We start from the raw sequence: 72,089 nt of genomic DNA, 5'->3' as shown, positions 1-72,089 counted from the left end.
ATCTATATCTTCCCAAAATTTACTTCTTTACAGCAGTCTGGAATTCACTTACATTTTCGGTGTAATTCCGACGCCTCTCATTCTTTGACAAAAATCTCAGATATATGGTTCCCGTCTCATCCTATAACTTCACTACCACTGTATTCGCCCCTGCTGTTTTCACAAGAGTCTTCTGAGCCAAGCTTTTAAAAGTACTCTTCCAATCTCTGCTCCTTACCTGCAGGTACATACAGCTTACTCAGAGATCCAAGTGACTAAACATCTTGCTGACCTCGCTGGTCCAGAGAAGCAGCTCTACGTTTATGATTTATCAATCGAGAGATTACATTTCAAATCTTCATCGGTAATTTTGTTGAGAACGTTTACAAAGGTACTTTGACGTCCAACTACATTTTCTTGGCACTTCACTTTCTTCATCAGTCAGTGTAGCCGTTGCCAGGTAATAAGGTGGTAATTGGTCCAAATCGTACGCGTATTTCAGTAAAAAATGCAATTGTAACAGTTACGCTAGAGTTCTTGGCAAGCAAATTGAATTTCCTCACAGACCGTTTTATGAGAGAATTATTTCAGGGAATCGACTTAATTTTGCTCTATACAAGGTGATAGTGGTGAAGAAGACAATAATTTCCTCATGCTAAAGGCTAAAGGCTAAAGAAACTATTTTAGATGGTTCTGAATATATCACCAAGTCAATGTATTACGGAAAGTAACCAGTAGACCCTCTTTCTTGACGTAGATACCAGATTATCTTATGTACTCATGCATGAATACACTCCTGTCGCCCATAAAACAATGCAATACGAAACAAAATTTAAACGTTTGTCCGAAACGTGTTAAATAGTACAGGCAGATTCAAATCATTTTTAAATTAATGAAATTGTGCAAAAGTTAAATAGCAAACATTTTTTGCTTTGCTCAATTTGCAGTTTAATGTTCAAGAAATTCAACCATTTTCTATCCTCTGCCAGTCTTTGTAAGAATAAAATGTAGGGTCTTTCTTTGTGGATGTAATATTGAGGTACATTTTAAGATTCGAACGATAATGTTATCAGTCCAACATGATTTTGTGTTAATAGTAGTCTGAACGTAAATCTATGTCAATCTGCGTCAATACATTTACACCAACACCGAATAAATACTGCTACATGCATATTTAAAAATGTACTTTACCTCCCGGGGGATGGTGCGTATCAGTGTGATGAATTCGGTGTGTCAGCATTTATATGACTTACACATTGGTCTTCTTCCAGTAACAACTGCCGCGGAGAGTAATTTTAGCATTCTATATCCTTAAACCCAAAAAAAGTCAATTCAGGACTGCAATCCATAGGAAATGGATATGCTTTAGCCTCGTTTTCACACAGGGAAATGTACCATTTTAAGGATATTGCACAAATGGTGCTTTGTTCTAGTTGGAACGCTGTTTCCGCAGCAGCCATCGATCGTTTATGCTCTCTTGTCAACCTAACACAATGGGAAACCCTTCATTTTCTCCCATTCTGTTGCTATTAGTCTATCGACCCTATAAGTTGACAGTCAACTACAAATTATTTAAGAATTGTCTATGCGTTGATAGAAAATGTCAATATTCTTTTCGAAATATAAGTGAACAAAATTATTAAAAAATAATGCTCCAATACTGTTAAAATGTTAATTATGAACAACTGAAAATTATTACTGACATGATGTTCTGCTCTTAAAACTCAACATTAACTCTGTGAACGACACGACCTTCAGGATTGGTCTGACAAAGTTTATATGTAGGTGCTGGCATGGTCAGCAGCCTCTTTGTGCAGATTTGAATTGAAGACGCAATGTGTTTCAGCGTCTTTCTAACCGTGCGGCTTTCTACCTGGTTGTGCTCCAGTGGCTACGGGAAGCTGAATTATTTTCTTCAAAGAGAGGACACAAATGCGGACACACAAAAAACACATTACCACACGTGATACGGTGTAAGACAACAGCTGACATTCCGAGAGAGCATCCTGTGCCGGCCGGAGTAGCCGTGCGGTTCTAGGCGCTTCAGTCTGGAACCGGGCGACCGCTACGGTCGCAGGTGCGAATCCTGCCTCAGGGTTGGATGTGTGTGATGTCCTTAGGTTTGTGGGGTTTAATTATTTCTAAGTTCTAGGCGACTGATGACCTCAGAAGTTAAGTCGCATAGTGCTCAGAGCCATTTGAACCATATTTGAACCACAGCTTCCTGTCTTCCCTGAATGGTACAAATACAGGTTCTACGTGGATTTGAAAGGAATCGCGTACATTTCTTCCTGCAAAATAGTGTCAATTCCAGGTAATCGCAACGTATGTGGACAGCGATCACGCACTCTTCTCTGCATAGAGGGCTGGTTCAAAATCAGACGACGTAAGCCTACCCAGGAAGCTTCACAACTTTAAGCATGTTTTCAACACGAAAGGAAACGACGAGAGTCAAATCCGACGAAACTTCGGGCAGAAATTACAAGCTCAGCAGACAGGAAACGACGAGGAGGAATAGATAATGTCGCACCTGAGGTTTGGCGGAAAAGTATCAAACAGGATAGGGGGAGAAGTGGAAGTGATCCAACGCCTATGGGTTCTCAGTACTGATGGGCGTGAGACAACAAAGTGTAGATATGTGATGACATATTTTTCCCTGCATTATTGTGTGCAGATATAAAGATATACTTATCTACGATGAGCAACCCAGAAGTTCCGCTGGATGCGGTGGAACGGGTCACGTGAGCGCCCTATTGACACAGAAGCGGGTGTCCCAGCATACCGATAGAATTCCTTCCTTTAAACATCCCCCAGGCTGTGGCTATGCCATGTCTCCGCAACATCCTTTCTTCCAGGAGTGCTAGTTGTGCTAGGTTGGCAGAAGAGCTTCTTTGAAGTGTGGAAGGTAGGAGAGGAGGAACTAGCAAAACTGAAGCTGTGAGGGCGGATGGTGTGTCCTGCTTGGGTAGTTCAGTTGGTAGCGCACTTACCCGCGAAAGGCAAAGATCCCGAGTTCGAGTCTCGGTCCGAGGGTTTCAACCTACCAGCAAGCTAAATTACGCGGCGGATTCTACAGGACAGAAGGCACCCACCCCAATTACGATAACAGTTCGGAATGACAATGTTAGTGAAAGAGTATCTCCGAACGAGACCGTACTTACCAAATGTGTCCCTATCTTCACCGCAACTACAGAACCTGTGACGAAAGCTCCATTAGTTACTGTATCAGAAAACACTACTGTAGCGGCTGTCACTGGACAGGATGCACACACGCCGATCTCGACAACACTCGCAAATGACAATGTTCGTACAATGTCGACCACGGAAACTTCGGCGGCGTCCTTCACCAAAACACAAATCACAGAATCGGTGACGAAAGCCGCACTCACCAACATTCAAAGTTACTCGAAAGTTTCTAAGGCAGAATCTCCACATTATAACATTTCTGATCAGAGCCAGGAAACATCCTAAGAATCGTTACCGAATATCTCTCTGGGAAGTACCTAGAAAAAATTGTTCGAAACATCAATCACGATCGGACTGAACTGGATTTAATGGCAAGATATTGATCTCGCGTCTTTGAGGATGTACACATTTAAATTGGTACTAGTGACTATGAAGCAGTTGTAGTTACAATGATTAACAATGCACGAAGCTCAACTAGAAGAAACAGAAGTTATACAATTAGTAAACTAGATAAAGATTCAGTACCATCGTATTCCAATCAGGAATTTGAAATTTCAGCTCAAGGCAGGAGCATGTAGAGGTAGGCCTACTACGGCTCTATTTTAAAAGAATAACTGACCGTGCACTCGTTAGATATGTATCCATTAAAGGAGTTCGTGACAGAATGGGCGTTACATGGTAATGGTCACTACACAGAAACATCGAAAGAAACGGATAGTACTCAATAAAAAAAATGTAAAATACAGTGTAGGACTGTATACAGACGTCGAATGGAACGCGTTTTACTGTCTATTGCACAGGAGACCTTCAAAGAGTAACTTAGAAGAATTATATCGAAAAATCACTCAAAAGACCCAAAAAAAATTCCTGTCACATGTAAAGGTAGTGAAACGAATGTTACTGATAGGCACTGAGAGACGAGGCAGCGCCTAATAATAAGTTTAACAGACTAAATGCAGAAATGGTTAACACCTTTTCCAAACTGCCCTCAATCATGCTCATCCAGTTTAATTCTTGTACGACTACAAAGGTGAGTCAATGGCGATGAGAAACAGTTGAGATCGTTGAAGTCAGACAAAGTTCCAACTCTTGTCGGGAAAGGTATCAGATTCTATTCCGATCATTCGACTGAGTTAATACTTCTATTAACCGTAATAGACCGAAGATCTCGAAAATGAAAAAAAACCGTGCTCCATGTTAGGATGAAAGCACAGGTCAGAGTCCACACGAAGGGTAGCAGAAAGTGAACCACAAACCCACCGTCCAATATCCTTCAACGCCCCCCATTGTTATGCAGTCTTAGATGATATTCTGAGGTGAAATTTTAAAGGGTATCTCGAACAGATTGTCCTTCTTCATGCCAACCAGCACTGATTAGGTAACCAGTGATCACGTGAAACCAAACTCGTCCTTATACGAGGCGCTGAAAGTCATGGAAGCATGCATTCAATCATATGAAGTATTCCGTAACTTTCCAAAGGCTTTCGAATCAGTACAACACAAACGTATCTCTCCTATAGAGATCGCGAAGACACAGTTAATTTAATCTCATCGTGCACAGAGTCGTTTAATTATTCTTCTTGCGTCCGAAACACAAATAGAACAGGAAAAAGCCCCAAAACTTGATACTTAGAAAAGACCCTCTTCCGTGCAGTTCACAGTGCTATGTAGAGTATAGATACATATGTCGATGGTGATGTAGAGCTGGCGTGCGTTGTTCAAAAACTTCCCTCCAGTGGCGATCTGTTTCTTTCTGTTGCTTTTGTTACTTATATTCCTTTTTCGTTCGATAAACTCGTACCAAGGATGTATTTGTAGATGGTAAACCTATCTGCAAAGGAAACAAGATGAATTCACTTTTGAAATATGGACAGTCGTGTTTGGATTCAATCGTTATTCCACAAATCCAAAATGACTTACTCCTTAAGGTCGCGAACCAGGCGAGTATACGGGACGGTAGCGATACATTCTGAACCCCTGGCATTCCCTCCCTTCAGATCGCGTCCGTGTGTTTCCCTCACAGACAAAGGGGGTTGGGTTGTTTGGAGGAGGAGACCAAACACGAGGTCACCGGTATCGCCGGATTAGGGTAGGATGGGAAACGAAGTCGGCCGTACGATTTTGGGAAATCATGGAAAACCTAAATCAGGATGGCCGAACGCTGGCTTGAACAGTCGTCCACCTGAATGTGAGTCCAGTGTGCTACCCACTGCGCCACCTCCCGCGGTCACAGACTGCCTCTTGATCATCATCGCCTTCTTCTTTTCAGTATACAGGGTGAAATGTATTTAAACAGGCAAACTCTGGGAGGTTGTAGGGGACATCAAAACAAATATTTTTCCATAATGTCATTTTTCCTATGGCGAGTATGTGAACCTGCAGAGGAACTGTGCTCTGGGTGAATAATCAACTGGTTCCAGGTTGTGGAGACACTGTAAGTTAAAATGGAAGTAACATCTGCTCTCGAAGGACTGTTCTTACATTCGTCTGATTCGTCCCCATGTTACGTGCAATTGCACTTGCGCTGATTGAAGGATCCCGCTCCACGTGCTACAAGACAGCTTCCTCAAATTGCAGCATTCTTACCGCGCGGCGGTGTCCCCGTCCAGGTAATCTGCTAAATGACCCAGTGTCACGCAGACGTTGGTACACAGCAGCAAAGTTCGTATGATCCGAGATACGGCGATTAGGATATTGTTGTTGATAAACCCGCTGTGCAGTTCCTCCGTTGTGGTGCGCTACGCAGTACGCACCAACCGTGTCAGTGTGCTCACTCCAGGTGTATCGCTCCATTAGTAAACAGAGACAATGCACTACTACACTGGGGAACAGCAGTTGCCTAGAACTGAAGAGCGTAATATGCCCTCCAACAACTGAAGATCGTAATACGCTATCCACCGGGTTAAATAATCCTCATAGGAAAAAAATTACATTAGGGAAAAATATTTGTTTTAATGTCTCCTGCAACCTCCCAGAGTTTGTCGGTTTAAATACTTTTCACCCTGTACACAGACTCCTACTGTCAACGAATGTAACAGATCGTGTCTTCTTGACGCCACTGTCATCAATGAGTTCCGGCACCAAACCAACCGAACCGTTGCGTAGCATCAGTCTCATTGACAAACCTTCAGAAGAAAGAGTCGATTTCCAAGTGCGCTTTCTAGGAAGTCTGTTTCGCATCCTTCGGGCTGTGAGAAGAAGTTGAGAAGTAGTGAGGAGGTAGGTGAACACTGACTTTTAAATTACTCTGCAGTCTCAGGCACGGGATCAGGGTCTGGAAGACCAATATTTTATCTTTTGTCTACGTATCAGTAGTTCACATTATTCCTCAATTCCTATCTTGTACACTATACTCTACATTTTCTATCAACTTCTGTATTTACTGAGCCGCTGCATTGCGTTGCTCATAGTCCAGAAACTTAGTCTGGAACAAGGAGTACAACTCACTGAACATGTGGAAAACGACTAGTTCTCGAAACGTCAGCAGGTTTCGTAATTAGGTTGCTGATACAAAGGAAATAACGTCGCTCAAGAACTTCAGTTAACCGGAATCTTGATCACCACAATTACTGTACTTATTAATTATCCAACGTCCTTTATTTTGTTTGCTGATTAATTTGATTTGGGACAGTAGAAAGCGTTTACGACATGTAATTAAATGTACAATGCGTACTGTATATCACGTAGTGTACTATTAACACATTTAGTAACTCCAGACTCTCAATAATTGTTGGATTGATACAAGTATTTGTTTGCTTTTAAAGATCCATCACATTTTTGTTCCAATTATTTGGTGTTTCAATCTAAAATACAGCATCACTTGATATTAATCGTTTTATGATTGTGATAAGAGCTGGTGTGTGCACATATGGTGCCATGTACGTTATGGGACTGAATTGTTTATATAGACCAAACGTTCTTGTCAATAAGCCAGATTTCATTTGACTATTGTCGTCTCAGGAAACAATGTAGCTACTAAAGACTGCTCGTTTTATGTTTCCAGATGTTTTCGCGAGTGAAGTCGCTGTTCGGCTCGCCAGCTGCCAGCCAGGGGTGTCCCAGGCTGGTCGACGAGCCGCCAAAACCTGCGCCTCTACGCCGCCTCCGGCCGCCTCGACCAAAGCCGAATGAGAGGAAGGTCGAGTCCACCACCGCTGACTGCGAAGAGGCAGCTGCTGATAAACCGCAGCTTCAGGCAATTCATGTAAGCAGCAGAGCCTCCTTCGTACAACATTCAACAATAATAACTGTCAAGAGTGTTCCTAGAAAAGAGATGGAAATGAATTCCAATAACGTTCTGCAGACACGTTTACTGACATAACTTTTTCTTTCCACAGTTTGGTCGGAGACCGAGAATTGTGGATTTTGACTTGTCTGACGTTGAAGATGAAGAGGAGGAAGTCTCTGGCTCTTACTACCCTCCTGGAGTTCCAGTTCCACCCTAGTCGGCTGCAAATCTTTGCCAACAGACCGCGCCGAATGAAGATTATCCGAGAGCCACTATCGCAGGAAGTGCAGACTGCGATGGCACATCTAAGAGCTGAGATACAAGCAAACGTATGTTAAGCATTTACCTATTAAAAACACTGCATTACGTTAGAAACACTAACTTAGATATCTAATTAACGCCTGAAATAATGTAAATGTAGGATTCATTTTAATCTACACATACATCCAAACTGTGTAGACTACTATCAATTAATGATGAGAGGTGACAAGGCATCTTGAAACCAAACGTAATATAATGTTTGAGGACTTGTGGAAACGAAAAAATATGGTCATGAGATCGGTCTAAGAAAAGGATATGTACTTATTACGATATCTTGCAAAACTAATGTTAATTGATTTAGGAGCAATGTTTTCATTACTTGCAAAAGTCAGAGTCATGTCACCGTTACAGATTTTTTGTAGCCTGTAATACACGAAATGCTACATATAGTGTCTCTCAAGGAAGCAGCTTAATAAATATAATTCTTGTTGTAATTTTCAGGAGAACCCGCCACCCACAACATGGATTGGGCTTCTAGTGGAGACTCTAGACGACCTGTTTCGAAACAAGAGAGATTACCGCCGGAACCATGGGTTGGCAGAGACACCAGGGATCGTCATCCGAATGAAGGGAAGATTCGCGCCTGTTCGTGTGTCAGTGAGAAGAGTTCTGCATCTGAAGAAGAGTGTGGACAACAGACAGATGCCGACGGGCATAGATTCAACTCTGCGTGATTACTTTCTTCATTGTGAACACCCTGACCCTAATTACCCACCGATTATTCAATTAACACCACAGATACTTGAAACCGCGCTGTGATGTGATTGTTGGAAACCAGTCTGATCTGGCTTGAAATAAAAGACCTTAAAACCTGTTTAGTTGAGTTTTTATTGCACAGTTAATTTTTAAAAGCTTTCTACACACAATGTAAAATGTGAAAGTGAAAAAGGTCTGAACTGTGATGACTGAAGTAACCTGCTTGGATGAAAAAAAAAAAAAAACAAATTTAACTGGCAGTACCATAAGCTGAATTACAGTAGCTGGGGCTGAAGATGACGTCACTAAGGTTGTGAATAGGGCCGATCAGTTTCTGTTTTCAAACTTTCAATTTGATAACAGCTTTAAGAGATGGTACAGACTCCTTTGCAGACCGCCCTCATGCACCCAAAGATACAATGAGGATAGGAATGAAAAGTAAAAGACATGGTTAATAACAGTAGACTGAATGAAATACTGAGAGCGTACTTCTGAGGCAGTTTTCATGAGATTTGTGTGTGTGAAATCTTATGGGACTTAACTGCTAAGGTCATCAGTCCCGAAGCTTACACACTACTTAACCTAAATTATCCTGAGGACAAACACGTACACCCATGCCCGAGGGAGGACTCGAACCTCTTCCGGGACCAGCCGCACAGTTTCAAGACATGAAGTGACTGAGTTAGCGCAGAACGTCCTGGGTATTCAACATCTAAGAACGGAAGGCTTTTAACTGGAACGTAGGACTCAGCGTTACAACTTCCGATATGAGGTGTGTGCCGAAGGATGTTCATATAGAGGAATACGTACTGAACATTTAGGTACAGGAAATTTTTGTAGATGATTACCTTAACAGTGCTTATGAAGGGGGTTACCAGGAACATCGCTGAGAATGCTTCTTTCACTAAGGTGAAGATTGTGCCATTCCTTGAGAAGTACAACAGGCCTTGGATCCTCGCGATTTGTTGAATCAACTGTGCTTGTCATGTATGTCTGTGACTGATGCATCGTATTCCGCGCAGTCGAACAACATGCGACATGGACTATACCTGGATGTTTTCTTTAAGAGAATACATGCATTACTAATTTCCAGAGGCAGTCTGCGATACAGAACTCTGTCAGCTAATCCCGACGATCTCCAATAATTTCAGTAAATGGACAATATTTCTGAGCAACAGAGCTACCATCTGACTATACACGCAGCTGCAGCAGTTAGGTGAAAAAGCAAAATAGGTTGACTGGATACCACAAATAATAAAAAATCAGGGTATTTTATGCTACATACACAAAGACTGTTTAAGATTAAGAACTTGTATCACGAAAAGAAACTAAAAATTCAAAATACATATCTTCTGGTGTGCTTGGCTAGGACAATACACCACCTCTTCATAGTTACATAAATCGAAGAGATCAATGTCGATACAAGTTAATATCAAATTGACTACACATCTCAAGAGGAAATATAGATGGTATAAGGTGCCAAGCCAGGTGTAAAGGAATACAATATTAAACAACTTTTCGACTGCTGTACTTCAGTGACAGAACTGGCAACGCAGAAAGTAATGTGTTTGTCAGTGTAGAGGCTCCGACAGGGAAATGCTTTACATTTCATTCAACTATTACAAAGGACAAAAGACAGACTGTGGTATTAACTTCTAAGTCGGTAAAGCATGTGAGGATTTCGGTGTTTATTTGATGTGGGACAGTAAAAGATTGAGGGCACCTGCAGACACTGGCGACAAGTTTCAGTATGGTCACAACTAAACACTCCTAGGAATACCAGAAGCACACTGTCGCTGATAATTAAATTCTAAACTCCCCTTTTATTCACGGAAAAAACGCAAGTTCCGCGATAACAGGGTTATCTGCTCATTAATGGCAAGTTCTAGTATGATAAAAAAAATTATTACTAGGTTAAATATATTTCAATTCTTTCAATTTAAATCTGTGTTTCACACTAGAATGTCGTGTTCCCAGTTTGGCACAGCTTTGCCACAGGAGACACGAAAGCGGCCGAAGACGTCAGTCTTCTGTTCGGCTCCTGATCGTTGTCAGAAGGAGGCTAGTTTCTGATTACGCACAGACTTCTATTATTTGGAAAAGAACAACCCGGATTTCTTTACGTAATTTTATAATTACCTAAGGGACCTTTAACAATGAACAGTAAAAAAAAATTGCATTTGCAAATGAAATCGTTAATAAATGGGGCAGCTATGAGTTGTATAGAAGACAAGGGGCGGCCTTCTGTACACGACCAGGATGCCGCAGTATTCTCTGCTGTAGTAAAGGCTGTTTGACATTTATAAAAATAATATGGCATGGAGGTTAAAAAAGTACACTCCTGGAAATGGAAAAAAGAACACATTGACACCGGTGTGTCAGACCCACCATACTTGCTCCGGACACTGCGAGAGGGCTGTACAAGCAATGATCACACGCACGGCACAGCGGACACACCAGGAACCGCGGTGTTGGCCGTCGAATGGCGCTAGCTGCGCAGCATTTGTGCACCGCCGCCGTCAGTGTCAGCCAGTTTGCCGTCGCATACGGAGCTCCATCGCAGTCTTTAACACTGGTAGCATGCCGCGACAGCGTGGACGTGAACCGCATGTACAGTTGACGGACTTTGAGCGAGGGCGTATAGTGGGCATGCGGGAGGCCGGGTGGACGTACCGCCGAATTGCTCAACACGTGGGGCGTGAGGTCTCCACAGTACATCGATGTTGTCGCCAGTGGTCGGCGGAAGGTGCACGTGCCCGTCGACCTGGGACCGGACCGCAGCGACGCACGGATGCACGCCAAGACCGTAGGATCCTACGCAGTGCCGTAGGGGACCGCACCGCCACTTCCCAGCAAATTAGGGACACTGTTGCTCCTGGGGTATCGGCGAGGACCATTCGCAACCGTCTCCATGAAGCTGGGCTACGGTCCCGCACACCGTTAGGCCGTCTTCCGCTCACGCCCCAACATCGTGCAGCCTGCCTCCAGTGGTGTCGCGACAGGCGTGAATGGAGGGACGAATGGAGACGTGTCGTCTTCAGCGATGAGAGTCGCTTCTGCCTTGGTGCCAATGATGGTCGTATGCGTGTTTGGCGCCGTGCAGGTGAGCGCCACAATCAGGACTGCATACGACCGAGGCACACAGGGCCAACACCCGGCATCATGGTGTGGGGAGCGATCTCCTACACTGGCCGTACACCACTGGTGATCGTCGACGGGACACTGAATAGTGCACGGTACATCCAAACCGTCATCGAACCCATCGTTCTACCATTCCTAGACCGGCAAGGGAACTTGCTGTTCCAACAGGACAATGCACGTCCGCATGTATCCCGTGCCACCCAACGTGCTCTAGAAGGTGTAAGTCAACTACCCTGGCCAGCAAGATCTCCGGATCTGTCTCCCATTGAGCATGTTTGGGACTGGATGAAGCGTCGTCTCACGCGGTCTGCACGTCCAGCACGAACGCTGGTCCAACTGAGGCGCCAGGTGGAAATGGCATGGCAAGCCGTTCCACAGGACTACATCCAGCATCTCTACGATCGTCTCCATGGGAGAATAGCAGCCTGCATTGCTGCGAAAGGTGGATATACACTGTACTAGTGCCGACATTGTGCATGCTCTGTTGCCTGTGTCTATGTGCCTGTGGTTCTGTCAGTGTGATCATGTGATGTATCTGACCCCAGGAATGTGCCAATAAAGTTTCCCCTTCCTGGGACAATGAATTCACGGTGTTCTTATTTCAATTTCCAGGAGTGTGTTTCTGTGCAAAATCAGCCAAACAAATAGGGGGTAGGAGTTACCCTACCATTTTTGCAAATGGCAAAATTGGACGTTTCTTATAATACCGATATCTCAAAAACTATTAATATTATAACAAAAATATTTTGCAAACAGTTGCTCCTTTATATTATCTACAATTTAACAGATATAACGTTAAGATCAAACCTCGGAAAAGCGTTTTATAGCCACATGAACTTACTAGCTCGGATTTACCCCACCTTTACCTCTCTCTCTGTCTGTCTGTCTGTTTGTCTCTCTCTCTCTCTCTCTCTCTCTCTCTCTCTCTATCTCTCTCTCTCTCTCTCTCTCTCTCTCTCTCTCTATATATATATATATATATATATATATATATATATATATATATATATATATATATATATATATATATATAGGTAACAGTCATTTGATGAAGTGGATAAAACAACGTGACTTCTTTTTAGAAACCTTGATACCCATTCTGATTTCGCGTCTCAGTCCGGCACACAGTTTTAATCTGCCAGGAAGCTTCATATCAGCGCACACTCCGCTGCAGATTGAAAATCTTATTCTAGATTCTCAAAGTAATCTCTTAACAACACTTGAGTTCGCTTTCTCAACGATAGATGCAGTTATTTTTATCTAAAGTGCTGTCTTAGTACTGTCAAACAAACATAAAGTTGCCATTTTAGCACTTACTGCAATCTGGCTAAGGACTTTGATTGTGTAGATCAAGGCATGCTGCTAGGATTATTATGATCGTGTAATTCTACTTGTATACACGGTGTCACATGTTAATTACATTAAGATAATTTTTTGATACCAAGTGATACGACAGCTATAAAGGGAAATTCAGTGTATAGAAATATTAAATTTGGTGCGAGTCAATATACATTGTGTAACATCTCCTGATCTTGACCATAAATTAATTTTCAAGGGAAGTAAATGATTTTTCAAAAAATGCGACACATTCTGATACACAAGTTTACCAAAAAGTACCCAAAAAGGGACCATACCAGGCTTACAATTAGTAGACAGTGAAACATTATCCCTACATCTTCAAATTACATACATCTCCTGAATCCAAAATTGCTTGTAGATACAAGAAGCAGTGATCAATCGTCACACAGTACATGAAAGTTCAAGTGTAAAGTTAAATGTTGTTGTAAGCAGGCCGTGGGCAAGGAAACTACAAGGTGTGGTTGGAAAGTCTTAAGAATGGATCCGCTTCTGCTTACTGGTTTGGTGGGCAGGTTACACGGAGAGTGTTGAGTGACTCACTGCCTTGTCTTTGAACGCCATCTGACAGGAAACAGCGTTTCCTTTATTCAGCTCGTTGTGACAGCTGGTTGAGTGGGTTTGTTAGGGCTTGTTGCCGGATTCTGTCTGCGTGAAAAATGGACGTAAAAACAGAGCAACGAGTTTAAGTAAAATTTAGTTTTATAACTGGTAAATCAGCAATTGAGACTTACGAACTATTAAAAACAGCTTTTGGAGAAAATTGTGTGAGCCAGTCAAATGTTTTTGTCGGTTTTAACTGACTTAAAAATGGCGGTAAAACATTTGAAGATAAACCACGGTCTGGCCGCCCTTCTGCCTCAAAAATGAATGAAAATGTTGTGAATGTTAGCAATTTAGTGCACTCTGGCCGTAGAATTACGATTAGGGAGATGGGTGATGAACTTCATTTAGGTTTGTATGCAAGTTTAGTCTGTTTTAACTGACGATCTGAACATGCGCTGAGCGTCTGCAAAATTCGTTCCAAAAGTGTTGTCAAGCGACCAGGGACAATACCGACTTATAGAGAGCAAAGAACAGATTAATCGGACTATTTGCTAAATAGGGTAATTACAGGTGACGAATCTTTTGTATGCAGATATGATCCTGAACCCAAAGTGCAGTCTTCGCAGTGGAAGACTCCAGGTTCACTATGACAGAAGTTGGGCGAAGGTGAAGACAATGTTGGTGATTTTTTCGATTCTTCCGATATTGTACATCATGAACTCACCCCTGGAGGACAGAAAATTAACCAGGAGGACTACAAATGTGTCCTTGAGCGTTTGCTCGAAAAGGTGCAGAAGAAAAGTCCTGCATTGTGGAAAGACAGGAGTTGAGTGCTCCACCATGACAATGCTCCGGCTAATCGTACATTATCCATAGTTGGATATTTGACCAAGATCAAAATTCCTGTGCTTCCACAACCTCTATATTCCCCTGACGTGGCCCCCGCGGACTTCTGCCTGTTTCCTAAACTGAAATGTTCCGTGAATGGGAAGCGATTTTACTCGATTGAAGATTTCCACTGTGAGTGTCGTTAACACAATTAAGGAAAAAAATTTCCAGGAATGTTTCCAAAAGTGACAACACAGTTGAAGTCGGTGTATTCAGTCATAATGGGATTATTTTGAAGGAGATGCATCACAGCAGCATGTAAGTACCACCATTTTACAATTACAGTTCCATTCTTAAAGCATCCCAATCACACCTCGTATATTGGTAATTGGCATATAGTAGCACAGAGTTACTAGAGAATGCAGAGACAGATGCTAAAATCGATGGTTCATGAGCCTTCCAAAACTGATACAACAGTAACCGTAACATAATTCTGTGTGACAGAAAAAACGGAATTAATTTTAATCTACATATAAAGTTAGAGCAAATCGAGCGAACAGTGGCAACTGTTTCAATTTAACATGTGCGCGCCATGGAACATGACAAAATGCGAGACAGTCATTTAGCTAGTGGCATTCTCAACCACAGCAAATACGTTTCTACCGCAAGTGTTGCACCCGAAATTAAAATGAGATATTTGTAGCATAGGATCTGAAAGACGAGAGAAAATCCTACTTGGAAAATTGTCAAAATGGAGTGTAAGATGTCTCAAAAAATTAGCCGAAAAGCATGTTATGAACACTTACTTGAAACAACCAAAATTAATTCTTGAGTACCACCATTATTAGTCTACATCAACCAAGGGTGCGGTATAGCGGTGTATTAATACTGACACAGGATAGTAAAAATAGTGATCATAGAAAAAGGAAATCTCCAGTTTACACTTCAGTGACAAATGTCATACGATATTGTATCGGACCTCCATTTGCCCGACGTAATGTAGCAGCTCGTTGTGGTATTCACTCAACAGTTCGCTGGAAGTGCCATGCAAAAATATTTAGCCATGTTGCTTCTATAGCAGTCCACAACTGCCAAACTCTTCCCGGTGCTGGATTATGTTCTTGAATCGACCTCTCGATTACGGCACATGAATGTTCGATGGGACTGATGCTGGAAGATCTGGGTGGCCAAATCGTTCACTCGATTTGTCCAGAACGTTCATCGAAACAATTGTGAACAACTGCGGCCCGGTGGAATGGCGCATTGACCTCTATAAATATTCCATCGTTGCTTGGGAACGTGTAAGTTCTTGAATAGCAGCAAATGGCCTCCAAGTAGCCGAACGTAAATATTTCATACTTGAATATAAGATGGCGGTATCTGTTCTTTCGGACATATCTTCATATAGATAAGGCCTCCCGGCCAATAATCCTCGTCACTGAGGATGCACTCAGATTGCTCAAACACTTACGGGAATCGGTAGATTGACTGCTGCGAATAATGAGTATAGTGCGCAGGGGCACTAGAAATGTAGTATGTGGACAGTAAGATGGAAATGTGGGTCTCATGGGGGGCGCCCTAGAGGTACGTCCCTGCAGTGGCACTATCCTCTCTGTCCACGATGTCTCTGTCTTATAGGACGTCTGCCATGTAGGAAACAGATTCCGGGTTCGAGTCCCGGTCGCAGCGCACATTTTCAACAGTTCCCGTTGATATTTATCAACGCCTGTAAGTAGCTAATGGACTGGATTCATTGTAATTTCATCCACAAATATTTCAAGTCAATATGCGCTTTAATAGGACTAGATGCCCGAGTGCATTCGATGAAGCGCAACCCACACCATTCTGAAGCCAACAACAGCTGGAACAGTTACTTACTGACAATCTGGGTCTACGGCTTCGTGGGGTCAGCGCCACACTCGACCGTACTATAAGCACTTACCAACTGAATGTGTACTCCAGAACAGGCCTCAGGTTTCTAGGATCCAACCAAAGTCGCAACGAGCCTAGGAGAGGTAGCGCAGGAGCTGCTAGCCAAGGCAGTCGCGTCCGTCTCTGCTGCCGTAGCCCATTAGCGCAACATTTCACTGCGCTGTCCGAACGCATACATGCGTGATACTTCCGGCCCACAATGATTTCTGCGGTGAACTGAATTTTGTGACAGTGCATATAATATCACACTTTGATATCTCAAGAACACATCGTCTGTCATTTGAAGGTACAAGGACGATCTTATCTGCACGAAATACATAATGTATTCATGACAGACACGAAAAACGTAGCATTTCAGATCTTCTGTTGAATGCAGAAAAAAACTTACCGAACTATAAACCGCTGTAAAATTGCATAACTACTTCGTATGTTCACAGTGAAATGTATCTCTGTAGCATAGGATTATAGCCTTTAGAAATGGAGCAGAAAAGTTAGTTTTAAGACAGCTGATCAGAACACTCTATCAGGTTGTTAGTAAACTGCTAAAACCGTCTCCTCCTTTTGCTGTTTTACGTTTCTCTAAGGGGTGGGTGTTATAGTATGAGTTTTGGCAATGTTAATGACAGTCGATGGTAGGATGGCGCAAGTGACGCTACCATTACCTTACGGAATCTGTTCACCGAATGGTTCAAATAGTTCAAATGGCTCTGAGGACTATGGCACTTGACATCTGAGGTCATCAGTCTCCTTGAACATAGAACTACTTAAACTTAACTAACCTAAGGACGTCAGACACCTCCATGCACGAGGCACGATTCGAACCTGCTACCGTAGCGGCTCTGTTGACCGCCCCCGTTTGATTGCGTCTAAATTAAATATCATATTAAAGCTCGGGAACGTTTTCTGAAAGTTTGGGTAGCATGTATCTGGGGCTATACTGGGGTAAAGCCCGGGGCTTACCTTGCTATATGTGGGGAAACAGCCTAAAAATAACGTGCAGGTTGGCCGCTCTCCATCCCCAGTCTTTAAACCACGAGGCGGCTTCGGTCTGGAATAAGCTTGTGTTCCCGGATGGGTCAGTAAACAGCTACGATACCAATCGATCGACACTACCTACGTAGTCTATACAAAGCTGTAACAACAGTATACAAAATATGGAAACATAAACGACACGTAAACATGATAAGCAACGCATACAGCAGGTGACCTCAGCGCTATCTAACAAGCACAATCTTTCAAGTGTATGAAATAACTGCGAGGATAAATTTTCAAAATACTTTCAGGCCGCCAGGCACAGCGATCCTAGAGACATATTTGTGGTAGCAGAACAGCAGATCGAGAGAAGGGCAGATGGCGTTGAAATTACGAATACATAATTGCTATTCATTTTATCACTTCAACACTAATGAACACTGAATGACATGCTAATATTTCATAAGTATTTGTGATGATATATTTGGTACGAGGAAGCCTACTGGAGGACATAGATTTCACCAAGGAAGTGGGCGAGGCGTATCAGCTGGTGACAAGTTGCAGCCTCAGCCAGGTCAGTAGCCCGTGGCTGTCAGGAATCTGCCTCGAGCCCGTGTCAGTCGCTGTACCCACCCACAACCGAAGTGACGTCATGCTGTGACGCTGGCACTGCTTTGGTTGCTTGGAGACTGTTGCTTGTACGCCCACCCCCCTCCCTCCGCCCTACTCAAGAGGCAGAAAAATTGGCAGTGTTCCTTGGTGATGACAATGTCTGCACACAGATAGGTTCCAGCTTAAGTTCTTGATAATAAATAACACAAAAATGAGGGCAGTGCAGATGGCACTACCCAGGTAGTTGCTGAAATGCGTAAAATAAATCACAGGATAAATAACAGAAAAATAACAGTGAACCACAACTGTAATTTACTATGGTTAACGATACATTATATTTAAAAGCGTAAATAATACCCTTCATAAAATTAATCGTATTACGACATGCACGTGTGCCGTTCGGAGGAACGTGGCATATTCTCGCTGATGGTATATGTTAACATTTAACTTATTGAGTTTAATAAGAAAATTAGGTTTTTTCTTAAATGCTTTGTGGTATGAGGCATAATGTTGGTCTCACGTTCCTATAGTCGGGATTTTATCGGCAACACAGACAGTATGGTTTCTAGGTCTGAAGAGGAGTTGGAACAATTGACCAGAGCATGAAAGGAGGCTGCCAGAAAATTTGGGCTAAATACAAACATAAAAGACCCAAGACAGCGTACCTCGTTATGACACGTGGTCAAAGCCATACTGCTGGTCATCTACAATCAATGTTGGTGAGAGTCCAGTCCTACAAGACAGTGCATGAATTTAAATACCTAGGGGAAATTTTCACTGATACTATGTACGTGATGCAGATATGAATGCCAAAATACAAGCAGGAAACCAATATTATTACTGCCTAGCACAAGTGCGTCGGTCCACATATCTCTTCAAACAGATAAAGATTCGAATATACAAAACCCTGATGCAGCCTGTTGTTCTACATAGCTGTGAGACATGGAGTATCGGGAAACAGGACTTCCGTAAGCCCCTAGTTTTTGAAAGAAAAGTGCTTCAAAGATCTTCACTCCGGTTCTGGATGTAGACTCAGAAGAATGGGGGATCAGACAAAACTAAGAGCTTGAGGAGGTATACCAGCAGCCCAAGATAGCGGGATCTGTGAAAGCCAAACGAATGCAGTGGGTCGGTCATGTCTCCTGGATGGAAAATCACAGATGGCCTCGGGAACCCCTGGATTTCACACCTACAGGAAAGAAACCGCCAGGGAGACCAGAGAAGCGTGGCATCCATAAATTTTTAAAACAAACATCAATAGATATAGGCGGGTGGCGGATAGCAGCAATGGACAGAATACTTGCAGCAGCTTGTGGTCCACTGGGCCTGATCATGTAGAAGAAGAAGAAGACAGGCAGTATCCCAATACGTATATAATTCCCCACAGCTTTGTCCAGCACTCGCAATAAATCTACCGATTACTTACAGAACTCAAAAAACTTTCTTTTGAACTGGTGGAATTTTGCATTATGCAGCAATGCAGTACTCTTCGTACTGTCTTCATTGACTACTAATTTGGTTAGGTATAATTTTGTTAAGAGATATTAGGAACTTTGCTTATTTAAAACGGAACAATAAGCTTTCACAATATTCCGAATGGTCTGTCTAAGGTAGGAAAATGTTGCTAACATCACTGAATCAGCAGCTAAGTGAAATGATCCACGTGTCTTAATCACATAGTGAAGAGTATTAGAATACCGACTATGTCACTTCTCTTTAATATTCTAAACCAATATTCCGTGGATATCTTCACCTGCAGCCTTACTGTTGGATAAGATAACAGGCTAAGAATTAGTTGTAAACAATTCATATCCTACCGTCTTTGAAATACATGTATCGAATCTGATAGCTTTGATACTAAACAAGAATAACAATTTCCTCAATTCTTCTTCACAGCAGTCTGGAGTTCAATTACATTTTCAATGTTAAATCGTTGCCTCTTATTCTCCCCATGTCTTCTCAGGAAAGCGCTTAAAATTACTCTTCATATCTCTGCTCCTTACCTAAAGATACATACAACTTACTCAGAACTCCAAGAGACAATAAATCTCACTGAAATAATTTGTACAAAATAGTTTTTGGTTTTCAATCACGAGATTAATATTCGAGTCTTCTTCACGAATTTTATGTGAAGTTTTACGAGGGTACTTTAACGACCAATCACGTCTTCTGGGTGCTTCAATTTTTTTTTCTTGTCAGGCAGTTTAGTTGTTTCCAGGTAGCAGGACGGACGCCGGTCCAAACCGTACATATATTTTGGTAAATCATGCAATTGAAGTCTTGAAACTTGAGTTTTCGGTAAATAAATTGAATATATTCACACAAAGCTTCCAGAGAACAATTTCAGGAAATCAACTGGTCAATATAGTATTAATTTTGCTCTTTACAAGCGGATAGTAGTGAACAAGGGAATAATTTCCTCATGCTAACGCTGAAGAAAGTAAGTTAGATGGTTCTGAATAAGTCGTCATGGCAATATATTACGGAACTTAACCACAAGGCCCGCTATTTTTATGTCGATACTCGGCTAGCTCTTGTATTCATGGGTCAATACACTCTTGTCGCCCATAAAACAATGCGATACCAAAAAAATTTGAACATTTACCTAAAATTTGTTGGATAGTACAGCAAGATTCAAGTTATTTTTAAGTTAATGAAACTGTGCAAAAATATTTGTCCTTGTTCAATCTGCAGTTTCATGTTAAATAAATTCAACCATCTTAACTGTCCTCTGACAGTCTTTAAAGAATATAATTTAGGGACTTCCATTGCGGATATAATATTAAGATACATTTTAAGATTCGGACGAGAATGTTATCAGTCCAACATGACTTGAATTAATGGCACCCTGAACCTATACGCACGTTAAACTGTGTTAATACATGCATAACAACACCGAATAAATACTGGTACAAGCATATTTAAACATATACTTTGCCTCCGGGGGATGGTGCGAATCAGCGTGATGAATTCGGTGGGTGCTAAACACCCATTGTGTCAGCAGTTATATGCCCTACACGTTGCTCATCTTCCAGTAACAACTGCCGCGAAGAGTAATTCTAGCATTCTACATATTTTAACGTGAAAACAGCGTGAATTCAGGACTGTAATCCACAGGAACTGGAAATACTTTCGCCATGCATTCATAACGGGAAATGTGCCATTTTAAGGCTATTACACAACTGGTGCTTTGTTCTAGTTGGATCGCTCTTTTCGCTCAAACCAACTATCGTTTATGCTCTCTTGCCAGCCTAGCGCAAAGGGAAACACTTTCCCCTATTCTGTCGCTACTAGTTATCGACCGTGTCAGTGGACAGTAAACTACAAATTATTTAAGAATTATTTATGCGTGGATAGAAAATGTCAATATTCGGTTCAAAATGTAAGTTAACATAATTGATAACAAATAATGCGCAAATACTGCTAAAACATTATTTATGGACTACTGAAAATTACTAATGACATGAAGATCTGGTCTTAAAAATGAACATCATCTCTATGAACCATACCACCCTCAGTATTGGTCTGGCAAAGTTTATATATAGGTGCAGCCATGGTCGGCAGCCCGTTTGTGCAGATATGCATTTAAGACGCGATGTGTCTCACCGTCTTCTTGTAGCCATTGCTAACCGTGCGGCTATCTTCCTGGTTATGCTCCAGTGGCTACAGGGAAGCAGAATTATTTTCTACAAAGAGAGGACAGAAAAACGGACACACAAAAAACACATTACCACACCTGATGCGGTGTAGGAAAACAGCTGGCATTGGGAGATAGCTTCGTGTCATCCCTGGCAGATAGTACAAGCTCAGGAGTAATGGTAATATACTTGGTGATGAAAAAGTCAGTATATATTTTAAAACTTAATAGACCACGGAATAATGTAGATAGAGAGGTAGAAATTGACCCACATGCTTGGAATGACATGGGGTTTTATTAGAACCACCCCATATTGCTAGACGCGTGTAAGATCTCTTGCGCGCGTCGTTTGGTGATGATGGTGTGCTCAGCCGCCACTTTCGTCATGCTTGGCCTCCCAGGTCCCCAGACCTCAGTCCGTGCGATTATTGGCTTTGGGGTCACCTGAAGTCGCAAGTGTCGACAGACATCTCTAGGGATGCTGAAAGACAACATCCGACGCCAGTGCCTCACCATAGCTCCGGACATGCTTTACAGTGCTGTTCATAACATTCTTCCTCGACCACAGGAGGAATGATGGTGGACATGTTGAGCATTTCCTGTAAATAACATCATCTTTCCTTTGTCTTACTTTGTTGAGCTAATTATTGCTGTTCTGGTCAGATGAAGCGTTATCTGTCGGACATTCTTTGAACTTTTGTATTTTTCGGTTCTAATAAAACCCCATTTCATTCCAAGCATGTGTGTCAATTTGTACCTCTGTGTCTACGTTATTCCGTGATTTATTCAGTTTTCAAATTTATACTGACTTTTAGATCACCCGGTATGTGGACAGCGATCACGCACGCTTGTATGCGTAGTAGATCACAAATACTCAATAATATTGAGATCTGGTGCTGTCGTTGCCAGAGCGATGCGACGAATCCTACTCGTGCTCACTAAAGCAGTCCTCGGATGTACGACTTGTGTGAAAAAGCGACTCTCTTCCTGGAACACAGCAGCGTCACTTTGGAACACCCGTTGTACTATGACGTGATCCTGGGCAGGAAAAATGGTCACTTCAACGTTGACAGTAACCCCAGCTTGCAGAGTAACCATGGTTCTACCGGAATACCACGATACTTCTGTCCAAGGCATTCCCGAACCCCTGCTATGTTTCGCTCTTGGGACGTGAACTCGGCCGCCTAAATCTTTTTCTTCCGTTAGCTACACCAGAGTCCATATTTTATGACTTCAGCACCACATTATCCTGCTATAGGCATCTGCATAGTGATTATTGGTTTTGGAATTCCAGCTCACCGAGTAAAATCCTGCTTATAAACGTCATTTAGTTTTCATTTCGTGCTTACAGGGTTCGCCAATGCGACATTCAGTTCTGCAATGGCTTCTGCCGCTGACGTCTTCTTATATAGCGTCGCAGTGCTTGGCAATCACTGTTCGCCACGGTCACTCAAAACAGTCTTCTGTCCACGCTGGTACTTACCGGATGATATTCTCAGTTTTCCCCATGTGCGGTATCAATCTTCGATCGGAACCACTTAAATCAATAAACATTTCGGTTACACTGGTTACGAAAGCACCCACAATACGAGCTGAAAATGTTCCCACGTTCGAGCGCACTGGCCTTCTACTTAGTGCACCCACAATTACACAGAACACTATTCTGACCGCGAGTGAGATTTGCAACGCGTTGACGATATTGCAAACGTGCCGTTAGTGGTCAAATATAGCAGTGCAAAATGCAGGTTTGCCTGTCCGTCTTTGTGTTGAAGCATGCATTTCTGGCTTCTTTCAATTTTTGTGCAGCCCAGCCCGCTTGAACGTTCTTAGGGTTGGAGAGTTGAAAACTAAATGATGCAGATTTTCTGAGGCAAGAAACAGGTCTATTTTTACACGAACCAACCATTTTAAGAGAGCGAAACCGTTGCTCAAACCTGGGTCTGGTGTGCCCATAAACAGGATTTGCCATCCATTGCTGACGAACTTCACATTCGTGATGAGGAGAGGATCATTTGCTGTGATGCGTATGATGTGAGCAATTGTAACTGACATGTCTTCAAGGGTATGGGAGGCTATCTTGTTGGTTTGGGAACAGAGGGCCTCCTGGGACTCTAAAACCATTCAACAGTTTTGGGGAGGCAGCGAGGAGTAGATGCTTCATCTGTATTGGTGGACCTCTTAAAATAAATTTTGTAGTTACGTTTGTTTAAAAAAGAAGAAGTGTTCTTGGATAAGCGGACACTTTGTCTGAAAATGGTCATCACATATATCTGCAGAATAATCACAATAAGTTTTCTGTAGGTTTTCATTGTCCCTCCTTGACCAATTGTCAATACGTCTGTATTTAGTTCACCGGAGCATAATATCATGATTACGCGGGGGAAGAAAATGACAACGCGGAAAAATCAGTTCTGGAAAAGGAATTGAACGAACGCAAATCTCTATACAGACTTCGTCGGTGGCGTGGAACAAATAATCCGCACTCCCGGGCGACAGTGCTGAAGAGACACTTCGGGAAATGTACCTCACGCTCAATAGAGCCAAACACCAAGAAAGCGGGAAGAGAACTACGAACGATCCTGAAATTGTCATTCTAACTGCGGGCAAAGCAAATGCCGCTGTACCACAACCGCTGTCAGAGTACATTCGAATAATGTTAAACTACTCCAGCATTTGGCACACAGAAAACTGAAAACAGACCAGACGAATAGAATGAAGAAGAAGACATGAGTCCCTGCCGAAGGAAATCGTCCAAGAGTTTCAACCACGAGCTGTTACACAGGACGTTCTCCTCCATCCTATTGTAAGCGAAATAGGCACATCACCGGATCAGCTGGCCAAACATCAAACGGATGTATTACGGTCCTACGTCGGTAAATGTCAGCACCTCATCAGAAACTCTGTACATTTCATTCAACATATGTAAAAACTGCGCCTCCCTGACCAGGACCTTACGTTGAGTGTTGATGTGGTACACTACTGGCCATTAAAATTGCTACACCAAGAAGTAATGCTGATGATAAACGGGTATTCACTGGACAAATATATTAAACCAGAACTGACATGTCATTACATTTTCACGCAATTTGGGTGCACAGACCTTGAGAAATCAGTACCCAGAACATCGACCTATAGCCGTAATAACGGCCTTGATACGCCTGGGCATTGAGGCAAACAGAGCTTGCATGGCGTGTACAGGTACAGCTGCCAATGCAGCTTCAACTCGATGCCACAGTTCACCAAGAGTAGTCACTGGCGTACTGTGAGGAGCTAGTTGCTCGGCCACTATTGACCAGACGTTTTCAGTTGGTGAGAGATCTGTAGAATGTGCTGGCCAGGGCAGTAGTCGAACATTATCTGTATTCAGAAAGGCCCGTACAGGACCTGCAACATGCAGTCGTGCATTATCCTGCTGAAATGTAGGGTTTTGCAGGGAACGAATGAAGGGTAGAGTCACGGGTCGAACACATCTGAAATGTAACGTCCACTGTTCAGAGTGCCGTCAATGCGAACAAGAGGTGACCGAGACGTGTAACCAATGGCACCCCATACCATCACGCCGGGTGATACGCCAGTATGGCGATGACGAATACCTGCTTCCTATGTGCGTTCACCGCGATGTCGCCACACAGGGATGCGACCATCATGATGCTGCAAACGGAACCTGGATTCATGTGAAAAAATGACGTTTTGCTATTCGTGCACTGAGGTTCGTCGTTGAGTACACCATCGCAGGTGGTCCTGTCTATGATGCAGCGTCATGGGTAACAGCAGCCATTGTCACCGAACCGATGGTCCATGCTGCTGCAAACGTCGTCGAACTGTTCATGCAGATGGTTGTTGTCTTGCAAACGTCCCCATCTGTTGATTCAGGGATCGAGACATGGCTGCACGATTCTTTACAGGCATGCGGATAAGATGCCTGTCATCTCGACTGCAAGTGATAAGAGGCCGTTGAGATCCAGCAAGGCGTTCCGTATTACCCTCCTGAACCCACCGATTTCATATTCTGCTAACAGTCATAGGATCTCGACCAACGCGAGCAGCAATGTCGCGATACGATAAACCGCAATCGCGATACGCTACAATCCGACCTTTATCAAAGTCGGAAACGTGATGGTAAGCATTTCTCCTCCTTACACGAGGCATCACAACAACGTTTCACCAGGGAACGCCGGTCAACTCCTATTTGTGTATGAGAAATCGGTTGGAAACTTTCCTCATGTCAGCACATTGTAGGTGTCGCCACCGGCGGTAACCTTGTGATAAATATGGTTTCCAATGGCTCTGAGCAAAATGGGACTGAACTTCTGAGATCATCGGTCCCCTAGAACTTAGAACTACTTAAACCTAACTAACTTAAGGCGTTTCAGTCTGGAACTGCGCGACCACTACGGTCGCAGGTTCGAATCCTGCCTCGGGCATGGATGTGTGTGATGTCCATAGGTTAGTTAGGTTTAAGTAGTTCTAAGTTCTAGGGGACTGACGACCTCAGATGGTAAGTTCCATAGTGCTCAGATCCATTTTCAACCATTCGAGAAATAAGCGAAAAATGTACCTATTTAAAAAAAGTAGATAAAAATCCACTTGATCCCTTCCTGAGAGGCAATCTCCACTCATTCCAAATTAATAATGTAAGTGTAGACCAGATGTGGCTTTAATTCAATGAAATAGTATCGGCAGCAATTGAGACATTAATATCAAATAAATTAACAAACGACGGAGCTGATCCTCCTTGGTACACAAAACGTGTCAGAACACCGTTGCAGAAACAACGAAACAAACTTGCCAAATTTTAACAGACTCAAAATCCCCAAGGTTGGTGATGTTTTCAGAAGTTCAAAATTTATTGTGCTCTTCAATGGGAGATTGTTATAACAGTTTCCACAACGGAACTTTGTCTCGAAACCTGCCAGAAAATCCAAACAGATTCTGGTCGTATGTGAAGAATGGTAGCGGCAAGAAACAATCAATGCCTTCTCTGCGCCATAGCAATGGAGATACTATCGAAGACAGTGCCGCCAAAGCAGGGTTACTAAAGACAGGCTTCCAAAATGCCTTCACAAAAGAAGACAATGTGAATATTCAAGGATTTGAATCGAGAACAGCTGCCAACATGAGTAACGTAGAAGTAAATATTCTAGGACTAGTGAAGCAACTTAAATCACTTCATAAAAGCAAGTCTTCTGGTCCAGGCTGTATGGCAATTAGGTTCATTTCGGAGCATGCTGATGCTTCACTTAACAATCATCTCGACGTAAGATGCGTACCCAAAGACTGGAAAGTTGCAAAGGTGACACCAATATTCAAGAAAGGTAGTAGTAGTAATCCACTAAATTACAGGCCCATACCGTTAATGTCGATATGCAGCAGGCTTTAGTGTTCGAACGTATTAAATTACCTCGAAGAAAACGGTGTATTGTCAAACAGTCAACATGGGTTTAGAAAACATCATTCCTGTGGAACACAACTAGCTCTTTATTCGCATGAAGTGCTGCGTGCTATTGACAAGGGATTTCAGATCGATTCCGTGTTTCTGTATTTCCGGCAGGTTTTTGACACTATACCACACAAGCGGCTTGTAGTAAAATTGCTTGCGTATGGAATTTCGTCTCAGTTATGTGACTGGATCTGTGATTTCCTGTCAGCGTGGTCACGGTTCGTTGAAATTCACGGAAAGTCATCGAGTTAAACAGAGGTGAATTCTGGCGTTCCCCAAGGTAGTGTTATAGGACTTTTGATGTTCCTTATCTATATAAATGATTTGGGAGAGAATTTGAGCAGCCGTCGTCTGTTGTTTGCGGATTCCGCTGTGGTTTATCGACTAATAACGTCATCGGAAGATCAATACAAACTGCAAAACGATTTAGAAGAAATATCGGAAAGGTGGGAAAAGTGGCAGTTCACCTTAAATAACGAAAAATGTGAGGTCATCCTGTAACGCCGGAAATGCATATCCTCCTATTTCAATCTACTGTACTATAAATTTGTTTCCTTATTTTGTTACCTGAAGATATGACGTTTGTGTGTCTTTGTACATTGTAATTGTTTTACTATTTGTATATACATGCATTTATGTCGATGTATAATTGGTTTGTTTTGTCAATACTATTTGTATTTTTACGCTGGGTCTTGCCTAGGGTAAACTATGCTATCGAACGAATACATCGATAGGTCGTGTGGAGAACCAAAGTGTTTAGGATCTTTGGTAGTGTGAACTCGGTCGCGTGGAGCGCGGCAGAAGAGAGTTTGGCGCGGGTAGGGCGGTGGAGCAGGTGTGTCGTGTGACGCTCCCGCGAGTTGCCGCGCTTCCGGGGTTTGGCGGCATGTAATTGCGCTCGACTTGCGATGATAGTTTCTGACTCGGTGTCGCGGACGGGAAGCGTTAGCTGGCACACATCAAGAGCCCTTTTCGGCTGGAGACCGTGCCGAGAAGAAGGCGCGACAACATCCAGCTTCTGCAACAGCTACGGCCGATAATGAGTGATTGTCGCCACCTCCTCGACCAACGACTTCAAACCTTCAATCAACCAACTAGTAAGACTGGAAGCACGTAAAGTTTTAGATCTGTATGGCAGACCTAAGCTTTTAAAATTGTTCCATTTGCCTCACAAAATTACAGCAACTTAGCATTAACCTTTGTTGCTCATTGTCCCAATTGCATTACCAAGCAAGGTCCCTTCCTTTTCCGGAATGATCCCGAGTGTCATTGAAATTCAAACGCCAGCATTAAAGTAATATCATTCCATTTCACTGCTTTAATTTCAATGTTCGGTTAATGTATTCACAGCGGGCTGCATTATTTAGATTACACAAGCACAAATTAAGAGTGCGTGTTTTGTTACCATATTTTAGCTTACCTGTGAATGCAGCTCAGCTTGGTACGTGCTAAAATATACTATTGCTAATTTTTCAGAATCATTTAATTCAGGTTTAAAGTTAAATCTCTTATTTCTAAATTGCGTAGCTTCAAGTAGCTTCTGAAATGATTGTTGAGGTAGCCCAAGGCTAACATTATTTTACTGAATTTCGGAGTGCTTCAGAAACAAAGTTCACTATTTATTTCAGTCACTAAATTAACTTACAATTTTCCGGTTTTATTAATTCTTTTGCTAAATTAAGTCAGAGTGTAGCGAAATTTATTACTTCTGACAAACATTCAGTTTTCACACAACACGTATCAACCTTCAGTTGCCACGCTTTTAGTGCTAATTATATGTGCAATAACCTTTCTTTTTCAGTTATTATAGTAGTTGTCCATAGAACTGGCGACCGTATTTTTCCCCAAATCTCAAATATCTTATTAACGCCAGTTAATTGTTAACGTAGCGACCAAACATTTACTTTCTTTATTAACTTTACCCCTTTTCAAAATTAATTTCCACCAGTTTCATTTGCATTTTTCCTTTCATTTAGATGTAACCCTTTCCTCCCTCATTACCGACAGATTAACTTCGGAGACGATTGCTTTTCCCAAATTTCCATTAGGTACACGCGGTTTAATTTTTACTGTCATTAAGTTCGATAAGTGAGGGGGAGGTTACAATCCACATGAGCGCTAAAAGGAACGCGTTAAACTTCGGTTACACGATAAATCAGTCCAATCTAAAAGCCGTAAATTCAACTAAATACCTAGGTATTACAATTACGAACGATTTAAATTGGAAGGAACACATAGAAAATATAGTGGGGAAGGCTAACTAAAGACTGCGTTTCATTGTCAGGACACTTAGAAAATGGAACAGACCTTTTAAGGAGACTGCCTACACTACGCTAGACCGTTCTCTTTCAGAATACTGTTGCACGGTGTGGAATTCTTACCAGATACGACTGACTGAGTACATCAAAAAAGTTCAAACAAAGGCCGCACGTTTTGTATTATCGCGAAATATGGGAGAGAGTGTGACAGAAATGATACAGGATTTGGGACGGACATCATTAAAAGAAAGGCGTTTTTCGTTGCGACGGGATCTTCTCTTGAAATTCCAATCACCAACTTTCTCCTCCGTATAAGAAAATATTTTGTTGACACGGGCTTACATAGGGAGGAACGATCACAAAGATGAAGTAGCGGAAATCAGAGCTCGTACGGAAAGATATAGGGTTTCATTCATACCGCCGCTATACGAGATTTATATAATAGAGAATTATGAAGGTGGTTCGATGAACCCTCTGCCAGGTACTAAAATGTGATTTGCAGAGTATCTATGTAGATGTAAATGTAGAATGAGGAACTTGAAATTTCAGCTCAAGATAGGATCATGTAGTGGGAGGCCTACTATAGCTCTATTTTAAAAGAATAACTGACTATGCACTCGTTAGATATGACACGCTAGAGAAACTCGTGACAGGATGGACATTAATTGCTATACGGTCAATACACAGAAATATATAAAGAAACGGACACTACTCAATAACAAATGAAAACCACAGTATAGGACTGCACACAGACGACGAATAGAATGAGTTTGGCTGTCTAGAGCACTTAAGACCTTCAATGAGTACCTTAGAAGAAAATTATCCAAAAATCCCTCAGAAGATCTGATTAAATTCCGGTCGTATGTAAAGGCTGTTAGTGGCACGAAAGTTATTGATAGGCTCTGAGGGACGAGGCAGCGACTAATAATAAGTTTAGCAGACTAAAAGCAGAAATGCTTAACACCTTTTCCAAACTGCCATGGCCCATTCTGATCCAGTATAATTCTTGTACGACCGCAAATATGAGTCAATGGATTTGAGAAAACGTTGAGAGCGTTAAAGTCAGACAAAACTCCAGCTCCTGACGGAAAAGCTATCTGATTCCATTCCGATGATCTGGCTGAATTATTTTAACACTTCTATTAACCTCAATATACCGAAGTTCTCTCAAAAAAAAAAAAAAAAAAAAAAAAAAAAAATCCGTACCACGCGATAGGATGAAAGCACAGGTCAGAATCCTCCAAATGAAGTGTATCACAAGTGAACCACAAACCCACTGTCCTATATAATTCAACGCCTTCCATTGTTATGCAGTCTTAGAAGATATTCTGAGGTGAAATTTTAAAGGTTATATGAACATATTGTACTTCTTCACTTCAACCAGCAATGAATAGGTAAACAGCGATCACGTGAAACCTAAATCTCGTCCTTATACAAAGCACTGAATGTCATGGAAGTTGCATTCAACCATAAGAAGTATTTCGTAACTTACGAAAGGCATTTGAATCGGTACAACACATGCGTATCGCTTCCGTAGGGATCGCAAAGACACAGTTAATTTAATCTCATCGCGCACAGAGGCCTTTAATCAATCTTCTTGCATCCCATACGAAAAGAAAACAGGAAAAAATACGAAAACTTGAAACGTTGAGAAGGCCCTCTTTCATGCAGCTCACAGTGGTTTGTAGAGTATAAATATACAGGGTGTCCCAGCTGTCTTGTCCACCCAATATATCTCTGGAACAATAACAGCTATTGGAATACGACTTTCACCGGTATCATTGTAGGGCTGGGGCCCATGAATGTACATATTTGGAAACATTCTAAAACCAAAGCATATGTGTTTTTAACACACACATTTGTTTTTTTAAATGGACCTCCTATATTTTTTTCTTCAGCAATCCATAGCATGACAAAGCATATACACAATGGTGTTGATTGCATCGTAATATTTCCATTACATCCCGACATATTAAGACGCGAAGTTGACGCTTGAAACATCCGACATGCGCTGCTAACGCATGTCCTGAGGCACAGGCGTGAACCCCATGCTGCCCGTAATCGCGATGTGATTGACATGCGTAATCACACCTCCATACTTATCAAGAGGTCCGAAACGAATAATACGGTCTGCTGCCATCAACTCTCATTAGCACCTAATGGTTTCCCTCTTGCACGTTTTACGTATCGACGTACACAATATGAACCAGTACCATTAGGGGTACACCCGTCAGGTTGTCTTATTTATCCTGCACACCCAAAATAAGGTTCATCTAATGCGTCATATGACCCATTGTGCCTGTCGCGCAAGGCCTGGCTCTGCCTAGTCAAGTGTCCAACGTAGTTCCCACTACTGCCACAGTTACCACTTCGCCTTGTTTATTATTTGCGACCCATGCCAACTCCTGTACTCCACCACCCTCCGAGCGTCCCATTTTTTGTTGCTTTGGCGTGCAGTACACCGCTTTGCAGTGTAGTCGTGCATCACAGTAATCTAGTGACGGCACGGAGGTAGTACACATTGTGAATAAAAGTTGTGTTGTGGGACTTAAACTGTACAGTATAACGTACACACATGAAGATATGGTAGAAATGCTGCTGGTCTATATAGAATGTACGTTGACGGGAAATACGTTATGAGATTGCTTGTTTGTTGATAGTACTGTTAGCGAACATTATGATTATTAAGTTAATATGTCTGTTTTCTACCCTACTCTACATACCTGTACTGTACCCTGTAGAAGGTGGACGAAATGCTTTTCAGGCAGAACGACTGTACAGAAGACGATTCCCTGACAAGCCATCGCCTTCGTGCCGGATGTTTGGTCGTCTCATATCTCGTCTACGTGAAACGGGAAGATTAAATCCAAGACCTCGACATCGTCCTAGAACACGCACAGATGAACGTGCTGAAGTTGCTGTGCTCGCTACCATAGCTGTGAATCCTCAAATCAGCCCACGTCAAATTGATCGTGAAGTTGGTGAGTCGAAATCAAGTGCACAAGGTATTCTTAAACGTCATAAATTTTATCCTTACCATGTTCATTTACACCAGGATCTTGACGGAAATGACTTCCGCAATAGGGTAACATTTTCTCGGTGGGTTCAGCAGAAATTTCTGATTAATCCAAATTTTTTTGCAGATGTTCCCTTTACCGACGAGGTATCATTCTCCAACAAAGGAATTGTCAATATGAGAAATATGCATTATTGGTCCGCTGGCAATCCAAAATAGCTCCGTCAGGTAGAGCATCAACGTCCGTGGAAAGTTAATGTTTGGTGTGGGATTATTATAGATACCATTAACGGACCTTTCTTTATAAATGGCATCCAAAATGGCAGACAATACTCCAGATTTATACCACACAATCTTCCTGTTCTCTTGGACACCGCACCTCTGGACCGGAGAATGGTCATGTGGAATCAGCATGACGGATGCCCTGCACATAACGCCTTACGAGCACGACGACTTCTGAACCGCAAGTTCCCTGGTAGGTGGATTGGACTAGGTGGCCCAGTTAGGCGGCCTGCCCGAACTCCGGACCTTACACCGCTGGATTATTTTCTTTGGGGAGCAGTGAAGAATGCTGTTTACCAACATGAACCAACAACACCAGAGGACATGAAGCAACGCATTATTGATGCTTGTACAGCCATCAAAGAAGAAACAGTAGCACGAAGTAGGGCATCCTTCATCCGCAGAGTGACCCTTTGTAATGGGCATCACTTTGAGCATGAGATTTGAACGCTATGTTTAGTATGTAGTGCTGGTATCACAGTGGAACTTTCTACAAAGGGCCATTTTACCCAGTGATGTTAAGAAACATTAGTTTGCAACAATATGTCATTTAACGCATTAGATAAACATAACATTGATAATTACGTGATAATCAAACTAATTGGTTAAACATGTTTACATTCATCTTCTATGTCCTACCTGAACTTCCCAAATCAAAACATTTTTACCTAAACAACAGTAAAACTTTTAGTCCTCTTGCTCGTTTCACTAAAACCATCAACATGAATTTTACTATTACGAGTGAATGATTAACTGTCACTTGCGCTAGATCTACAGTAAAGTAAAGTTTTAACGTTGAACGGCATTATCTTTTTAGTAACGGATTAACAATAAGCGAAGTTAACTTTGTGACTAACGTTGCGGTACACAGATATGTTGCAGAACCACATCACCCCTAGCCTATGGGATAAATACCTGCTGGAATGTACGACGTTAATGCAGAATGGCAGCAGGCGGTATTATTCGTTTCGGACCTCTTGATAAGTATGGAGGTGTGATTACGCATGTCAATCACATCGCGATTACGGGCAGCATGGGGTTCACGCCTGAGCCTCAGGACGTGCGCTAGCAGCGCATGTCGGGTGTTTCACGCGTCAACTTCGCGTCTGAATATCTCAGGATGAAATGGGAATATTACGATGCAAGCAACGCCATTGTGTATGTGCTTTGTCATGCTATGGATTGCTGAAGAAAACATATAGGAAGTCCATTTAAAAAAACATAAGTTTGTGTTAAAAACACATATGCTTTAGTTTTAGATTGTTCCCAAATATGTTTATTCAGGGCCCCAGCCCTGCATTGATACCGGTGAAAGTCGTTTTCCAATAGCTATTATTGTTCCAGAGATATTTTGGGTGGACAAGACAGCTGGGACACACTGTATACGTAAAAGGAGATGTAGAGCTTACGTGTATAATTCAAAAATTTCACTCTAGTTTCGATCTGTTTCTTGTGTTGGTATGTGTTACTTGTATTCCTTTTTCGTTCAATAAACTCGTAGCAAGGATATATTTGTAGATCGCTTTGAAAGGGGCACCACCAACAGGGCTCCTGGCTCAGGCAGGAAGACAGTGAGCCCACAGCAGGAAGACAGGGACCTAGTGTCTAGGAGCAAAAGGAAACAAGTAGACTTCACTTTTGAAATAAGGACAGACATGGTTGGATTCAATCATTATTCAACAAATCCAAAATGACTTACTCCTGTTACGAACTAGTCGATTATACGCAACTGTAGCGAGACATTTTGAACCCCTGGCATCCCCTCCCTTCAGATAGCGTGCCAGTATTTCCCTCACAGACTACGGTGGTTGGGTTGTCTGTGGGAAGAGACCAAACAACGAGGTCATCGGTCTCATCGGATTAGGGTAGAACGGGAAAGGAATTCGTCCATGTCCTTTCAATGGAACTATCCCAGCATTTTTTTGGAGCGATTTTGGGAAATCACGGAAAACCTAAACCAGGATGGCCGAACGCTGACTTGAACAGTCGTCCTCCCGAATGCGAGTCCAGTGTTCTAACCACTGCGCCACCTCCCGCGCTCACAGACTGCCTCTTGATCATCATCGCCTTCTTCATTTCATTATACCCAGACTCCGACTGTTAGTGAATGTAACAGATTGTGTCTTCATGACGTCACTGTCAACAATGAGTTTCGGCACGAAACCTACCGAACCGTTGCGTAGCATCAGTCTCATTGACAAACCTTCCGAAGAAAGAGTCGATTTCGAAGTGCGCTTTCTAGGAAGTCTGTTTCGCATCCTTCGGGCTGTGAGAAGAAGCTGAGAAGTAGTGAGGAGGTAGGTGAACACTGACTTTTAAATTACTCTGCAGTCGCAGGCACGGGATCAGGGTCTGGAAGACAAATCTTTTATCTTTGGTCTACATATCAGTATGTCAGATTATTCTTCATTTCCCATCTTCTATACTAAACTTTACATTTTTGATGAACTTCTGTATTTCCTGAGGCGGTGCATTGCGTTCTTCATAGTCCAGAAATTTAATCTGGAACGAGGAGCACAGCACACTGAACATGTGGAAAACGACTTGTTCTCACAACGTCAGCAGGTTTCGTAATTAGTTTGCTGATGCAAAATGAAATAACTTTGCTCAAGAATTTCAGTTAACTGGAATGTTGATCACCACTATTACTATACTTATCAATTCCCCAACATCCTTTAAAACGTTTGATGGTTAATTTGACTTGTCACGGTAGAAAGCCTTTCCGACAAATAATTAAATGTACAATGCCTACTGTATATCATGTAGTGTATTATTAACTTATTTACTAACTCCAGACTCCCAATAATTGTTGGCTTGATACAAGTATTTGTTTTCTTTTAACGATCCATTAGGTTTTTGTTCAGTTTACTTGGTGTTTCATCTAAAATACAGCATCACTCAATATTATTTTTTTATGATTGTGATAAGAGCTGGTGTTTGTCACATACGGTGCCATGTACGGTATGAGACTGAATTGTTTATTTAGACCAAAACTTCTTGTCAATAAGGCAGATTTCATTTGACTATTTTCGACTCAGGAGGCACTGTAACTACTAAAGACTGCTTGTTTTACGTTTCCAGATGTTTTCGCGAGTGAAGTCGTTGTTCGGCTCGCCAGCTGCCAGCCAGGGGTGTCCCAGGCTGGTCGACGAGCCGCCAACACCTGCGCCTGTACGCCGCCTTCGCCCACCTCGACCAAAGCCGAATGAGAAGAAGGTCGAGTCCACCACCACTGACTGCAAAGAGGCCGCTGCTGATAAACCGCAGCTTCAGGCAATTCATGTAAGCAGCAAATCATCCTTTGCAAAACATTGACCAATAATAACTGTCAGAGTGTTCCAAGAAAAATGATAGAAATGGATTCCAATGATGTTCTGCAGATACGTTTACTGACATAAATTTTTCTTTCCACAGTTTGGTCCGAGACCGAGAATTGTGCATTTTGACTTGTCTGATGAAGAGGAGGAAGTCTCTGGCTCCTACTATCCTCCTGGAGTTCCAGTTCCACCCAGTCGGCTGCAGATCTTTGCCAACAGACCACGCCGAAGGAACATTATCCGAGAGCCACCGTCGCAGGAAGTGCAGATTGCGATGGCACATCTAAGAGCTGAGATACAAGCAATGGTATGTTAAACATTTAGCTGTTAAAAACCCCGTATTACTTTAGAAACACAAACGTAGATTTCTTATTAACGCTTGAAATAAATGTAAATGTAGGACTGATGTTAATCTACACATACATCTACTTACAATTGATGATGAGGGTTGTCAAGGCATCCTGAAGCCAAACGCGACATATTGTTTGAGAATATGTGGAAACGACAAAAAGATCGTCATGAGATTGGTCCCAAAACACATTGCGATATTTTACAAAACTTACATTACTACATTTCCAAGGAATGTTTATGGAATGGTGATATTATCAATACGAAGATTCAGTTAACTCGCTTTACACATCATACTTCTATATTTTTCGTTAATTTGCAAAAGTCTTATTTATGTTACCGTTACCGATTTTCTGTAGCCTGTAATATTTCAAGTGCTAGATATAGGTTTGCTCAAGGAAGCAGCTTAATAAAAATTATTCTTTTTGTCATTTCCAGGAGAACCCGCCACCTACAACATGCATTGGGCTTCTACTGGAGACCCTAGTGGACCTGTATCGAAACAAGAGAGATTATCGCCGGAACCATGGATTGGCAGAGAGACCAGGGTTCGTCATCCGAATGAAGAGAAGATTCGCTTCTGTTCGTGAGGCAGTGAGAAGAGTTCTGCATCTGAAGAAGAATGTGGACAGGAGACAGCTGCCGACGGGCATAGATTCAACTCTGCGTGATTACTTTCTTCATTGTGAACACCCTGACCCTAACTACCCGCAGATTATTCCATTGGCACCACGGCTACTTGAAACCGCGCTGTGATGTGTTTGTAGAAGCCAGTATGGTTTGGCTTGAAATAAAACACTTTAAAATCTGTTTAGTTGTGATTTTATTGTACTAGTGTACTAGCGTACTAGTGTGAAAGCGAAAAAGGTTAGTTCTGTGAAGTAACCTGCTTGGATGGTTAAAAATCAAAATTAACTGGCAGCAGCATATGCTGAATTAGAGAAGTTGGCGCTTAAAATGACGTCACTAGGGTTGTGAATGGGGCACATCAGTTTACTGTGCTCAAATTTTCAATCCGGTAACAGCTTAAAGAGAAGGTACAGACTAAATAGTAGACCGCCTGCAGACAACTCACAACATTCAGAAACACTAACACAAGGAAGGAAAAGTACAAATCATGGTTAATAATAGGAGACTGAAAGAAATACTGAGAGGGTACTTCCGATAGGCAGTTTTCATGATATTAAATGTCTGATTTAGTGCCTGATTTAATGGCTATTCAACTTCTCAGTACAGAATCCTTTTAAGTGGAACGTAGGACTCAGCTTTACAACTTGCGTTATGAAGTGTGTGGCGAATCATATTCATCAGAAGAATACCTACTGACCATCTACGTACAGGAAATGTTTTAGATGATAACCATAACAGTGCAATTGAGGGTGATACCGGGAACGTCGCTGAGAATGCTTCTTTCACTAAGGTGAAGATTGTGCCATTCCTTGAGTAGTGCAACAGCCACTGGATCTTTTCGATTCGTTCATCAAGCTGTGCCTGTCATGTAGGTCTGTGACTGATGCATCGTACGTCGCACAACATGCAACATGGCCTACATCTGGATGTTTAGTTTAAGATGTAATTCGCATTACTAATTTCCAGATGCAGTCTGCGAGGTAGAACTCTGTCAGCTGATCCCGATATTCTCCAACACTTTTAGTAAACGGCAAATATTTCAGAGCAACAGAGTTACCGTCCGTGTATACACGCATCTGGAGCAGGGAAGTGTAAAGCTAAAATAAGTTGACTGGATACCACAAATAATAAAGCATCAGGGTATTTTATGCGACATACAAAGAGTCTAATTAAGATCGAAAAACTCGTATCACGAAAGGGAACGACAAAATTAAAAGATATGTATTTTGGCGTACTTGACTAGTACAATACAACACCTCTGCATAGTCACGGACATCAAGGAGACCTATGTCGATACAAGTTAATACCAAATTGACAACACACAACAAGAGCATGTGTCGATGGAATAAGGTGCCAAGCCAGACGTAAAGGAGTACAATATTAAACAGCTCTTCGAGAGCTGTACTTCAGTGACAGAACTGGAAACGCCGAACGTAATGGTTCTGTCACTGTAGAGTCTCCAAAAAGGAAATTATTTTCACTTCATTTAACTATTACAACGATCAAAATACGTACTGTGGTAGTAGCTGGGAAGTCGGTAAAGTATGTGAGGATTTCGATATTTTTTTGACGTAGGACAGTAGAGATGGAGGTCACCTAGAATTACTGATGGCCAGTTTCGGTACGTTCTCAACCAAAACACTCCTAGGAATGCCAGAAGTACACAGTCCCTGTCAACTAGTTTCTAAATACCCCTGTTTTTCAACGAAAAATCTCGAGTCCTACGATAATTGATTGATCTGCCCATGAATGGCAAATGACAGCAAAAAATATTTCACTTCAGTAACATTTGTTTACGAAAGACAACTTCCAATACAGTTTTGTTTTACTAGAGCTCAGAGATAACCGTACAGGATTTGAAGAGCATCTTGTGCTACACATTGCCACAAATAACACACACGGCCAGCACAACAAAGACGGAACTATACTACAAATAATCCTTCACGTTCCTCAACATATTCCGGATGGTAAAAATCACACGCTGCACACAAGAAGTACAAAATTTCAGAAAGGAAGCAAAGGCCATTACGACAATTATTAGGAACCGAACAAATAAACTTGTTAAGGCAGATGACATTCAGCTCTAAAACGACAGCAATGCTGAGTAAGGTTATTTTAAATTCAAATTATTTACCATTATTCCTAATACTTCTTAACAGTCCCTAGAGCCAGTAGTAGAGAAAACCATTCACGGAAGCAGATTCATTATTTTAATTAGAAAGAAAATACAGTCTACACTAAAAAATAAAAATCTTTTGTTGCTCCCCCAGAATGTCTTGTGATTATAATCGGATTTCTAATAAAGATTCAAATGGTTCAAATGGTTCTGAGCACTATGAGACTTAACATCTGTGGTCATCAGTCCCCTAGAACTTAGAACTATTTAAACCTAACTAACCTACTGACATCACACACCTACATGCCCGAGGCAGGATTCGAGCATGCGACCGTAGCAGTCACGCGGTCAAATAAAGGGCTAAAATTATGTACTCACTTCACCATGCCAGCCTCTGTCTAAGACGCCATTACAGTCTGATTCTTCCTTGTTTACGCTGTGTACTGAGTGTTTAAGATGCCTCCGATAATCGTGAGTCCCGCCGACTGTGAAGTACGGGCTGTTATAAGATTTCTTATTGCTAAAGTCCTAAAAGCGATCGATATTCATCGTGAGATCTGTATAGTTTACGGAGGAAATATGAATGATGGAATGGTAAGAAAGCGGCTGAGCGCATTTAAAGATGTCCCCACAAATGTGCTTGATGAACAACGAAGTGGGCGTCCTTCGATCGTTAATGAAAGTGAGAGGAAAGTGACGCTATACGATTTCGTCCTTGCGGGATGACTTTCCCAATGTTTCGCGTAGTGTTTTGTATGTCACTGTGAGCGAGCAGTTGAATTACCGAAAATTGTGCGCATGTTGGCTACCGAAAATGTTGGCAGATGAGCACAAAACAAAACTTTTAGACCGAGCATTGACTTTCCTTGAGCAGTACCACAACGACGTTGATGATTTCTTACGCCAAATTGTTACGGGCGATGAAACATGGGTGGCCAACGTCACACCAGTATCAAATCAACAGTCCATGGAATGGCGGCATTGAGATTCACCCAGAAATGTGAAGTTTAAGCAAACAATCTCTCCACGGAAAACCATATGCACAGTTTTTTAGGACAGAAATGGAGTATTGCTTGTGGAATTTCTGTCTCGTAATGAGACAATCAATGTAGCACCTTACTGTAAGACATTGCACAATCTCCGCCGCTCACTTCAAAACAAAAAACTTGCAAGTTGAGCAAGGGCATCGTTTTGCTGCAAGACAATGCCCGTCCTCATGTGGCGAATCAGACCAAAGATCACATCACAACTTCTCGACCGGTAGCTTTAGATCATCCTCCGTACATCCCCGATCTTGCACCCAGTGACTACCATCTGTACCTGCACTTGAAGAAACGTCTGGGCGGTCAGCGTCTTCAAGACGACGACGAAGTCAAAACACTGGTGATGCAGTGGTTAACAAGTCAGGCGGCAGACTTCTGTGACGAGGGTATTCAAAAGTTGGAGCAACCTTACGACAAGTGCCTCAATATTGACGGAAAATTATGTAGAAAAGTATATTAAGGTACTGGCTTTCATTTAAAAATAGTATTATTGACATAGCTTACCACGTCTTTATTTAAATTTCAAAATGGTACTTACGTAATAACATGCCTCGGTGATACTCATTTGAAGAAATGGATAAACCAAAAGTTTTCTTTTTAGGAACCTTTACACCATCTCTGAATGTAATATGTTATCAACAGTTGAGAAGGGTTTCTCAACAAAAGAGGCAGTTTTTTTTATCAAAAATGCTGTCAACCAAACAGTAAGTTACCATTTTAACACTTTCTGTAATCTTGCTAAAGCCTTTGACTGTGTAGATCAAGACATGCTACTAGGATTATTATGATGGTGTAATTCTGCTTGCATTGACAGCATCACATGTTAATTACATTAAGATAATATCAGAATATCAAATGGTATGACAGCTATAAAGCGAAATTCAGAGTCAGAAATATTAAATTTGGTACCACTCAATATATATATCTCCACTTATCCTGATTTTGACCATAAATCAGTTTTCAAGGGGAATGAACGATTTTTCAAAGTATGGACCGATTCTGATGACTCAAGTTTACCAAGATGTGCCCAAAGAGCAGGCTTACAATTTGTGGATAGCGAAATACTAACCCTACATCTTTAAAAGAGATACATTTCTTGAATCCATTATTGCTTATGGATACAAGAAGCAGTGATCAATGCACACATACTACATGAAACTTCAAGTTCAAAGTTAAAAGTTGTTGTAAGCAAGCCACTGGTACAGAAACTACGAGGTGTGATTGGAAAGTTTTAAGAATGGATCCGCTACTGACTACTCGTTTGGAGTGTAGGTACACGAAGGGTGGGGGGAGAGTCATTGCCTTGTCCTAGAACGCCCTCTGACAGGAAAAAGTGTTTCCTTTATTCAGTACGTTGTGGCAGCTGGTTGAGTACGGGTCTGTTAGGGCTTGTTGTCGGATTCAGTCTGTGTGAAAATGGACGTAAAAACGGAGCAACGAGTTTGCGTGAAATTTTGTACTAAAACAGGGAAATCAGCTTTTGATTCTTACGAACTATTAAAAACAGTTTTTGCAGATAATTGTGTGAGCCAGTCAAATGTTTTTGTCTGTTACAACAGATTTAAAAATGGGTGCGAAACATTTGAAGATGAACCATTGTCCGTTGATCCTTCCACCCCAAAAACAAATGAAAATCTTGTGAAATTTCGCGACATAATGCGCTCTGATCGTAGACATACAATTAGGGAGATGCCTCATGAACTCAATTTAAATTTCTATGCAGTTCAGTCAATTTTGACTGAAGATTTGAACATGCGTCGAGTTTCTGCAAAATTCATTCCAAATGTGTTGTCAAGAGACCAGAGACAATACCGACTTAAAGCGTGCCAAGAACTGATTAATCGTGTTAAAAATGATCCAGATTTGTTAAATAGGGTAATTACTGTTGACGAATCGTGGGTATATCGATATAATCCTGAAACCACAGTGCAGTCATTGCCGTGGTAGACTCCAGGTTTACCACTACCGAAAAATCACGGCAAAGTCGGACGAAGGTGAAAACAATGTTGGTGTGTTTCTTCGATTCTACAGATACTGTGAATAATGAGTTTACCCCTGGAAGACAGACAATTAACCAGAAGTACCATAAATGTGTCATTTGCGTGGAAAGGTGAGGAAGAAGAAAAGTCCTGCATTGTGGAAAGACAGGAGTTGGGTGTTGCACCATGACAATGCTCCGGCTCACCGTGCCTTCTCCACTGTTGAATTTCTGACCAAATCCAAAATTCCTGTGGTTCCACAACCGCCATATTCCCCTGATTTGGCCACTGCAGACTTCTGTCTGTTCCCTAAACTGAAATTTTCACTGAAGGGGAAGAAAGGGAAGTAGTTTGACTCTATCGAAGACATCTAGGCAAATACGGAGAGCGTTCTTAACATACTTCAGTAAAAAAATTTCTAGGAATGTTTCGGCATGTTCAGTAAGAAGGGGATTATTTTGAAGGAGATTCATCACAGTAGCATGTAAGTACCACCACAATACAATTACAAGCCCATTCTTAAAACTTTCAAATCACACCTCGTGTATTCTCGTTTGGTAATTGACATATAGTAACACGGGTTTTCTAGAGAATGCAGAGACAGATGCAAAAATCGATGGTTCATGAGCCTTTGAAAACTGATACAACAATAACCGTAACATAATTCTGTGTGACAGAAAAAAAGGAATTATTTTTGATGTACATATAAAGTTGGAGCAAATCGTGCGAACAGTGGCATCTGTTTCTGCTTAACAAGTGCGCGCCGCGGAACACGACAAAAAGCGAGTCAGTCATTTAACTAGTGACATTCTCAACGACAGCAAGGAAGTTTCTACCGTTCGTGTACCATCCAAAGTCAAAATGATAAATTTGTAGCATTGGACGTGAAAGACGAGAGAAAGTCCTAAGCCGAAAATTGTCAAAATGAGATGTAAGACTTCCCAAAAAAAAAAAAAAAAAAATTGCCAAAAAGCATGTTATGAACAGTTACTTCCAACAACAAAAATTAATTCTTGAGTACCACAATTATTAGTCCACATCAACCAAGGGTGCAGTATATTAATACTGTCACAGCAGAATACGAGCAGGAACGGCAGAAAAAGGACACCTCCGCTGCACACAAAAGTGGCTAAAGCCATCCGATACAATGAGGGACCTCTTTTGGCCCGACGTAATGTAGCAACTCGCTGTGGAATTGACTCAAGAGTTCTCGGGAAGCCTCCTGCAAAAATATTTAGCCATGTTGCTTCTATAGCGGTCCGCAAGTGGTAGATTGTCTGCCGCGCATAATGAGCATAGTGGGCATGAGCACTACAGACGTAGTGTGTGGACAGTAAGTTGAAAACGTGGGTCTCACGGGCTCACAGGTGGCGTACCAGAGATAAGTCCATGTAAGCGCACTATCCTCTGTGTCCTCGATCTCTCAGTAGGATAGTGTGTCTGCCATGTAAGCAGGAGATCCCGCTTCGAGTCCCGGTAGGGACACACACGTTCAACTGTCCCCGTTTATGTATATCAATGCCTGTCAGTAGCTAATGGTCTGGATGTCATTGTAATTTCATTCGTAAATATTGCAAGGCGTTGCTGGTCCCCCATTGGGCGCCTCCCCAGGTGGCAGATAGGAGAATGCCTAACAGATATGGTGGGTACCGGGGAAACAAAATACCTGGGGCGGACCAAAACAAGTGAAGAGGAAGTCAACGACTCGGATGCTGGAAGAGAATTTTTTTATAGCGTTCCAACAGTAGAAGAGTCGGAAGGTATCTCTACGAGGCAGGCAGAGCTCGGAGCCTGGGAAAGGCTATCTGCCTAGGATATGGTAATCCAAAATAGTACTCAGCAAGCTTGGAAGCTGTGAGGTGGCAGCCCCATCACCAAGATTAACCTGCGCAGCGCTCGTAACGCGGCCAGGGGATTCGATACCTACTGGCTCACATCAACGATTTGCCTCGGATAATAGATTCAAAGGAAACGGACATAGGCTATGCAACAGGAATTCGCGAGATAGAAACAAGAAACACTGCTTCACATTTTGGACATGGAACGTTCGTAGTTTTAATAAACCAGCTGCAGCAGCGCCTTTGATATCAGTACTAAAAACATACAAGACAGATATTGTAGCTCTACAGGATGTAAGGTGGCTTGGAGAAGGGACACACGCGGATGATAACTGTGTCATTTCTTATGGGATTGATGAATAACATCGTGAATTTGGTACTGGTTTTGCTGTTGAGAACAGGATTGTTAATCGGGTTAAGGAATTCCATCCCATTAACAAAAGAATGTCTTTCATAACAATCAAACACCAGTGGTACGATATAACATTCATACATGTCCATGCACTGACTGAAGATTCATCTGAGGATGAGAAAGATGAGTACTATGAAGTATTAGAGAGAGTAGTCGAAAGTATTCCAACAAGAAATATGAGAATTATCTTAGGAGACCTTAATGGAAAAAAAAGTAAAGAGGATATGTTGATCCCCACAATAGGAAAACATAGCAAGCACTCGACCACAAATGAAAATAGATTAAAAATGATCACCTTTGCACCGTCAAAAGATGTAGGAATTTGCTCGACGATGTTCCCTCACAAAGATATACACCAAGAAAGCTGGCTTAAGCCAGAGATAAATTCTGCCGAAATTTTTACAAAGGTACAGACGGTGTTTAGAAAGGATAGATTGCATGCAACCGGTGGTGGAGTGTTCGTCGCTGTTAGTAGTAGTTTATCCTGTAGTGAAGTAGAAGTGGATAGTTCTTGTGAATTATTATGGGTGGAGGTTACACTAAACAACCGAACTAGGTTAATAATTGGCTCCTTTTACCGACCTCCCGACTCAGCAGCATTAGTGGCAGAACAACTGAGAGAAAATTTGGAATACATTTCACATAAATTTTCTCAGCATGTTATAGTCTTAGGTGGAGATATAGACTGGGACACTCGGATGTTTAGGACGGGTGGTAGGGACAGAGCATGGAGTGACATTATACTGAGTGCACTATCCGAAAATTACCTCGAGCAATTAAACAGAGAACCGACTCGTGGAGATAACATCTTGGACCTACTGATAACAAACAGACCCGAACTTTTCGACTCTGTATGTACAGAACAGGGAATCAGTGATCATAAGGCCGTTGCAGCATCCCTGAATATGGAAGTTAATAGGAATATAAAAAAAGGGAGGAAGGTTTATCTGTTTAGCAAGAGTAATAGAAGGCAGATTTCAGACTACCTAACAGATCAAAACGAAAATTTCTGTTCCGACACTGACTATGTTGAATGTTTATGGAAAAAGTTCAAGGCAATCGTAAAATGCGTTTTAGACAGGTACGTGCCGAGTAAAACTGTGAGGGACGGGAAAAACCCACCGTGGTACAACAACAAAGTTAGGAAACTACTGCGAAAGCAAAGAGAGCTCCACTCCAAGTTTAAACGCAGCCAAAACCTCTCAGACAAACAGAAGCTAAACGATGTCAAAGTTAGCGTAAGGAGGGCTATGCGTGAAGCGTTCATTGAATTCGAAAGTAAAATTCTATGTACCGACTTGACAGAAAATCCTAGGAAGTTCTGGTCTTACGTTAAATCAGTAAGTGGCTCGAAACAGCATATCCAAACACTACGGGATGATGATGGCATTGAAACAGAGGATGACACGCGTAAAGCTGAAATACTAAACACCTTTTTCCAAAGCTGTTTCACAGAGGAAGACCGCACTGCAGTTCCTTCTCCAAATCCTCACACAAACGAAAAAATGGCTGACATCGAAATAAGTGTCCAAGGAATAGAAAAGCAACTGGAATCACTCAATAGAGGAAAGTCCACTGGACCTGACGGGATACCAATTCGATTCTACACAGAGTACGCGAAAGAACTTGCCCCCCTTCTAACAGCCGTGTACCGCAAGTCTCTAGAGGAACGGAGGGTTCCAAATGATTGGAAAAGAGCACAGATAGTCCCAGTCTTCAAGAAGGGTCGTCGAGCAGATGCGCAAAACTATAGACCTATATCTCTGACGTCGATCTGTTGTAGAATTTTAGAACATGTTTTTTGCTCGCGTATCATGTCACTTCTGGAAACCCAGAATCTACTATGTAGGAATCAACATGGATTCCGGAAACAGCGATCGTGTGAGACCCAACTCGCCTTATTTGTTCATAAGACCCAGAAAATATTAGATACAGGCTCCCAGGTAGATGCTATTTTTCATGACTTCCGGAAGGCGTTCGATACAGTTCCGCACTGTCGCCTGATAAACAAAGTAAGAGCCTACGGAATATCAGACCAGCTGTGTGGCTGGATTGAAGAGTTTTTAGCAAACAGAACACAGCATGTTGTTATCAATGGAGAGACGTCTACAGACGTTAAAGTAACTTCTGGCGTGCCACAGGGAAGTGTTATGGGACCATTGCTTTTCACAATATATATAAATGACTTAGTAGATAGTGTCGGAAGTTCCATGCGGCTTTTCGCGGATGATGCTGTAGTATACAGAGAAGTTGCAGCATTAGAAAATTGTAGGAAGATGCAGGAAGATCTGCAGCGGATAGGCACTTGGTGCAGGGAGTGGCAACTGACCCTTAACATAGACAAATGTAATGTATTGCGAATACATAGAAAGAAGGATCCTTTATTGTATGATTATATGATAGCGGAACAAACACTGGTAGCAGTTACTTCCGTAAAATATCTGGGAGTATGCGTGCGGAACGATTTGAAGTGGAATGATCATATAAAATTAATTGTTGGTAAGGCGGGTACCAGGTTGAGATTCATTGGGAGAGTGCTTAGGAAATGTAGTCCATCAACAAAGGAGGTGGCTTACAAAACACTCGTTCGACCTATACTTGAGTATTGCTCATCAGTGTGGGATCCTTACCAGATCGGTCTGACGGAGGAGATAGAGAAGATCCAAAGAAGAGCGGCGCGTTTCGTCACAGGGTTATTTGGTAACCGTGATAGCGTTACGGAGATGTTTAATAAACTCAAGTGGCAGACTCTGCAAGAGAGGCGCTCTGCATCGCGGTGTAGCTTGCTCGCCAGGTTTCGAGAGGGTGCGTGTCTGGATGAGGTATCGAATATATTGCTTCCCCCTACTTATACCTCCCGAGGAGATCACGAATGTAAAATTAGAGAGATTAGAGCGCGCACGGAGGCTTTCAGACAGTCGTTCTTCCCGCGAACCATACGCGACTGGAACAGGAAAGGGAGGTAATGACAGTGGCACGTAAAGTGCCCTCCGCCACACACCGTTGGGTGGCTTGCGGAGTATCAATGTAGATGTAGATGTAGAAGATACATGGTGGTCTCCAGATGGCAAAACAGTAAATCAAATTGACCATGTTATGACAGATTAACGTTTCACTTCATTCATAAGAGATGTCGGAACGTATAGAGGAGCTGAAATTGGCTCGGGGCATTTCCTAGTGGTAGGAAAGATGGAAAGGAAGATGATCTGGAATCGACAACGAAAAGCCACACCAAAACCTAATTTAGACATCGAACGACTGAAGGAACTGTCTGTTAAAGAAGCCTATGTGATTGAAATAAATAACCGATTTACAGCAACCAATAATGTCGAGAAGGCTTGGGAAAGAATAAAGTCTGTAGTAACAGATGCAGCACAAGGAACACGAGGCACGAAAAAGTAAACGAAGAAACAGAAATGGTTCAACGAAAAGTGTCAGAAGGCAGTAGAAAGGAGGAAAGGAGCCAGGATGCTCTGGCTGCATCATAAGGAGAGTGAGGACAGGAAGGAGACGTTCAATGCGGTTAGCAGAGAAACAGCAAGAGTTCTGCGAACAGAGAAAACGAAATATCTGACTGGAGTCCTAGAATCTATAGAAGTGGAAAGCAGGAATGGAAACTCAAAGAAGTTGTTTTAGTATACAAACAAAAGTAAGAGAGGTTATCAAAGTGAAAATCTATTCATAAAAGATAAAAATCACACTATGCTAACGCAGCTGGAAGCTGTCCTAGAAAGATGGAAAGAGTATTTCTCATAAACGTAAAATCGCATTGATGCACACATAACCTTCAATTAGGCAATGTCTGAGAGTGACAGCATTAATAATGACGAATGTAGAATCACAGAACAGGAAGTGATCCACTCCATTCAAAAGTTCAAAAGCCACAAAGCAGTAGGCGACGACCAGATATCAACAGAGATGTAAAAAGAGGGCGGAAGCAAACTACAAAAGGAAATTTATAACCTTATCACAATGATCTGGAAAATTGAAACGCTGCCTGAAGATTGGAAAACTGCAATAATTTGTCCCATACACATGAATTACACAGAATGGAATGTGGAAATTACAGAGGAATCAGTTTGCTGAACATAACATACAAAATCCTGTCAATGACCATTCTGGAAAAACTTAAACCTTACGCAGAAAACATTATTCTAGATTACCAGGCTGGATTTCGGACAAACCGCTCCACAACTGATAATTTGTTTACTATATGACAAATCCTTGAGAAATACTGGGATTTTAACAAAAACATCCATTGTCTCTTCATTGACTTCCAGCGAGCCTACGATAGCGTCCACAGAAGTAGCCTCTTCAACACCTTATGAGAATTTAGTATACCCAATAATATCATTAGGATGATACAACTGTGCATGGATGGCTCCCAGGCAGCAGTGAAGTTCAGAGGATCCATATCCACCACTTTTCCAATTATAACAGGCTTACTGCAGGGAAACGCTGTTTCATGCGTCCTCTTCAACCTTGCATTAGAGAAAGTGGTTCGGGAGAGTAGTTTACATCTACACAATGGTCTACAATTCGAACACAGTGAAGTAAAACTCCTGTTATAAGCCGATGATATAGTGTTGCTGAGTAAAACTGAAGAAGAACTAAAAGACATGTACAGATCTCTCAGGGACAGTGCCAGCAAAATCGGACTTTTTACTAACCAAGATAAAACCGAATATATGGAAATAGGTCGAGTCATAAACCTAAATCCTTACTTTGAAATTGATCAACATTCTAAATTCAGAAAAATTCTACAGTTTAAATACCTTGGATCACGTTTCAACAGTAAAAATATCATAACAATGGATATAAATGAAAGAATAGCCTCAGGGTCAAGATGTCTGTACTCACTAATCAATCCACTCAAAAGTAAAGCTTTGTCAATCACCACAAAGATGAAGATATACAACACTATTATCTTTCCCATAGTACTGTACGGTTCAGAAAGCTGGATGCTTATAAAGAATGAAAGAGAAAAACTGAATGTTTTTGAAAGAAAAGTAATGAGAAAAGCCTAGGGACCTGTGTTGGAGAATGGCATTTGGAGAATTCGAAAGAACAATGAAATTTATCAGTTAATGAAGCAACCCACTATCATCCAGAAATTAAAAAGTAGGAGACTACAATGGGCTGGACATGTGGCCATAATGGAAAACAACAGAATCACCAAGAAAACATTTGCAGGAGCTCTCCAGGCAACAAGACCATTGGGCCGAGCTCGTACAAGGTGGAAAGATGACATAGAGAAGGACATCGCAGCATTAGGAATTTCCGCAGGGTGGAGAGAGGTTGCGAGAGATAGAAGGTGGTGGAAGCAGAACGTTGATGCAGAGCGTGGTCTACATGGCCTGTGATCGATGAGAAGAGAAGAGAGAGAACAATATTCGCTTTAATTGAACTAGAAGTCTCAGTCCATTCGATGTAATGCAGCCCATACCATTCTGAAGCTGTAACAGTTCCTTGGTGACAACCTAGGTGTATGGCTTCGTGTGATCTGCGCCACACTCGACCCTACCATCAGCACATACCAATTGGAGTGAGTACTCATGTGACCAGATCACAGGTTTCAAGTTGTCTAGGGTCCAACCAAAGTCGTAACGAGCCTGGGAGAGGTAGTGCAGCACCTGCTAGTAAAGGCACTCGCATCCCTCTCTGCTGCTGTAGCCCATTAACGCCACATTTCGCCTCAATGACTTAATGGATACGTTCGTGATACGTCCGACAATGATTTCTGTGGGGAACTGATTTTTTTGACTGTGTATATGATATCACACTTAGATATCACATGAACTCATGGTCAGTCGCTTGGAGGTATATATAACAAATACATCATATACTCGTGACAGAGCAGACACGAAAAACGTACTGCTGCAGACTTCCAAATTTAGCATCACAGATCTGCTGTTGAATGCAAAACAAACCTACAAAATTATAAACCAGTATCCTGTTGCATAACTACTTCATATGTTCAGAGTGAACTTAATCTCAGTAGCATAGGAATGTAGCCTGTAGAAATCGAGCCGAAAAATTCGTTTCTGGACAGCTGAATAGAGCATCCTATCAAGTTGTTAATAAACTGCTATACTATTATTCTGCTTAACCTTTTCCCCGTTTCTCTAAGGATCGGTGCTATTATATGAGTTTTGGCAATGTCGGTGACACTTGGCTGCCGGATACTCAACGTGACGCTACCGTCCCCTTAGGGAATCTGTTTATGGAGCCCGTTTGTTTACGTCTAGAGTAGATGTCGTATTACAGCTTGGGAACGTTTTCTGAAAGTTTGTTTAGCTTGTCTTTCAGAGTAACGAATGGGTCAGTTAACACCTACGATACCAAGCGACCGACACTGTTTAACTAGTCTACACAAGGCTGTAGCAACACTATCCGAAATATGGATACATGTCGAAACAAGGCCCCCGGAGTAGACAATATTCCATTGGAACTACTGACGGCCGTGGGAGAGCCAGTCCTGACAAAACTCTACCATCTGGTGAGCAAGATGTATGAAACAGGCGAAATACCCTCAGACTTCAGGAAGAATATAATAATTCCAATCCCAAAGAAAGCAGGTGTCGACAGATGTGAAAATTACCGAACTATCAGCTTAATAAGTCACAGCTGCAAAATACTAACACGAATTCTTTACAGACGAATGGAAAAACTAGTAGAAGCCAACCTCGGGGAAGATCAGTTTGGATTCCGTAGAAACACTGGAACACGTGAGGCAATACTGACCTTACGACTAATCTTAGAAGAAAGATTAAGGAAAGGCAAACCTACGTTTCTAGCATTTGTAGACTTAAAGAAAGCTTTTGACAATGTTGACTGGAATACTCTCTTTCAAATTCTAAAGGTAGCAGGGGTAAAATACAGGGAGCGAAAGGCTATTTACAATTTGTACAGAAACCAGATGGCAGTTATAAGAGTCGAGGGACATGAAAGGGAAGCAGTGGTTGGGAAGGGAGTAAGACAGGGTTGTAGCCTCTCCCCGATGTTGTTCAATCTGTATATTGAGCAAGCAGTAAAGGAAACAAAAGAAAAATTCGTAGTAGTTATTAAAATTCGTGGAGAAGAAATAAAAACTTTGAGGTTCGCCGATGACATTGTAATTCTGTCAGAGACAGCAAAGGACTTGGAAGAGCAGTTGAATGAAATGGACAGTGTCTTGAAAGGAGGATATAAGATGAACATCAACAAAAGCAAAACAAGGATAATGGAATGTAGTCTAATTAAGTCGGGTGATGCTGAGGGAATTAGATTAGGAAATGAGGCACTTAAAGTAGCAAAGGAGTTTTGCTATTTGGGGAGCAAAATAACTGATGATGGTCGAAGTAGAGAGGATATAAAATGTAGGCTGGCAATGGCAAGGAAAGCGTTTCTGAAGAAGAGAAATTTGTTAACATCCAGTATTGATTTAAGTGTCAGGAAGTCATTTCTGAAAGTATTCCTATGAAGTGTAGCCATGTATGGAAGTGAAACATGGACGATAAATAGTTTGAACAAGAAGAGAATAGAAGCTTTCGAAATGTGGTGCTACAGAAGAATGCTGAAGATAAGATGGGTAGATCACGTAACTAATGAGGAAGTATTGAATAGGATTGGGGAGAAGAGAAGTTTGTGGCACAACTTGACCAGAAGAAGGGATCGGTTGGTAGGACATGTTCTGAGGCATCAAGGGATCACAACTTTAGTATTGGAGGGCAGCGTGGAGGGTAAAAATCGTAGAGGGAGACCAAGAGATGAATACACTAAGCAGATTCAGAAGGATGTAGGTTGCAGTAGGTATTGGGAGATGAAGAAGCTTGCACAGGATAGAGTAGCATGGAGAGCTGCATCAAACCAGTCTCAGGACTGAAGACCACAACAACAACAACAAACGACACGTAAACATGGTAAGCAACGCATACAGCGGAAGGAGACTTCAGCGCTATCTAACAAGCACAATCTTACAAGTGTATGAAATATCTGCGTGAATAAGATTTCAAAATACTTTCAGGCCGCCAGAAACAAAGATCCGAGGGACGTATGTAAGGTAGCAGAACAGCAGATCGAGAGAAGAGCACATGGCGTTGGAATTAGGAATACGTAATTGCTGTTCATTTTATCACTTCAACACTAATGAACACCGAATGACATGCTAATATTTCATAAGTATTTATGATGTTATATTTGGTGAGAGGAAGCCTGCTGGAGGACTTTGATTTCACCAAGGAAGTGGGCGAGGCATATCAGCTGGTGACAAGTTGCAGCCCCAGCCAGGTCAATTGCACATGGTTGTCAGGAATCTACCTCGAGCCTGTGTCAGTCGCTGTACCCACCCGCAACAGAAGTGACGTCATGCGGTGACGTTGGCAGTGCTTTGGTTGCTTGGAGTCTGTTGCTTGTACGCCCACTCCCCTCCCTCCGCCCTACTCAAAGCCAGCAGAACTGGCTGTGTTCCTTGGTGATGACAATATCTGCACACAGATAGGTTCCAGCTTCAGTTCTCGATGATAAATAACACAAAAATGAGGGCAGTGCAGATGGCACTGCCCAGGTAGCTGCTGAAGTGCATAAAATAAATCACAGGATAAATAACAGAAAAATAACATTGAACCACAACTGTAATTTACTATGGTCAACGATACAGTGTATTTGAAAGCGTAAATAATACTCATCATAAAATTAATCGTATTACGACATGCACATGTGCCGTTCGGAGGAACGTGGCATCTTCTCGCTGATGGTATATGATACCATTCAACTTATTGAGTTTAATACGAAAATTAAGTTTTTTCTTAAATGCTTTGTGGTATGAGGCATAATGTTGGTCTCACGTTCCTGTAGTCGGGATTTTATCGGCAACACACACAGTATCGTTTCTAGGTCTGAAGAGTAGTTGGAGCAATTGACCAGAGCACGAAAGGAGGCTGCCAGAAAATTTGGGCTAAGATAAACATAAGAGACCCAAGACAGCGTACCTCGTTATGACACGTGGCCAAAGCCTTACTGCTGGTCATCTACAATCAATGTTGTTGGGAGTCCAGTCCTACAAGACAGTGCATGAATTTAAATACCCAGGGGAAATTTTCACTGATACTATGTACGTGATGCAGAGATGAATGCCAAACTACAAACAGGAAACCAATATTATTACTGCCTAGCACAACTGCGTCGGTCCACATATCTCTTCAAACACATAAAGATTCGAATATACAAAGCCCTGATGCATCCTGTTGTTCTACATAGCTGTGAGACACGGAGTATCGGGAAACAGGACTTCCGTAAGCCCCTAGGTTTTGAGAGAAAAGTGCTTCAAAGATCTTCACTCCGGTTCTGGATATAGACACAGAAGAACGGGGGATCAGACAAAACTAAGAGCTTGAGGAGGTATACCAGCAGCCCAAGATAGCGGGATCTGTGAAAGCCAAACGAATGCAGTGGGTCGGGCATGTCTCCTAGATGGAAATTCACAGATGGCCTCGGGAGCCCCTGGATTTCACACCTACAGGAAAGAAACCCCCAGGGAGACCAGAGAAGCGTGGCATCCATGAATTTTTAAAACAAATATCAATAGATATAGGCGGGTGGCGGATAGCAGCAATGGACAGAATACTTGTAGCAGCTTGTGGTCCACTGGGCCTGATCATGTAGAAGAAGAAGAAGACAGCCAGTATCCCAATACGTATATAATTCCCCACAGCCTTGTCCAGCACTCGCAATAAATCTACCGATTACTTTCAGAACTCAAAAAACTTTCTTTTGAACTGATGGTATTTTGCATTATGCAGCAATGTAGTACTCGTCGTACTGTCTTCATTGACTACTAATTTAGTTAGGTATACCTTTGTTGAGAGATATTAGGAACTTTGCTTATTTAAAACGGAACAGTAAGCTTTCACAATTTTCCGAATGGTCTGTCTAAGGTAGGAAAATGTTGCTAACGTCACTGAATCAGCAGCTAAGTGAAATGATCCACGTGTCTTAATCACATAGTGAAGTGTATTAGAATACCGACTATGTCATTTCTCTTTAATATTCTAAACCAATATTCCGTGGATATCTTCACCTGCAGCCTTACTGCTGGATGAGATAACACGCTAAGACTTTTTTGTAAACAATTCATATCCTACCGTCTTTGAAATACATGTATCGAATCTCATAGCTTTGATACTAAACAAGAATGACAATTTCGTCAATTCTTCTTCACAGCAGTCTGGAGTTCAATTACATTTTCAGTGTTAATTCGTTGCCTCTTATTCTCCCCATGTCTTCTCAGGAAAGCGTTGAAAATTACTCTTCCTATCTGTGCTCCTTACCTCCAGATACATACAACTTACTCAGAAATCCAAGAGACAATAAATCTCACTGATATCATTTGTACAAAATATTTGCTTTTCAATCACGATATTAATTTTCGAGTCTTCTTCACGAATTTTATGTGAAGTTTTACGAGGGTACTTTAACGACCAATCACGTCTTCTGGCTGCTTCAATTTTTTTTTTTTTTGGTCAGGCAGTTTAGTTGTTGCCAGATAGCAGGACAGACGCCGGTCCAAATCGTACATATATTTTAGGAAAACATGCAAATGAAGTCTTGAAACTAGAGTTTTCGGTAAATAAATTTAATATATTCACACACAGCTTCGAGAGAACAATTTCAGGGGATCAACTGGTCAATTAAGTATTAATTTTGCTCTTTACTAGCGGATAGTAGTGAACATGGGAATAATTTCCTCATGCTAACGCTGAAGAAAGTAAGTTAGATGGTTCTGAATAAGTCGTCATGTCAATCTATTACGGAACTTAGCCACTAGGCCAGCTATCTTTATGTAGATACTCGGCTAGCTCTTGTATTCATAGGTCAATAGACTCTTGTCGCCCATAAAACAATGCGATACCAAACAAAATTCAAATATTTACCTAAAATTTGTTGGACAGTTCAGCAAGATTCAAGTTATTTTTAAGTTAATGAAACTGTGCAAAAATTTTTGTCTTTGTTCAATCTGCAGTTTCATGTTCAAGAAACTCAACCATCTTTACTGTCTTCTACCAGTCTTTAAAGAATATAATTTAGGGAGTTCCATTGCGGATATAATATTAAGATACATTTTAAGATTCGGACGAGAATGCTACCAGTCCAACACGATTTGAATTAATGGCACCCTGAACCTATACGCATGTCAAACTGTGTCAATACATTCATAACAACACCGAATAAATACTGGCACAAGCCTATTTAAAGATATACTTTGCCTCCGGGGGATGGTGCGATTCAGGGTGATGAATTCGGTGGGTGCTAAACAGCCATTGTGTCAGCAATTATATGCCTTACACATTGGTCATCTTCCAGTAACAGCTGCCGCGAAGAGTAATTCTAGCATTCTACATATTTAAACGTGAAAACAGCGTCAATTCAGGACTGGAATCCATAGGAACTGGAGATACTTTCGCCATGCATATATAACGGAAAATGTACCATTTTAAGGCTATTACACAACTGGTGCTTTGTTCTAGTTAGATCGCTCTTTTCGCTCAAACCAACTATCGTTTATGCTCTCTTGCCAGCCTAGCACAAAGGGAAACACTTTCCCCTATTCTGTCGCTACTAGTTATCGACCGTGTAAGTGGACAGTAAACTAGAAATTATTTAGAATTATTTATGCGTGGATAGAAAATGTCAATATTCGGTTCAAACTATAAGTTAACGTAATTGTTAACAAATACTGCTAAAACATTATTTATGGACAACTGAAAATTACTAATGACATGAAGATCTGGTCTTAAAAATGAACATCATCTCTATGAACCATACCACCCTCAGTATTGGTCTGGCAAAGTTTATATATAGGTGCCGCCATGGTCGGCAGCCCGTTTGTGCAGATGTGCATTGAAGACGCGATGTGTCTCACCGTCTTTTTGTAGCCATTGCTAACCGTGCGGCTATCTTCCTGGTTATGCTCCAGTGGCTACAGGGTAGCAGAATTATTGTCTACAAAGAGAGGACAGAAATACGGTCACACAAAAAACACATTACCACACCTGATGCGGTGTAGGAAAACAGCTGGCATTGGGAGATAGCTTCGTGTCATCCCTGGTTGGTATAAATACAGGTACTGCGTGGATCTGAAGGGAATCGCGTACAGTTCCTGTAACTCCGGACATGCTTTACAGTGCTGTTCGTAACATTCTCCTCGACCACAGCTATTGTTGAGGAATGATGGTGGACATGTTGAGCATTTCCTGTAAATAACAACATCTTTGCTTTGTGTTACTTTGTTATGCTAGATATTGCTGTTCTGATCAGATGAAGCTTTATCTGTCGGACATTCTTTGAACTTTTGTATTTTATGGTTTTTATAAAACCCCATTTCATTCCTAGCATATGTGTCAATTTGTACCTCTGTGTCTACGTTATTCCGTGATTTATTCATTTTTTAAATTTATACTGTCTTTTTGATCACCCGGTCTGTGTACAGCGATCACGCACGCTTGTATGCGTAGTAGATCACAAATACTCAATAATATTGAGATCTGGTGCTGTGGAGGCCAGAGCGATGCGACGAATCCTACTCGTGCTCACTAAACCAGTCCTCGGATATGCGACTTGTGTGAAAAAGCGACTCTCTTCCTGGAACACAGCAGCGACATTTTGGAAAACCCGTTGTACTATGAGGTGATCCTGAGCAGGAAAAATGGTCACTTCAACGTTGACAGTAACCCCAGCTTGCAGAGTCACCATGGTTCTACCGGAATACCACGATACTCTTGTCCAAAGCATTCCCCAACCCCTGCTATGTTTCGCTCTTGGGACGTAAACTCGGCCGCCTAAATGTCTTTCTTCCGTTAGCTACACCAGAGTCCATTTTTTATGACTTCAGCACCACATTATCCTGTTATAGGCATCTGCATAGTGATTATTGGTTTTGGAATTCCAGCTCAGCGAGTAAAATCCTGCTTATAGAGGCCATATAGTTTTCTTTTCGTGCTTACAGCGTTCGCCAATGCGACAATCAGTTCTGCGTGCGGTATCAATCTTTGATCGGAGCCACTTGAATCAATAAACGTTTCGGTTATACTGGTTACGAAAGCACCCACAATACGAGCTGAAAATGTTCCCACGGTCGAACGGACTGGGCTTCTACTTAATGCACTCACAATTACACAGAACACTATTCTGACCGCGAGTGAGATTTGCAACGCGTTGACGATATTGCAAACGTGCCGTTAGTGGTCAAATACAACACTGCAAAATGCAGGTTTGCCTGTCCGTCTTTGTGTTGAAGCATGCATTTCTGGCTTCTTTCAACTTTTGTGCAGCCCAGCCCGCTTGAACGTTCTTAGGGTTGGAGAATTGAAAACTAAATGACGCAGATTTTCTGAGGCAAGAAACAGGTCTATTTTTACACGAACCTGCCATTTTAAGAGAGCGAAACCGTTGCTCAATCCTGGGTCAGGTGTGCCCATAAACAGGATTTGCCATCCATTGCTGACGAACTTCACATTCGAGATGAGGAGAGGATCATTTGCTGTGATGCATGTGATGTGAGCAATTGTAACTGACATGTCTTCAAGGGTATGGGAGGCTATCTTGTTGGTTTGGGAACAGAGTGCCTCCTGGGACTCTAAAACCATTCAAAAGTTTTGGGGAGGCAGCGAGGAGTAGATGCTTCATCTGTATTGGTGGAGCTCTTAAAATAAATTTTGTAGTTACGTTTGTTTAAAAAAGAAGAAGTGTTCTTGGATAAGCGGACACTTTGTCTGAAAATTGTCAATACATACATCTGCAGATTAATCACAATAAGCTTTCTGTAGCTTGTCATTGTCCCTCCTTGACCCATTGTCAATACGTCTATATCTAGTGCACCGGAGCATAATATCATGATTACGTGGGGGAATACAACGCGGAAAAATCAGTTCTGGAAAAGGAATTGAACGAACGCAGATCTCTATGCAGACTTCGTCGGTGGTGTGGAACAAGTAATCCGCACTCCCTGGCGACAGTGCTGAAGAGACACTTTGGGAAATGTACCTCACGCTCACTAGAGCCAAACACCAAGAAAGCGGGAAGACAACTACGAACGATCCTGAAATTGTCATCTACCTGCGGGCAAAGTAAATGCTACTGTTCCACAAAAGCTGTCAGAGTACATTTGAATAATGTAAAACTAATCCAGCATTTGGCACACAGAAAACTGAAAACAGACCAGACGAATAGAATGAAGAAGAAGAAATGAACTTCCATGTCAGTCCCTGCCGAAGGAAATCGTCCAGGAGTTTCAACCACGAGCTGTTACACAGGACGTTCCTCTCCGTCCTATTGTAAGCGAAATAGGCGTATCATCGTACCAGCTGGCCAAACATCAAACGGATGTATTACGGTCCTACGTCGGTAAATGTCAGCACCTCATCAAAAACTCTGTACATTTCATTCAACATATGTAAAACTGCACCTCCGTGACCAGGACCTTACGTTGAGTGTCGATGTGGTACACTACTGGCCATTAAAATTGCTACACGAAGAAGAAATGCAGATGATAAACGGGAATTCACTGGACAAATATGTTATACCAGAACTGACATGTCATTACATTTTCACGCAATTTGGGTGCACAGACCTTGAGAAATCAGTACCCAGAACAACCACCTTTGGCCGTAATAACGGCCTTGATACGCCTGGGCATTGGGGCAAACAGAGCTTAGATGGCGTGTACAGGTACAGCTGCCCAACCAGCTTCAACTCGATGCCACAGTTCATCAAGAGTAGTCACTGGCGTACTGTGAGGAGCTAGTTGCTCGGCCACCATTGACCAGACGTTTTCAATTGGTGAGAGATCTGGAGAATGTGCTGGCCAGGGTCGAAGTCGAACATTATCTGTATTCAGAAAGGCCCGTACAGGACCTGCAACATGCGGTCGTGCATTATCCTGCTGAAATGTAGGGTTTTGCAGGGAACGAATGAAGGGTAGAGTCACCGGTCGTAACACATCTGAAATGTAACGTCCACCGTTCAGAGTGCCGTCAATGCGAACAAGAGGTGACCGAGACGTGTAACCAATGGCACCCCATACCATCACGCCGGGCGATACGCCAGTCTGGCGATGACGAATACCCGCTTCCTATGTGCGTTCACCGCGATGTCGCCACACAGGGATGCGACCATTATGATGCTGCAAACGGAACCTGGATTCATCCGAAAAAATGACGTTTTGCTATTCGTGCACCCAGGTTCGTCGTTGAGTACACCATCGCAGGTGGTCCTGTCAATGATGCAGCGTCATGGGTAACAGCAGCAATTGTCACCGAGCCGATAGTCCATGCTGCTGCAAACGTCGTCGAACTGTTCATGCAGATGGTTGTTGTCTTGCAAACGTCCCCATCTGTTTATTCAGGGATCGAGACATGGCTGCACGATTCCTTACTGCCATGCGGATAAGATGCCTGTCATCTCGACTGCAAGTGATACGAGACCGTTGAGATCCAGCAAGGCGTTCCGTATTACCCTCCTGAACCCACCGATTCCATATTCTGCTAACAGTCATTGGATCTCGACCAACGCGAGCAGCAATGTCGCGATACGATAAACCGCAATCGCGATACGCTACAATCCGACCTTTATCAAAGTCGGAAACGTGATGATAGGCATTTCTCCTCCTTACACGAGGCATCACAACGACGTTTCACCAGGGAACGCCGGTCAACTCCTATTTGTGTTTGAGAAATCGGTTGGAAACTTTCCTCATGTCAGCACGTTGTAGGTGTCCCCACGGGCGCTAACCTTGTTTTGAAAATGGTTTCCAATGGCTTTGAGCAAAATGGGAGTTAACTTCTGAGATCATCAGTCCCCTAGAACTTAGAACTACGTTAACCTAACTAACCTAAGGCGTTTCTGTCTGGAACCGCGCGACCACTACGGTCGCAGGTTCGAGTCCTGCCTCAGGCATGGATGTGTGTGATGTCCATAGGTTAGTTAAGTTTAAGTAGTTCAAAGTTTAGGGACTGACGACCTCAGATCCATTTTCAACCATTCGAAAAATAAGCGAAAAATATTCCTATTTAAAAAAAGTAGATAAAAATTCTCTTGACGCCTTCCTGAGAGACAATCTCCACTCATTCCAAATTAATAATGTAAGTGTACACCAGATGTGGCTTTAATTCAAAGAAATAGTTCAAATGGTTCAAATGGCTCTGAGCACTATGGGACTCAACATATTAGTTCATAAGTCCCCTAGAACTTAGAACTACTTAAACCTAACTAACCTAAGGACATCACACACACCCATGCCCGAGGCAGGATTCGAACCTGCGACCGTAGCAGTCGCGCGGTTCCGGACTGCGCGCCTAGAACCGCTAGACCACCGCGGCCGGCTCAAAGAAATAGTATCAGCAGCAATTGAGACATGTATATCAAATAAAGTAACAAACGACGGAGCTGATCCTCCTTGGTACACAAAACATGTCAGAACACCGTTGCAGAAACAACGAAAGAAACTTGCCAAATTTTAACAGACTCAAAATCCCCAAGATGGTAATGTTTTTAGAAGCTCACAATTTATTGTGGACTTCAATGGGAGATGCTTATAACAGTTTCCACAAAGGAACTTTGTCTCGAAACCTGCCAGGAAATCCAAAGCGATAACAGTTTCCGCAACGAAACATTATCTCGAAACCTGGCAGAAAATCCAAAGCGATTCTGGTCGTATGTGAAGTATATTAGCGGCAAGTAACAATCAATGCCTTCTCTGCGCCATAGCAATGGAGATACTGTCGAAGACAGTGCTGCCAAAGCAGGGTTACTAAACACAGGCTTCCGAAATGCCTTCACAAAAGAAGACGAAGTGAATATTCCAGAATTTGAATCGAGAACAGCTGCCAACGTGATTAACGTAGAAGTAAATATTCTAGGAGTAGTGAAGCAACTTAAATCACTTAATAAAAGCAAGTCTTCTGGTCCAGGCTGTATGGCAATTAGGTTCATTTCGGAGCATGCTGATGCTTTACTTAACAATCATCTCGACGAAAGATGCGTCCCCAAAGACTGGAAAGTTGCAAAGGTGACACCAATATTCAAGAAAGGTAGTAGTAGTAATCCACTAAATTACAGGTCCATATCGTTAACGTCGATATGCAGCAGGCTTTAGTGTTCGAACGTATTAAATTACCTCGAAGAAAACGGTGTATTGTCACACAGTCAACATGGGCTTAGAAAACATCGTTCCTGTGAAACACAACTAGCTCTTTATTCACATGAAGTGCTGCGCGCTATTGACAAGGGATTTCAGATCGATTCCGTATTTCTGGATTTCCGGCAGGTTTTTGACACTATACCACACAAGCGGCTCGTAGTGAAATTGCTTGCATATGGAATTTCGTCTCAGTTACGTGACTGGATCTGTGATTTCCTGTCAGAGAGGTCACGGTTCGTTGAAATTCACGGAAAGTCATCGAGTAAAACAGAGGTTAATTCTGGCGTTCCCCAAAGTAGTGTTATAGGACCTTTGCTGTTCCTTCTCTACACTCCTGGAAATTGAAATAAGAACACCGTGAATTCATTGTCCCAGGAAGGGGAAACTTTATTGACACATTCCTGGGGTCAGATACATCACATGATCACACTGACAGAACCACAGGCACATAGACACAGGCAACAGAGCATGCACAATGTCGGCACTAGTACAGTGTATATCCACCTTTCGCAGCAATGCAGGCTGCTATTCTCCCATGGAGACGATCGTAGAGATGCTGGATGTAGTCCTGTGGAACGGCTTGCCATGCCATTTCCACCTGGCGCCTCAGTTGGACCAGCGTTCGTGCTGGACGTGCAGACCGCGTGAGACGACGCTTCATCCAGTCCCAAACATGCTCAATGGGGGACAGATCCGGAGATCTTCCTGGCCAGGGTAGTTGACTTACACCTTCTAGAGCACGTTGGGTGGCACGGGATACATGCGGACGTGCATTGTCCTGTTGGAACAGCAAGTTCCCTTGCCGGTCTAGGAATGGTAGAACGATGGGTTCGATGATGGTTTGGATGTACCGTGCACTATTCAGTGTCCCCTCGACGATCACCAGTGGTGTACGGCCAGTGTAGGAGATCGCTCCCCACACCATGATGCCGGGTGTTGGCCCTGTGTGCCTCGGTCGTATGCAGTCCTGATTGTGGCGCTCACCTGCACGGCGCCAAACACGCATACGACCATCATTGGCACCAAGGCAGAAGCGACTCTCATCGCTGAAGACGACACGTCTCCATTCGTCCCTCCATTCACGCCTGTCGCGACACCACTGGAGGCGGGCTGCACGATGTTGGGGCGTGAGCGGAAGACGGCCTAACGGTGTGCGGGACCGTAGCCCAGCTTCATGGAGACGGTTGCGAATGGTCCTCGCCGATACCCCAGGAGCAACTGTGTCCCTAATTTGCTGGGAAGTGGCGGTGCGGTCCCCTACGGCACTGCGTAGGATCCTACGGTCTTGGCGTGCATCCGTGCGTCGCTGCGGTCCGGTCCCAGGTCGACGGGCACGTGCACCTTCCGCCGACCACTGGCGACAACATCGATGTACTGTGGAGACCCCACGCCCCACGTGTTGAGCAATTCGGCGGTACGTCCACCCGGCCTCCCGCATGCCCACTATACGCCCTCGCTCAAAGTCCGTCAACTGCACATACGGTTCACGTCCACGCTGTCGCGGCATGCTACCAGTGTTAAAGACTGCGATGGAGCTCCGTATGCCACGGCAAACTGGCTGACACTGACGGCGGCGGTGCACAAATGCTGCGCAGCTAGCGCCATTCGACGGCCAACACGGCGGTTCCTGGTGTGTCCGCTGTGCCGTGCGTGTGATCATTGCTTGTACAGCCCTCTCGCAGTGTCCGGAGCAAGTATGGTGGGTCTGACACACCGGTGTCAATGTGTTCTTTTTTCCATTTCCAGGAGTGTATATAAATGATTTGGGAGAGAATTTGAGCAGCCGTCATCTGTTGTTTGCGGATTCCGCTGTGGTTTATCGACTAATAAAGTCATCGGAAGATCAAAACAAACTGCAAAACGATTTAGAAGAAATATTGGAAAGGTGGGAAAAGTGGCAGTTGACCTCAAATAACGAAAAATGTGAGGTCATCCTGTAACGCCGGAAATGCATATCCTCGTATTTCCATCTATTGTACTATAAATTTTTTCCTTATTTTGTTACCTGAAGATATGACGTTTCTGTGTCTTTGTATATTGTAATTGTTTTACTATTTGTATATACATGCATTTATGTCGATGTATAATTGGTTTGTTTTGTAAATACTTTTTGTATTTTTACGCTGGGTGTTGCCTAGGGAAAACTATGCTATCGAACGAATTCATGGCTAGGTCGTGTGGAGAACCAAAGTGTTTAGGATCTTTGGTAGTGTTAGCTCTGCCGCGGGGAGCGCGGGCAGAGCGGAGTCTGGCTGGAGGACGGCAGTGGAGCAGGTGTGTCGTGTGACGCTCCCGCGAGTTGCCGCGCTTTCGCGGTTTGGCAGCATGTAATTGCTCTCGACTTGCTGTGATAGTTTCTGACACGGTGTCGAGGACGGGAAGCGTTAGCTGGCGCACAGCAAGAGCCCGTTTCGGCTAGAGACCGTGGCGAGAAGAAGGCCGAATATGAGTGACTGTCGCCACCTCCTCGATCGACGACTTCAAAAATTCAATCAACCAACAAGGAAGACTGGTAGCACGTAAAGTTTTAGAACTGTATGGCAGACCTCAGCTTTTCAAACTGTTAAATTTTTCTCACTAAATTACAGCAACGTAGCATGAACCTTTGTTGCTCATTGTCCCAATTGCATTACCAAGCAGGGTCCTTCCTTTTCCGAAATGAACCCGAGTGTCGTTGAAATTCAAACACCAGCATTAAAGTAATATCATTCCATTTCACTGCTTTAATTTCAAAGTTCAGTTAAGGTATTCATAGCTGGCTACAATATTTAGATTACACAAGCACAAATTAAGAGTGCGAGTTTTGTTACCATATTTTAGCTTACCTGTGACTGCGGCTCAGCTTGGTACGTGCTAAAATTTACTATTGTTAACTGTTCAGAATCATTTAATTCAAGTTCAAAGTTAAATCTTTTATTTCTAAATTGTGTAGCTTCAAGTAGCTTTTGAAATGATTGTTGAGGTAGCCCAGGGCTAACATTAGTTTACTGAATTTCGTAGTGCCTCAGAAACAAAGTTGACTATTAATTTCAGTCACTAAATTAACTTTCAATTTTCCAGTTTTATTAATTCTTTTGCTAAATTAAGTCAGAGTGCAGCGAAATTTATTACTTCTGACAAACATTCAGTTTTCACACAACACGTGTCAACCTTCAGTTGCCACGCCTCTAGTGCTAATTATATGTGCAATAACCTTTCTTTTTCAGTTATTATAGTAGTTGTCCATAGGACTGGCGACCGTATTTTTCCCCAAATCTCAATTATCTAATTAACGTCAGTTAATTGTTAACGCAACGACCAAACATTTACTTTCTTTATTAACTTTACCCCTTTTCAAAATTAATTTCCACCAGTTTCATTTGCATTTTTCCTTTCATGTAGATGTAACCCTTTCCTCCCTCATTACCGACAGATTAACTTCGGAGACGATTGCTTTTCCCAAATTTCCATTAGGTACACGCGGTTTAATTTTTACTGTCATTAAGTTCGATAAATGAGGGGGAGGTTACAATCCACATGAGTGCTTAGAGGAACGCGTTAAACTTCGGTTACACGATAAATCAGTCCAATCTAAAAGCCGTAAATTCAACTAAATACCTAGGTATTACAATTACGAACGATTTAAATTGGTAGGAACACATAGAAAATGTAGTGGGGAAGGCTAACTAAAGGCTGCGTTTCATTGTCAGGACACTTAGAAAATGGAACAGACCTATTAAGGAGACTGCCTACACTACGCTAGTCCGTCCTCTTTCAGAATACTGTTGCGCGGTTTGGGATCCTTACCAGATAGGACTGATTGAATGCATCGAAAAAGTTCAAACAAAGACCGCACGTTTTGTATTATCGCGAAATATGGGAGAGAGTGTGACAGAAATGATACAGGATTTGGGATGGACATCATTAAAAGAAAGGCGTTTTTCGTTGCGACGGGATCTTCTCTTGAAATTCCAATCACCAACTTTCTCCTCCGATTAAGAAAATACTTTGTTGACACGGACTTACATAGGGAGGAACGATCACAAAGGTGAAGTAACGGAAATCAGAGCTCGTACGGAAAGATATAGGTTTTCATTCATACCGCCGCTATACGAGATTGATATAATAGAGAATTGTGAAGGTGGTTCGATGAACCCCTGCCAGGTACTTAAATGTGATTTGCCGAGTATCCACGTAGATGCAGATGTAGAATGAGGAACTTGAAATTTCAGCTCAAGATAGGATCATGTAGTGGGAGGCCTACTATAGCTCTATTTTAAAAGAATAACTGACTATGCACTCGTTAGATATGACACGCTAGAGAACTTCGTGACAGGATGGACATTACATGGTATACGGTCAATACACAGAAATATATAAAGAAACGGACACTACTCAATAACAAATGAAAACCACAGTATAGGACTGCACACAGACGACGAATAGAATGAGTTTGGCTGTCTAGAGCACAGGAGACCTTCAATGAGTACCATAGAAGAATATTATCCAAAAAACCCTCAGAAGACCGGATTAAATTCCGGTCGTATGTAAAGACTGTTAGTGGCACGAAAGTTATTGATAGGCTCTGAGGGACGAGGCAGCGACTAATAATAAGTATAGCAGACTAAAAGCAGAAATGGTTAACACCTTTTCCAAACTGCCATGGCCCATTCCGATCCAGTATAATTCTTGTCCGACCACAAATATGAGTCAATGGAGTTTAGAAAACGTTGAGAGCGTTTAAGTCAGACAAAGCTCCAGCTCTCGACGGAAAAGCTATCTGATTCTATTTCGATGATATGGCTGAATTATTGTAACACTTATATTAACCTCAATATACCGAAGGTCTCTAAAAAGAAACAAAAAACAAAAAATCGGTGCCACGTGATAGGATGAAAGCACAGGTCAGAATCCTCCAAATGAAGTGTAGCACAAGTGAACCACAAACCCACTGTCCAATATAATTCAACGCCTTCCATTGTTATGCAGTCTTAGAAGATATTCCGAGGTGAAATTTTAAAGGTTAAGTGAACAGATTGTACTTCTTCACTTCAACCAGCACTGAGTAGGTAAACAGCGATCACGTGAAACCTAAATCTCGTCCTTATACAAAGCACTGAAAGTCATTGAAGTTGCATTCAACCATAAGAAGTATTTCGTAACTTCCGAAAGGCATTTGAATCGGTACAACACATGCGTATCGCTTCCGTAGGGATCGCGAAGACGCAGTTAATTTAACCTCATCGCGCACAGAGGCCTTTAATCAAAATTCTTGCATCCCATATGAAAATAAAACATACGAAAACTTGAAACGTGTAGAGGGCCCTCTTTCATGCAGTTCACAGTGCTTTGTAGAGTATAAATATACAGGGTGTTCCAGCTGTCTTGTCCACCCAAAATATCTCTGGAACAATAACAGCTATTGGAAAACGACTTTCACCGGTATCAATGTAGGGCTGGGACCCATGAATATACATATTTGGAAACATTCTAAAACCAAAGCATATGTGTTTTTTAACACAAACTTTTGTTTTTTCAAATGGACCTCCTATATTTTTTCTTCAGCAATCCATAGCATGACAAAGCACATACACAATGGCGTTGATTGCATCGTAATATTTCCATTACATCCCGAGATATTAAGACGCGAAGTTGACGCTTGAAACACCCAGCATGCGCTGCTAGCGCACGTCCTGAGGCACAGGCGTGAACCCTTACCTGCCCGTAATCGCGATGTGATTGACATGCGTAATCACACCTCCATACTTATCAAGAGGTCCAAAACGAATAATACTGTCTGCTGCCATCAACTCTCATAAGCACCTAATGGTTTCCCTCTTGCACGTTTTACGTATCTACGTACACGATATGAACCAGTACCATTCGGGGTACACCCGTCAGGTTGTCTTATTTATCCTGCACACCCAAAATAAGGTTCATCTAATACGTTATATGACCCATTGTGCCTGTCGCGCAGCTCCTGGCTCTGCCTAGTCAAGTGTCCAACGTAGTTCCCACTACTGCCACAGTTACCACTTCGCCTTGTTTATTATTTGCGACCCATGCAAACTCCTGTACTCCACCACCATCCGAGCATCCCATTTGTTTTTGCTTTGGCGTGCAGTACACCGCTTTGCAGTGTAGTCGTGCATCACAGTAATCTAGTGACGGCACGGAGGTAGTGCACATTGTGAATAAAAGTTGTGTTGTGATGGTAAAATGCTGCTGGTCTATGGAGAATGTACGTTGACGGGAAGTACGTTATGAGATTGCTTGTTTGTTGGTAGTACTGTTACCGAACATTATGATTATTAAGTTAATATGTCTGTTTTCTACCTTACTCTACATACCTGTACTGTACCCTGTTGTAGGTGGACGAAATGCTGTTCAGGCAGAACGACTGTACAGAAGACGATTCCCTGACAAGCCATCGCCTTCGTACCGGATGTTTGGTCGTCTCATATCTCGTCTACGTGAAACGGGAAGCTTAAATCCAAGACCTCGACATCGTCCTAGAAACCGCAGAGATGAACGTGCTGAAGTTGCTGTGCTCGCTACCATAGCTGTGAATCCTCAAATCAGCACACGTCAAATTGATCGTGAAGTTGGTGAGTCGAAATCAAGTGCACAGCGTATTCTTAAACGTCATAAATTTCATCGTTACCATGTTCATTTACACCAGGATCTTCACGGAAATGACATCCGCAATAGGGTAACATTTTGTCGGTGGGCTCAGCAGAAACTTCTGACTAATCCTATTTCTTTTGCAGATGTTCTCTTTACCGACGAGACATCATTCTCCAACAAAGGAATTGTCAATATAAGGAATATGCATTATTGGTCCGCTGACAATCCAAAATGGCTCCGTCAGGTAGAGCATCAACGTCCGTGGAAAGTTAATGTTTGGTGTGGGATTATTGGAGATACCATTATCGGACCTTTCTTTTTAAATGCCATCCAAAATGGCAGACAATACTCCAGATTTATACGACACAATCTTTCTGTTCTCTTGGACACCGCACCTCTGAACCGGAGAATGGTCATGTGGTATCAGCATGACGGATGCCCTGCACATAACGCCTTACGAGCACGACGACTTCTGAACCGCAAGTTCCCTGGTAGGTGGATTGGACGAGGTGGCCCAGTTAGGCGGCCTGCCCGATCTCTGGACCTTACACCGCTGGATTATTTTCTTTGGGGAGCAGTGAAGGATGCTGCTTGCCAACATGAACCAACAACACCAGAGAACATGAAGCAACGCATTATTGATGCTTGTACAGCCATCAAAGAAGAAACAGTAGCACGAAGTAGGGCATCCTTCATCCGCAGAGTGACCCTATGTATGCAAGCCAATGGGCATCACTTTGAGCATGGGATGTGAACGCTATGTTTAGTATGTAGTGCTAGTATCACAGTGGGAGTTTCTACAAAGGGCCATTTTACCCAGTGATGTTAGGAAACATTTGTTTGCAACAATTTGTCATTGAATGCATTAGATAAACATAACATTGATAATTACGTGATAGTAAAACTAATTGGTTAAACATGTTTACATTCATCTTCTATGTCCTACCTGAACTTCCCAAATCAAAACATTTTTACCTAAACAACGGTAAAACTTTTAGTCCTCTTGCTCGTTTCACTAAAACCATCAACATGAATTTTACTATTACGAGTGAATGATTAACTGTCACTTGCGCTAGATCTACAGTAAAGTAAAATTTTAACGTTGAACGGCATTATCATTTTAGTAACGGATTAACGATAAGCGAAGTTAACTTTGTGACTAACGTTGCGGTACTCAGTTATGTTACACAACCGCATCACCCCTAGCCTATGGGATAAATATCTGCTGGAATGTACGACGTTAATGCAGGATGGCAGCAGACCGTATTATTCGTTTTGGACCTCTTGATAAGTATGGAAGTGTGATTACACATGTCAATCACATCGCGATTACGGGCAGCATGGGGTTCACGCCTGAGCCTCAGGACGTGCGCTAGCAGCGCATGTCGGGTGTTTCATGCGTCATCTTCGCGTCTTAATATCTCGGGATGTAATGGGAATATTACGATGCAATCAACCAAATATGTACATTCATGGGCCCCAGCTTTGTTATGCTATGGATTGCTGAAGAAAACATATAGGAGGCCCATTTAAAAAAACATAAGTTTGTGTTAAAAACACATATGCTTTTCTTTTAGAATGTTCCCAAATATGAACATTCAGGGGCCCCAGCCCTACATTGATACCGGTGAAAGTCGTTCCAGAGATATTTTGGGTGGACAAGATAGCTGGGACACCCTGTACATGTAAAAGGAGATGTAGAGCTTACGTGTATAATTCAAAAATTTCACTCCAGTTTCGATCTGTTTCTTGTGTTGGTATGTGTTAGTTGTATTCCTTTTTCGTTCAATAAACTCGTAGCAAGGATATATTTGTAGATCGCCTTGAAACAAGCACCACCAACAGTTCTCCTGGCTCAGGCAGGAAGACAGTGAGCTCACAGCAGGAAGACAGGGACCTAGAGTCAAGGAGCAAAGGAAACAAGGAGACTTCACTTTTGAAATAAGGACAAACATGGTTGGATTCAATCATTATTCAACAGATCCAAAATGACTTACTCCTGTAGGTCACGAACTAGTCGATTATACGCAACTGTAGCGAGACACTTTGAACCCCTGGCATCCCCTCCCTTCAGATAGCGTGCCAGTATTTCCCTCACAGACTACGGTGGTTGGGTTGTCTGGGGGAAGTGACCAAACAACGAGGTCATCGGTCTCATCGGATTAGGGTAGAACGGGAAAGGAATTCGTCCATGTCCTTTCAATGGAACTATCCAAGCATTTTCTTGGAGCGATTTTGGGAAATCACGGAAAACCTATACCAGGATGGCCGAACGCGGGTTTGAACCGTCATCCTCCCGAATACGAGTCCAGTGTTCTAACCACTGCGCCACCTCCCGCGGTCACAGACTGCCTCTAGTTCATCATCGCCTTCTTCTTTTCATTATACACTGACTCCGACTGTTAGCGAATGTAACAGATTGTGTCTTCATGACGTCACTGTCAACAATGAGTTTCGGCACGAAACCTACCGAACCGTTGCGTAGCATCAGTCTCATTGACAAACCTTCCGATGAAAGAGTCGATTTCGAAGTGCGCTTTCTAGGAAGTCTGTTTCGCATCCTTCGGGCTGTGAGAAGAAGCTTAGAAGTAGTGAGGAGGTAGGTGAACACTGACTTTTAAATTACTCTGCAGTCGCAGGCACGGGATCAGGGTCTGGAAGACAAATAGTTTATCTTTACTTATCAGTATGTCAGATTATTCTTCAATTCCCATCTTGTATTCTATACTTTACATTGTTGATGGACTTCTGTATTTCCTGAGGCGCTACATTGCGTTCTTCGTAGTCCAGAAATTTAATCTGGAACGAGGAGCACAACTCACAGAACATGTGGAAAACGACTTGTTCTCACAACGTCAGCAGGTCTCGTAATTAGTTTGTTGACGCAAAATGAAATAACTTTGCTCAAGAATTTCAGTTAACCGGAATGTTGATCGCCACTATTACTATACTTATCAGTTTTCCAACATCCTTTAAAACGTTTCATGGTTAAGTTTATTTGGCACGGTAGAAAAAAAAATACAGCATCACTTAATATTAATTTTTTTTTATGACTGTGATAAGAGCTGGTGTTTGTCGCATACGGTGCCATGTACGGTATGAGACTGAATTGTTTACTTGGACCAAACCTTCTTGTCAATAAGGCAGATTTCATTTGACTATTGTCGTCTCAGGAAACAATGTAACTACTAAAGACTGCTTTTTTTACGTTTCCAGATGTTTTCGCGAGTGAAGTCGCTGTTAGGCTCGCCAGCTGCCAGCCAGGGGTGTCCCAGGCTGGTCGACGAGCCGCCAACACCTGCGCCTGTACGCCGCCTTCGCCCACCTCGACCGAAGCCGAATGAGAAGAAGGTGGAGTCCACCACCACTGAGTGCGAAGAGGCCGCTGCTGATAAACCGCAGCTTCAGGCAATTCATGTAAGCAGCAAAGCATCCTTTGCAAAACAATGACCAATAATAACTGTCAGAGTGTTCCAAGAAAAATGATAGAAATGGATTCCAATAATGTTCTGCAGATACGTTTACTGACATAACTTTTTCTTTCCACAGTTTGGTCCGAGACCGAGAATTGTGCATTTTGACTTGTCTGATGAAGAGGAGGAAGTCTCTGGCTCCTACTATCCTCCTGGAGTTCCAGTTCCACCCAGTCAGCTGCAGATCTTTGCCAACAGACCACGCCAAAGGAACATTATCCGAGAGCCACCGTCGCAGGAAGTGCAGACCGCGATGGCACATCTAATATCTGAGATACAAGCAATGGTATGTTAAACATTTACCTGTTAAAAACCCTGTATTACTTTAGAAACACAAACGTAGATTTCTTACTAACGCTTGAAATAAATGTAACTGTAGGACTGATTTTAATCTACACATACATCCAAAATGCGTAGAGCACTTACAATTGATGATGAGACTTGTCAAGGCATCTTGAAGCCAAACGCGACATATTGTTCGAGAATATGTGGAAATGACAAAAAGATCGTCATGAGATTGGTCCAAAAACACATTGCGATATTTTACAAAACTTGCATTACTTCATTTCGAAGGAATCTTTATGGACTGGTGATATTATCAATACGAAGATTCAGTTAACGCGCTTTACACATTTTACCTCTATAGTTTTCGTTACTTGCAAAAGTCTTAGTTATGTTACCGTTACAGATTTTTTGTAGCCTGTAGTATTTCAAGTGCTAGATA

The sequence above is a fragment of the Schistocerca serialis genome, chromosome 1 (assembly GCF_023864345.2).
Source record: "Schistocerca serialis cubense isolate TAMUIC-IGC-003099 chromosome 1, iqSchSeri2.2, whole genome shotgun sequence".
In the NCBI taxonomy this organism is placed as follows: domain Eukaryota; kingdom Metazoa; phylum Arthropoda; class Insecta; order Orthoptera; family Acrididae; genus Schistocerca; species Schistocerca serialis.
The sequence above is the reverse complement of the archived record's forward strand: the minus strand, read 5'-3'. Positions refer to the sequence as shown.